This window comes from Arachis ipaensis, chromosome B3, assembly GCF_059453495.1.
Source record: "Arachis ipaensis isolate K30076 ecotype BB chromosome B3, ASM5945349v1, whole genome shotgun sequence".
Lineage (NCBI taxonomy): Eukaryota > Viridiplantae > Streptophyta > Magnoliopsida > Fabales > Fabaceae > Arachis > Arachis ipaensis.
In genome coordinates this window covers 38,116,338-38,187,683 of record NC_142438.1, presented here as the reverse complement: position 1 = coordinate 38,187,683, position 71,346 = coordinate 38,116,338, and the positions used below count along the sequence as shown (strand labels likewise).

The window sequence follows — 71,346 nt, the reverse complement described above, 5'->3', positions numbered from 1 at the left end:
AACAAAAACAACACCAAAAAAGTAAGCACTTCTTTGCATAATATTCTGTGATAAAATTAATTTTTTATTTCTGATTGGTACTCTTTTTTTTTCACCCAGAACACAACCAAAAAAGAAAAAAGTTGTTGTGGAGGATTCACCTCCTAAAGAAGATCAATACTTTGACGGGTACAGTACCTCGTAAGCTATATTACCGTCTATCATCGTAATTATTTTTGTTAACATCTTCTTTTATGAATGTAGTGAGACATATGAAATATCAAGTGACGAACTAGATGAATGGCTAAGGGAAAATGTTGATAAATCTGCTGCAGAGGGGTATGTCTTGCTGGGATGTCTATTTCATATTTTGGTGTGTTTTGTATGCTAATAATTGTTTCTTGTTTTGCAGGGAGAACCAAGCTGACCTGCGATCGACAGAAGGTCGCTATGTGTCGTCTGAAACGTAAGAAGCTTTATTATTTAATAAAATCTTGTTATCATGATTTGGGTGTATTTTGTGGAACCATTTCGGTGTATTGTGTTGATCAAGTTGGGTGTATGTTGTTTATTAAGTTGGGATATTTCGTTTGTTGTGTTGGGTGTATATTGTCCATTCGATTGGTTGTATCTTGTGCATTCATTTGAGTGTATTTTATACCTGTATCTTATTTTGTCTGAATAACATCAAATCTGTTTTAGAATACCGGCTGTGAACTTGGGAAGTGATGATCCTTCCTCTCAAGGACGCACAGAACAGAGTAGTGTAAACCAGCCGTCACAGAGCATGTAATTTCTCTTTCAAATAACCGTTACTTTTGTTCTTCTATTACCCTTCTACTTCTAATTATGTATATATTTTTTTTAGAAAAAAAAGCCCTTTATTATTTTATTCAAGAAAAAAAAGGCAGAAAAAAAAAGCAAAAACTGCAAGTATGTAAGTTCTCAAAAAACAAAGCCTGTCTTCTTTTTGAATTGTTCGGGTGTATTTTTTGACTTTCTTTGGGTGTATTTTAGGTTGAGTCCGTCTGATTCGAATATGATGGTTGTGAGGGAACAGACACCGTCGGAAGCGCTTGCAATGTGAGTTTTCCAATAATATTTCAACCTTATAACCTTATTATTTTCAAAGGCGTTGTTAACCTTTCATTTTTCTTCTTGTTTAGAGTCCCGATTCAGGTTTTTGTGCCGGCATCCCAAACAACCACTGAGACAGATTTTGAACCAACCCCTATACTACAGATTGAAGGGACTACAGAAACATAAGAAATAGTATTGAGTGTATATTTGTTTAGAGTTTGGGTGTATATTTGCTAACAGTTTGGGTGTATATTGTTCCTGATTAGTTTTTTTTACGCCGTGATTAATTTTTTGTAACTATGCAGCACTCCTGAAACCCCCAAACAACTTCAAGAGACCACACTCACGCTTCCCCCAGCTCCAACTAAAATGTAAGTTCATCATACTAAAATCAATCTTTGCTTATCATCCGTATATTCTTATTCTTATTCTTATTCTTATACATGATGACACAGTCATCCAGACGCAGAAGACGCTGCTGTCCTGTTGATGATGGCACGGACAGCATCCTATGTTCCTAAAACAGATCCAGGGGTGCCATCATTCAACCTTGGATTGACTGATTCAAGCCAGGAGGGGGCGTTAACGCAGGAGACAGAAAGGGCAAAATCTCCTGAATCTGCAAATTTGATAGAACAATTGGACGATTTGGTCCAAAAAATAGCAAGCAGTGCAGCGAAGGGAAAAAACAAAAGTCCACAAATTCAGAGGGAGACTGGGGGAGAAAGTTCTGCAAAGTTTCAAACTCCTGGGGGATTATATCAGATTACGGATGATATGAAACAAAAGTGCTACATCTGGGGGACGAGACTGAAGGAAGATGCAGATGGCAATACTAACGAGTATGAGGAGATGTGCACTCTGATTGGCCAAGGAGAATACATTTTGATGAGAATGCACCTTGTATCCCTCCAGGCAAAAAGTGATATAGAATCTCAGGTAATATTAGAATAACATTAATGTTTTTACACCAAAGTCAATTGCAATGCTTATTAATGTAAAATTGATTTCGGCATATATTTCTAGATTGTATCTGCCATCTGCCTCATCCTCAACCAGAAAAATGAAAAGAGGTTTCAAGAACAAATATACTGTCTCCCCCCCGATATTGTGATAAGTGTTACTTCTCTGAACTTTGGGTATATTTTCTGTATTGATTTGGGTGTATTTTTTACGTTCAATTGGGTGTAAGTTTAGTATTTCATTTCTTGTTTCGCAATTCTTGCAGAGCATGGCACTTTCAGATCACCCAAAGGGGGAATTCGTATCACCGAAAACGAAAAAGGAATTCAGGGTGGAAGCCTACCCGAGTTTCATTCCCTTCATAGATAGAAAAAAATTAACTTCACATCGATATGTAAGTTTTCGTTTGCTAAATTTGTTAGTACGCTTATTTACTTATATGACAAATAAAATAACGCACTGTTGAAATGTGGGAATCCTTCAGATTTTTGCTCCTGTTTGCCACTTGGGGCATTGGTGGTTATGACTGATAAATACAACAAAGCGAAAATGTCATATACTTGACCCGCTACACAAAAAAGCTCCAAGCGATGAGAGAAAGCAGATTAATAAATTCACTGTAAGTTGCCTCTGTCTTCTTTACTTTAATATTTAGGTCTATTTCGTTAGTTGTGTTGGGTGTATATTGTCCATTCAGTTGGGTGTATCTTGTGCATTTATTCGGGTGTATTACTGATTTGTTTTGCTATTTAAGGGATATGTATTTTCAAGATTGATAACATATGCCGGCGGGGAACCTCTGCAGAAAGGGGAGAACGAGAAGAAAATTAAATCATCATATGTTAAAATATCAGGCCAAAAAACAAGGTATAAATTTGTGAGTCTGAACATTAAACTTTCGTAAATGAGATTTGTAATTTATTTTCTTCGTTTTCAGCTATGACTGCGCTATCTACGTTATGAAGTGGATGGAGTTAATTGAGCCGGAAAACATCAAAAAGGGGAAGTATGAATGGGATAATTGGCCACAGGTAACTGTCTTTAGAACTATATAACTCTGTATTACTTTACTGAATTAATATTGCTGTTTAAACAGAATATACTTTTTAATTGTAGGAGGAGGTGGACCACTATAGAGTGGAGTATGCTTCCCGGATACTATTCAGTGAGATGAATAAAGAAAGAGATCGGGCAATTAGGGAGAGTAGTGCTATAAGACTGTCGAAGCCATTCTCTGTATTATTGAGTCCGTTTTGTCAGATTAATTCTGCTGATATAGAAACTGCGTAATCCAACTGGTGGGTAGTTTGTAAATTGAACAAATGATGTAAATATTTGCCATTTATCAACAACTTCTATTCCATGTATATTTTTTTCCATAGTTAAACTATCTGTGCTGGTAAACTGTCTGTGATGTATTCAAAAGCTGTATTACATATGGTAAAATATGAAGGAAAAAATCAAGGCATATATAAACACAAATTATAAACTGTTACACCCAACGCAACTCTAATAATACACCCAAGATTGCATAAAATATACACCCAAACTGTCTGTGCTGTATTCAAAATGTATGAATTACATATACTAAAATATGAAGAAAAACATCAAATCAAATATACACCCATAACCTGCAAATTTTTAGAGCTTTTGTTCTATATGAATCTATATATGTGTCTATATGTAAATTGTCAATGAACAAAAATACACCCAAAAGAACAGTGCTTTTACACTCATATTCTATAAAACTATACACCCAAAGAGTTATCCCCTGCTGCTGGTAGCCTGAACTGATAATTCATAACGTGTCCTTGATATTGGCTGGAATTTGAATGCGCCGTTGATGCAGCATCAAACAGGTTTATCTGAATATAACACTCACACATTAGCTAACCTATTAACGAGAAAAATAAACTCAATCGCCACAAATTTAAAGAACATTACTTTTACCTCGCTTAAAACTTTTGTCTTCTTCTTCTTTGTGGCATTTGCAATTTGTTTCTCCAGCTTTGAACCTAGCCTGTTTTTTGGACGTCCTCTTGTTCGAATCCTTGGCGGGCTTTGAAGCTCGTTAACGGATTCCAAGTTGGCGTCTTCGTGGGATAAAGAAGATGTCCCCTTCCTTTTGGCTTTTAATGCTTCCATCTCGGCCATGACGTTATCGTACGCACGGTGCAGAATTGCAGTCAGCTCCTCCAATTCGGAGGCAAATTCGCAAATATTTTGCGAACGAAAAACCAATTGGTCGAACCTCTTGCTTCTTGGCTCCATTAGTGGCTCGTCGTGGCTGTTCTTGATGTGTGTGTGTCGCCTCTTTACCTTCTTGCTCCATCGTTCCAGTATGTATCTAGGTGACACTTGGCTTACTTGTTCGAAGCTTAACACGCTTAGTGCGTGACGACACAGTATCCCTCTCGACTCGAATAATAAGCATTGGCATTTTACCTCGGCTGCAACTGAGTCGTAAGTAACCACGAACTTGTTGAATATTGAGCTGGAAACTTGTTCTCCGACTTCGTATACTGAATAGCCTAGAGCGGAATTCTTTAATCTGGTGATGCAATTCGCCTTTCCTCTGAATTGCGCTTGGACTTCCCTAAACTTTGCATGAGTGTACGCCTCTTGAAACTGAGCTTCAATGGAGGATTTGGTTGTACACGGTATGACCGTATGAAAATCTGCAGCATCTGATTCTCTCTCTGCTTGCTCCCTGCTTCCGAGGCAATTATCGTATTGTTTGACGAACTGAATAAGCGAGCTGTTCTGGGTGATATACTTGTTAAAAAATGAATGCATGCTCTCGCTCCTTTGTGTGCTTCTCATCCCTGCCCAGAAGTGGTGATCCAGATAGATAGGAACCCATATGTGACGGTCTTCGTACAGATCTGCATAATACACCCAAACACAGACTCTAAATACACCCGAGGGAACATGCAATTTACACCTCTGCTGCAGATTTTAAAAAGACATTACCTGAAAGCCACTTGTTGTCCGCAAGACCAAAATTCAGCAGAAAATCGTTCCAATTCCTATCGAATGAGTCTTTGCTATGAGAGTTCCAAACAACTTGGCTCATTTCTTGTTCGATATCGGCATGTCCCTTGTACTCGTTTAATTTGCTTGGAATCTTCTTCATGATGTGCCAAATACACCAACGGTGAATTGTCGTTGGCATACAGGCCTCTAAAGCCCTTTTCATTGATGCGCACTGATCGGTGAGAAACCCTTTCGGAGCGTTTCCTCCCATGCAACGAAGCCAGCATTGAAATAACCATTTGAATTATTCAATTTCTTCGTTCTTCATCAAAGAGCATCCGAGAAGTGTTGACTGACCGTGGTGATTCACCCCGACAAAAGAACCACAGACCAAATTATACCTGAAACAAATTACCATGGTCCAGAATGCAAAATCATTAGTTACACCTTAACAAATGCTTCGCATACACCCAATGAAACAGCCAATATACACCTCTGATGCGGATTCATAAAAATAAATTAATTTAGCATCATAAACAGGGGCAGTTTGTTACCTGTTTGTATTGTAGGCGGTGTCGAATGAAATGACGTCTCCGAAATACTCAAAGGCGGCTCTGCTTCTTGCATCGGCCCAAAAAGCCAGCTTAATCGATTGATCCTCTTCGAGTTGGAGCTCAAAAAAGAAATTCTGATTCTTCTCTTTCATTCTTAACAAATATTTCCCGAATTCCTTTGCATCTTCTTGTTCGGAAACATTCCGCACTTCCCTCGTAATGTAATTCTTCACATCCTTTTCGATAAAATTTAACTCGCGATGACCCCCGGCAGCCGCAACAAATGATTGGTACGTTTTGCTTGGTCTGATACCGGCCTCCTCGTTATTCTCTATTGTACGACGAATGGACATGCTTAGTTCCCTGTGCTGTTTGAGCATCTCTGCTTTGCTTGGACAGCAGGGGTGTGAATGATCGAGTACAACCTTTGAAATAATCCAAGCACCGACATCCTTCAATGTGTGTATATAAATTCTTGGAGGACAGTTTACACCGGCTGTAGGATTGGTCTTCTCGGTCGGAGATATTTTAGATTTCCATTTTCCCTCTCTGCTACATGTAATCAGTTGATTCTTAATCTCGTTTCCCTTCCTATTTGTGCACCGAACTCTTGTAGAGAAACCTGCAGCCTTGGCGTAGTTCCTGTAAAATTTTCCAGCATCTTCAAGGGTGGTAAAGGTCATTCCAACCTTCGGAACAAGCTCGTCATCAACAACCGAGAGAGGCTGCACAATACACCGTGTTAGAAACTATGAATACACCCATAGATATGATTCAAATACACCCAATCATGCCTAATATGATACAGCCGAACCGCAACAACTCAACTACACAATGACCTTTAAAGCCATAAACTGTAAATACACAGGCTGCAGAATACACCATGTTAAAAACTAAAAACACACCCAATCATGTCTGATATAATACACCTGAACAACAACAACTCAATTAAAATAACAAAACCAGTAGTGTAGATACACCCACACTTCTAGCAAAAATACACCCAAAAAAAGACCTGATCTACACCCGAGAGTCTGCTATAAATTCCAGGTAATTAATCACAACTAATACATTGAATCGACAGATTCATGTTAACGTGTTAGTTTCACAGTCAATGTTCAGCAATTTTTCAACTACACAATGCTATACAAATTACTGAAAGAAAATTCATTATGTAAATCAAACCTCAGGAACTTCGTTAGATTCAAATTCATAATCCACTTCGCCTGGATTCAGCTGAGAATCTGAGGTGGAATGATCCATTATCTTCAAAACGAGTTCAAACTTTGATTTCAGAAAACAACAAATCAAAATAGAAAACGAAGCTCGAGTTGCAGAGAGAGAAAAAAGTAACGTAAACGAAGAACATACCATTGAGAAAGGGAGAGGAAAAGAACGATCGAGAAGAATGAGGGAAGACGCGCGAGAAGAAGAACAACCAAATCTCAAAATAACGAAAACGAAGAAGGAAACAAATATTTTAAATTTGGTAGTTAGATATACGCGGGATCTTATATAGCGCGTGTAATCAACGTATGTGGAGCAGCGCGTATTTTCGTTTTATTGTTTAATGAGCTTGTAAAGCATACAAGCCCTAATGGCTTGTATGCAGAGCTTTTCCGTTGTGTGATATATAAAATAATTATCATATTATTATTATTACATTATATATATATGAGCAAAAAAATTCAACTATTTTAAAGTAAAATTTTCTTTTAATATTTGATTAAATGTTCTTTCATTTAGTACTTTTTTTTTGGCACTTCCTCTTAGTTAAAAATATAATCATTATAATTTTTTTAGTTATTATTGTTAGGGGTGTTCACAGATCAAATATAGCTGAAATTTCGATCCAATCCGCACTAAACTCATTAGATCAAATTCGATATTCGCACTTTTTATGTTTGGATCAGATATCAAATATATCCATAAAATAAAAAATATTAAAAAATTTTATTTTTATAAAAAAAGTCAATATTTTTTTTGTTTACTTTTTAAAACATATTTACTTCTATTTGATTAGAGTGTGGATCCGATTCGATCCAATCCGATCATCTTACAAATCATATCATATCCACAAATTACAGATCAGATACGGATAAATACTGTAGATTTATGGATATGATCTAATCTATGAATACTCCTAACTACTACTATAGGTTCATTGTTGCTAGGGATGGCAAAACTCCCTGAGATGCGGGGATCCCTGCGGGGATTGTCCCGAATGGGGATCCGATTGTGGAGAATTTTTTCCGTGGGATGGGAACGGGGACAAAATTCCACCGAGGCAGGCGCGGAGACCGAGCGAGGATCCCCGTCCCATCCCCGTTAATCCCCGAAATTCATAAATTTACTAAATTGTCCTTAATAGTTTATTTCTCATATATGTTTTTTAGTTATTTCACACACACATATATATAGAAACCCAAAACTCCTTATCCTCATTTGCATAATTCTTCTTCAATTCAGAAATCCCTAACGCTGTCCATACTCCATATAACCTCTCTGCAACCACCCTCTCGCCACTCTTCCTTCTCGTCGCATCGTCACACCTCACCATGTCATGATCCTCACCGCGTCGTGCTCTCTATTTGCGGCCTTCCTTTCCGTAATTCTGTCGTCGTGTCCATTCTCCTCTCTGTTACCGCGTCTCCCACCTTGTCCATTTCTCTGTCCTCTGGCTCGCCATTGCGTCCTCCCACTGCGTCATTTCGAAAGAAGTCACCATCTTATCGTTTAGACTTTTTGTATAAAATCTTGTTGTTTTTGTATAGAATGGATACTTACACCTCTATTCATATGAAAATTAATAAATAGTTAGAACTATCAGATAGATGGGGAATGGGGTCTCCGCAGAGAATGATGTCCTATGAAGAATGGGGATGGAGAGCAATATTCTCCCACGGTGGGAAACGGAGACGAGGACGGGGAGTAAATCTGGGGGCAGAGATGGGAACAGGGAGGCATCCCCGGCCCCGCCCTGCCCCATTGAGATCCCTAATTGTTGCAAAAGAATGCTTTTTTTACTATAAACCATTATCAGATCTTAATTACCATTAAAACAACTTAATTGTCAACAAAAGAGATAATACTTATTGGTCTCTGAAATTATGTTCGTATTTCAATCTAATTTCAAAAATTTTGATGTACTCAATTTAGTCTCCCAACTTAATAGTTATGACTCTTCCTGATCTTATTTTTGTCACAGTCTCACAAAATTGTTAACGACATGCTGAGATGAACTAACGACTGCTATGTTATACATTCTAGCGACTATTTGATGTGACAATTGAATTTTTTTACTTTAATTTTTTTTCAACTAAACACTTAAAACCTTAATATAAGTCATGGATACCTAAGTTAAAAAATCAAACTAAGTAAATTGAAACCTTAAAAATCATATTAAAGCTCGAATATAACTTCAAAACAGAACTTTAACTTATGTAGTGATTAATTTAAATGAGAATAAAATAAATCAAAATTTAACATAATTTTTATCAATGTTTTCAAATTCAAAATTTCTATACCAAAATTAACTAGGATTTCTCTTTAAATTAAAAATTTAATGAAATAGTGACTTTAATTATCCTAACCAATATTCAAATTAATTACTTTTATATCCTAAAAAAACTGTATATGAAAAGAAAATAATTAATTTGTCTACTTTAATAAATAGTTATTTTATTAAAATGAAAGAAACTATTTTTTTAAAATTTTTTAAGAATTAATTAATATTATATATATTTTGTTGCACTACATTTAGTTATAAAAAAATTATTTATTTCTAATGCTTATATTAAAAATGAAAAAAAATTTAAATTGATGAATTTTAATCTATAATATAATAATAATATAGTAATTGTTTTATATATTCTACGAATATTAATTAATTATTTTTTTATTTGTAAAAATTTTAAGAGGTTTGAGCTTGTTTTATATATATATATATATATATATATATATATTTTGATGAATGTGTTATATTTTTTTATATAAATAATTTTAAAAAAATCTAATAGTTAATTTATTATCTTTTTGGTTTTAGTCCAAATTAAATGTTTTTAATTGTTTTTGGAAAGAAAATCTTTCGAAAAATTTAATAATATGTGATGAGAAATACCAAATAAATTATACAGAAACCAATTAAAATACAACATGAAAACATCTTTAGCAAAAGATAAAATAGGCGTCTTTATCCGTTGACCTCCCTCTTTCTTCTCTTCTTCGGTAACTCATCTTCTTACCTTGCTTGTCACTATATTCTCCCCCTGTTGGTGCCTCTTCCTTTCACCTTTTTCTTTTTAAATCCCTTACCAACTGGAAAACCTCTCCGGCTTGTGGTATCTTTTATTATGTGACAATAATTTTGAAGGAACATACCTTTTGAGCTTGGAAAACTTTCAAGCTTAAAGCAACTTTTTCTAGGACATGACTCTCTTGGTGTTCTCGAAGTTGACAATGGTGGAGGTCTATGATGGCCGTCTAATTTCACCTCCTTAATCATTCTTGATTTAAGTGAGGTGATTAATCTCAACAACGGTTATATTTGGATACAAATTATAGATTGTTACAACTTATAATTTACCGGACTATGTTACACATCCAAGTATTTTTTTCATCCAAATTTTATCAAGTAGGTGCAAGACCAACAAAAATCACTCTCATTAAATGAACTTCATTACATGCGCTTTATTTTCTTCTCATCCCTCGCACTTCTTCTTCTTCTCCCTGCGCTTTTTCTTCTTCTTCTTTCAAATACACATTTACGTTATCTTCTTCTTTCCTCCTCCACCTCTTCCTTCTCCTCTTTTTCTTCTCCTTTTTCGTTATCGTCATCACCAACAACACTAACATTTTAGTATTTTACTAATGGATTATGTTTTGTTCACTCAATACTATACAATTGTTTCACCATAAGCACGTATTCGGTTCATTATGCAGAAAATTGTTTGAATTTGATTTTATATAATGGATTATGTTTCGTTCATTCTTGTTTCATCATGAGTACGTGTTCGGTTTATTATGCAGAAAGTTATTCGAATTTGAATTTATATAATGGATAATGTTACATTCATTTAGTACTATACAATTGTTTCACCATAATAACATGTTCGATTCATTTTTGTTTTACACAATTCAAAACTCTTTCTCCTTACTTTCTACTGGTTCTTCACCAGGGAAAGAAAGGAGAAAAGACAAAAAAATACAGCAGCAACAACAACAAAAGAATGACGATAAAGAGAAAATACGAAGAAGGCAAAAAAGAAGACGCTCAGTGTGTAAACGAGCGTAAAAAAAAAAAACAAAAAAAACGCGTGACCTAAAATTACTTGAATGAACTTAAATGTCAAAATCGCTTGGATGTGAAAAATATCTCTAATCTACCTCATCTTCAAGAACTCTACTAAGAAAATTATTTCCTTTCTCATCATTATTTAATCAAGTATATGGGAAATTTCAAATCCAGTTCTTCTTCCCTTCAAATGTTGATCTCAAAAGAGCATAAAGAAAATAGGATAAAATGGAAGAAATGAAAAAAAAATAAAAAATAAAAAAATACATTTTATATTATTATTTATATATTTTTATAAAGAGCACTAAAATCTTGCGTTTGGATTTTCCCACCTAAGTCAATGTATATATGTTATCTCACAATGTTATTCTTTACATAATTTTGTTATTGCATATTTGTAGGAAAAGAAAAGGTTATTGTTAAAATAGGAATAATAGTAGGAAAAATCTAGGGGTCAGCAACTTTGTTAAATTTTAGCCAGCATGTAAACCATTAAAATCATTGAAAAGTAAATTTATTGGATAAAATTTCACACCAGTCTCACACAATTAAAATCATCATTGATAGCTATTTGATCGCTACAAATCACAAAAATTGGTACCCCTTAGCATTCCTCGTAATAGTATTCATTCTTAATAAAAAATGTAACTATAATTTTTTCTATAATCCTGACCGTCCATCGCAGCAGGAGTCAGTTCCAAGGGGCCAGTTGAGGACATACACCTGCCCAAAATATAACAGGCGTTACCATGGATCTGACAGCATCCAATGAGGTCCGTCCACGTGGAATCAGATGCAGTGCCCACCGCCGACTTAGCCTCCCTCGAAAGTAAGAGAATTTTCCCTCGTAAGCCAAGAGTGAAATGAAATGAATTGAATCGAATCGAATCCTCCTCCCTTGTCGCCACCCTTCGTTGCATTACCCGTCAGGGCAAGGCCAGCATAAAAACAAAAAAACAAAAAAAATAAGAGAAAAAAGAGGAAAAGAAAAGGAAGATAGGTTGATCAAACTCCAAGGTCTGGGTGCTTATTTGAATTTTGCCTTTGGAATTACATTCCCCAACCTCAACAAGTGCGTCGCCCAAAGAATAATAGAAATTCCATTGAGGATGCAACGTGTTGTTGACAATGCTCTTGCTGTTACTAAAGAGTAAGCAATCGCTTCTTTTTTTTTTTTTTTTTTGCTGCTAGGTTCTCTTTCTAACACCTTTCTTATGTTGTTTGTTTGCTAAAAAGTAAAAACATTGAAGTGTACATAAAATCTGAAATGAAATGCAGCTCAATTGAATTATATGTTATTTTAGGGGAGGGTTCTTGCATGTCACATTGCTATAAATAAACACGTTTTAAGCTTGTGACCTTGAAAGGTTTGTTTTGCACCCCCTGGCCTTCCCTTATTGTTGATCTTATTGGGTTGGAACGATGGAGTCATTATTATACTTATTTGTTATATACAGTAATATTGTTACACTGCTTTCTTTTATTTTTGTCTGGACTTGTGAATTGTGTGCATACACGGCAGAGTATGAAGAATGGCATTTGAATCTTTTGCTGCAGGTCAGTGAAGACATTCACCTATGAGTGGGTGAACAATATTGTGAGGGTAATCAATGAAGTATCAGCTCTATTGTTGGCATTACTACCGGGAAAGGCTAATATGCTTGAAGGTGTTCAAGGTTGGGAGCTAAGACCAACCTTTCGTGGACCACGATTTCCACGATGGATGGAAAAGTAGGTTTTATTTTTCACTGTAGTATTATATAGTAGTGACTAGTGAATTTCTATGTGATTTTCCGTAATCTCTTTATTAAATGACATGTATATTGCCTTCTTCAGTTTTCGTATATTTATATGCACTTTTTCAATCTATGGCATTCAGGATGCATGGCTTTCTTTGCAATTATAACTCAATAAACACAGTAGTCTGGCATCTTTAATGCTATTTGTTGTTCTTGACATTGATTTTCTTATCCTGTCCTTTGTTTTGTTTATTTTAGTGGTGTGTCCTCATTCAACCAGTTCATTCATGAACTTGCTGTGGATTCTGATGTTTCAAGCGTGGAATATTCATCTGGAGAAGAAGATAGTGATGGATATGAGTCTCCTGAATCTCCCTTATCTCAAAGTTCCAGAGCTTCTAGAGTTAGTGCTACCAATCATGGTAGGCATCCGACGCATTGGATGCAGCATATCTGGCTTTGGATTGTGGTGTCTGTAAAATTTTTGCTGGGAGCTCCATTTCATCTATTCAAGTTAGCTTATTCTGGGGTGTCAAAAGCACTTTCTACCTCCACAAAACAAGACCCTTCACAAGTACCTTCACATAAAAGAGTGCAAAGCCATAAGGACCAAATTATCCACCGAACTACTGATAGGAGACGTGGACTCATCGAGGTTTGCAACAGTTTCTATCCATATCCATTTGGGTTCTATTTGTTGATTATGTATTTGCATTTTTCATATGAATTAATGTGCAAGAAAGTTTTGAGTTTCTGATTATTATTATTCTGTCAATCAGGATCTTCATGTAGGCATTGAGATATCCATAGAAGCTGTGTTTGACTTCGTTCACAAGGCAGTACATCTCCTTCTTTCTCCATCAGAAATGTATGAGAAATTAACCAAGTTGTTTTCATCTTGTAAAAATGATCATGATAGTGGTGAAGATACCTCCATCTCTACAACTACACTTGGAGATATTGACCCAACACCTACAGAGGGAAATGCCAGTTCTCGTCAGCCACTAAACACTGATGGCAGGACATGTCAGGATGTCATAACAGAGTTTGGGTAAAGGCTATTGTGTTTCCATTGCTGCCCTTCTTAAATATGAAATCCTTCTCATCCCATTCATAATCCTTCTGTGTTACAGGTATCCTTATGAAGCTATTCATCTTGTCACTGCAGATGGATATGTACTTCTTTTAGAAAGAATACCTAGGTAACTAGACCTTTAAAAACTTAATCATCTACCCTATTTAATGTTTCTTACCTTGATCTTCTATAGTTAAACTTAAATGCAACATAACATATAGTCTGTTCATCGTGAAGTACTACAGGAATGCATAAATCAGACATGATATCAATTGACATAATGTTGATCTCTCAACAATTCTAATGTTGTCGGGATTCAATTACATCTGTTGTTAATAATGAAATTATTGTGTTTGGCATGTGCCCTTTTCTGGTGTACATCTTTCTTTTCAAACACATTTGTGGCTCATTTCTAACATAAGCATATAGCATTTATGGTATCAAAATTTGGAAACATAAAGCATTGAGGTGAAGGATCTTAGGAGTCTGTAATTTAGTGTTATTGTTCCAAAATCTAGATATAATGACAAATTGATAACAAAAATGGACAATATGGAAGTTGTGTTGTTTTTATAACTTGTTTCATTGTGTAGTATTTGATGCCTAGAATTTGACTTAACAGGCGAGATGCAAGAAAAGCTGTTTATCTTCAGCATGGGATTTTGGATTCGTCAATGGGGTGGGTGATATTTTTGTCTCTATATTGCTTTTTTCTAATTTAATTCTATGATTAAATTTACTTTTTGTGAAATGAGTAAATGCTCGAATTGGTCCCTCAAAAATTGGTCTCCCAAATTTCCATTCAATCAAATGGCATGAAGAAAAAAAAGTGGTCTAAGGACTAACATGATGCATGTTAGTTAATTTGGGGGTCCAATTTGACTTATGTCTGAAATTTGAGAGACTGATTTGAGCATTTACTCTTTGTGAAATATAAAAAATTGTATGGCATGTTGTTGCTTGAAAATTTTGCATGTGTGGTTGCTTGTGTGTTTAATATTCAACTTAATTGTTTTTCTGAAGTTGGTTTTCTGTTGTATCTTGAGCGCCATTGAGGGCAGCAGGTTTCATACTCTTCTTAGGTAGTTGGATAGAATACATATAAGTGGAATTGGGATCTACTGTATTTATATAAGTTTAGAAAGCTTTGTGCTAGAAGTCAGCACTTGTTGGGTCAGATGAAAGGTCCTGATTCTTTTCTCCTAGCTACTGAAGTCATCAATACAAGCCTTAACATCATCTAAGCTAATACTCAATGCGGCCGTGTCTGTGTGTTTTGACTGTGTCAAGTTGTGTAAGGATTGACAAGCTTCACTGTTTTATGTTCCTCCTTACACCTTCATTTATATCTCACTTTTTTTTTAAAAAAAAAAAAGCCTTTTATTATTTAGCTGCTTGATGGCAGAATAGTCCTGTTTTGGCCATGATGTTAGGACCCAAATTTCTGTTATTTATAAGATTGTTGTTCAAGTGCTTGGATGCCAGAATAGTCCTGTTCTGGCCATGATTTTAGGACCTTAGTTACAATATCTTTTCAATAATTTATCTTTTGGCCCCAAAAATTTGGTATTCTAATAAGTTAAACTTTTTGTTTCAGCTGGGTATCTAATGGTGTTGTTGGCTCTCCAGCTTTTGCAGCTTATGATAAAGGTTTGTTATGTTTGTCCTGATAATTTGGGCTCTTAAAGAACATATCTGGTTTTAGAATTACTAGAGATATAATTCTTTTAAAATAAATAACATTTCAGGTTATGATGTATTTCTGGGAAATTTCCGCGGTTTGGTTTCTAGGGAGCATCGCAACAAGAACATCTCCTCACGTCAGTAAGTTCTCAAGCAAATCCTTAACTTAAATTGTTATTAATGCCTGATACAATCTAGCTTTATAATATATTGATTATGCCATTACTCAATTGACAATATTGTACTCAAATTGATATAATGCACAGGTATTGGCAATACTCCATCAACGAGCATGGGACTCAGGATATTCCTGCTATGATTGAAAAAATCCATGAAGTAAAAACTGCGGAATTGAAGCTTAGTAAACCTGATATCGAGGAGGAAGCTAATGATGATCAAGCTTACAAGCTTTGTGCAGTTTGCCATAGTTTGGGAGGAGCTGCCATTTTGATGTATGTTGTTACATGTAGGTTAGCACAGAAGCCCCATAGACTTTCAAGATTGGTTTTGTTATCACCTGCCGGTTTTCATCATGAGTCTAACCTGATATTTAAAGTGGTAGAGAATGTGGTTTTGATGGTTCCTAGTTTGTCTCGTATCTTCCCAGCCTTCTATATACCGACCAGATTTTTTCGCATGCTCTTCAACAAGTTAGCTCGGGACCTGCAAAACTTACCTGCCGTTGGAGGACTGGTTCAAACTTTAATGGGTTATGTTGTTGATGGGGACAGCTCAAATTGGGTTGGAGTTCTAGGACTACCACACTACAACATGAATGACATGCCAGGAATATCTTTCAATGTTGCTATACATCTTGCACAGATAAAGCGTACAAAAAGGTTTAGAATGTTTGATTATGGGAGTGCAGATGCTAATATGGCGGTGTATGGTTCACCTGAGCCATTGGACTTGGGTGAACACTACGGCCTCATCGACATTCCTGTTGATCTGGTTGCTGGGCAAAAAGACCACATTATACGACCTTCAATGGTTAAGAGACACTATAAATTGATGAAGGATGCCGGGGTGAATGTGTCATATATTGAGTTTGAATATGCTCATTTGGACTTCACCTTCTCCCACGATGAGGAACTTTTGTCATACGTTATGTCACGTTTGCTGCTGTCGGAGCCAAATCCGAAACATCAAGTAAATAAAAAAGCGTTAAGGTTAAGGAGGAAACAACAGCTTTCACCTAGTGGGTAGAATACGTTAAATTCTACTCGCACTCATCTCTTCCTGAAGTACCTGATGCGGCTATGCACGTTTGATACAGAGTTGCTCTATGATCTCCTCCTTCAAAGTTATCCTTTTGTGGCTTAGATTTTTTTTAATAGACCTTGTAAAAACGTGCGAGTCTACATTGTAAAATAGTGTTTTACCATCTGATTGCTGCAAAGGCCTCAGAGAAAGTATACGTGTATTTCCGCCGATAAAATGTATATTGTTCTTGTATGTTGGTATCATGATAAGCTTGTGAAAAGGTGTCACTTGTATATATGTGTATTTTCCCCTCAAAATTTTCTGTTTTAGGTACACATCGTATAATGAGATTTGAGTATACGATTTTTATACATAATTCCAAATTCTTTATTATTCGACTATTAAAATATAAAATTGGTTTAATTATTTTGTTAATTTATTTCATCAAATTTTTATTTAAATTTTTACCGTTTAAAAGCTTGTAATTTCATTTGTTATTTCTAATATTATCTTTTAAAAAATGGCAATAATTCAAAAAACAGTTGGTGGATTTTAAACCCCTACTAGAAAAACACTAGTGGTTCTCAGTTTTTAATGTTTTTAATTGAAAACGACGTGTGGGTTAGGGGTAAAAAGGTAAAAACAGAAGAGAGTAAATTGCAAACCACTAAACTAAGCAGTGAGAAACCCTAGCCTCTAATTCTCCGATCTCCGTCTCTTCTTCTCTGTTCTTTGCTGTCGCCGCCGGTTCTGCTCTCCCAGTCGCCGCCTGTCTTGTTCTGCTGCTTTCGTCTTCGTGGTTTTCTGTGGTTTTGCTGCGCTGCTCTAGTTCTTGCCTCAGCTGTCTGTGTCCGCTTTTGGTTCGCCATAGATCTCCGGAGGTGCGACCCTGTGAGTTCTGCATTTCTGCTTCTTCCCCCTCCTTTTGGTTCGCCGCCTGTCTTGTTCTGCTTTTTCTCCCTTCTTTTGTTTCTTTTTTGCTGTTTTGTTTTTATTTTTTCTGCAGTTATGCGATTTTTAATTCTGCGGTTCTGACCATATTCCGGTAAATTTTATTGTCCAATTACTTTAGCTTTTTAATTTATATTGATGTTCAAAGCAACGTTGTTGATGTGAATATTAGTGTTATTGTTGCTAACACGTTGCTGCCACTACAACCTTAGGGAATGATGTTATTGTTGTTCTTGTTGGTACGATCATTAGTGTTCAATCCTGTTAAATCCATTGAAACACGGTTGACCGATTTACTGTACAGTTCGGTTTTAAGAACATTGGCTGGTACCGCCCAATCAATTTCCCGAGAAAATCCAAGGAAAATCGACTGGAAGAAAATAATGAGGGCTGCTGCTTCTCAGAGATGGGGCTACGTTCGAATCATTGCTGGTACAATCATAGGAGGCATCATCGGATTCTATTTTATGCACCGCATGGAAAATAATTATAAGGTTGCCACTCTGTTCTTTCCTTCATTAACTTCTTGGTTTTGGAAGCTGTACTCATTGTTAACTTTGGTTCAGTAGCATAATTTGAAGTTCTTTAGTTTCCTTTTTCCTCTTAGAAATTTGTAAATTTGTAATCTGTGATTGCAGGAGAAGATGAACGAAAGACTGAGAAATTATGAAGCTGAATTAAAGAGGAAGAAACAGGAGAGATTGGATGAGTTTGACGAATCATCATAGTCTTCAACTCATTGGGCTATCTGCAACGTTCCCCTATGATTTACTCATCGTGGAAGTTTAGTTTGAATCTTCCGTGAGCTTGATCAAAGTGCATAAACAATGGGCAATGGCTTTACATCATTGTATTATGTGCTTCAATAAACTTAAGCTTGTAGGGTTTTATAGACACCTTCAAGGTTGAGTTATGAAAACGTTTTGCTTCTTTGAAACACGATCCACTAGACCAGTCAAGCGGGGCTTTATTCTGAAATGAGTGTGATCTTCCAGTACCCTTCGAGCTGAATGGTGATCACTACCTTATTGATACATTTATTAATATAAAAATGATATCTAATTTGTTGCATAAATAAACCTAACTTTTGGGTGAAATTAGAAAGCCCCTTTGATAGCTATAATTCCTAAACATTCAACGTTGCACGACTCACCTAATTTTAATCATCTATAGTTTAGGGTATAGAGTATACGTGAAAGAAAAAGTAAAAATATATTTCCTTTGGTAAAAAGACAAATTGATTCTTGATTTTTTGGTTTGCGGATATTTAAGTTATTGAAAATTTAAAAATATATTTAAGTTTTAATTTGTCTCATTTTGAAAACTATTTCATATGCATCGGTATCAACCAGGTCAGTATAACGGAGAACTCAAATATCTGCAGATCAAAAGGTGAAGGTTCTATCTATCCTTTTTTTTATTTTCTTTTTTATAAGCATGGCTTTGGATTTTATTTTAAATAAATAAATTAAATATTTTATTTATTAATATACGTAATTTGGGACATTTTTACGAATTTACATTCTATTACTTATCTTGTTTACACTGTAAATAAAATAAGACACGTCACAAAGTCCACGCATCATGTTTGTACATGTGTTATGATACGTAACATATCTCGTTTATAGTGTAAACGAGATAAGGCTAAAACAAGCCTATATAAGTAACTCGTTCGCAGCGTCTCAATTGCCACTTTCGTTCCCCTTAACCTTCGTTTCTCCCTTTGTCGAACGTTTTCTTGATATTTTTGAGATATTCGGACGTTATGGTGAGCGTAGATGCACGAAACGATGACATCAACCGTCTAAATACGACTTAGCACATTGCGAGAGTGATCGACTTCCAAGTTAGTATTGTTCTTTTTATCTTTTAAATAAATAAGCTTATGATTATAGTTAGGGTACTTTTATAAATTTAGTGTTGTTATACATGAGTAGAATAGATTATATTTTGTTAACATAAAATAGATTAATTAGCATGTTATTAATATTTGTTAGGTGTAGAATGTACTGTTAATAAAAGTTAATTAATTATTTAATTTATTAACTATTTATTACGTTTTCTTATTTTTTGAAATTGAATTTTATGTTTTTAATTTTAACGTTGAATATGCCATAGAACTTGTTTTACTGGATATTTATTGCAATGATATTTGATAAATTTTTTAAATGTTTTATTTTTAAATTTAATTATTCTGAAATGTGAAATAATTGTTTATCATTATTTTTATCTTTTTATTTCGAAATAAAAATTTTTATAATTGAAATAATTTTGTTATTGAAATGTTTTTATCTTTTAACAGAGGTCACGCCTACTACTTCCTAGGCGAGTGTCACGTCTACTACTTCCTAGGCAAGTGATCCGTCTCTTGCACCACCAGACACCATTCTCCCTTACTTAAGGGAGGCTGGCTTTGGCGACATGGTGCAACTCAGGAACTTTATCTTTGACAACTCCTTGATTATTGCATTCGTGGAGCGTTGGCGTCTGGAGACCCATACTTTCCACCTGCCTTGGGATGAGTACACCATCATCCTGCAGGACGTTGCGTACCATCTTGGGTTACGCACTCACGGAAAGTCAGTGGGTGGATACTTGCGTGATTTTCACACATGGTACCAGCATCCGACCTGGAAATGGATAGAGGAGTTCCTTGGTGTTAGGGATAGTAACTACAACTGATGGACTAGACTGTATAAGGGATAGGTTGACACTACAAATGAAGTTGTTGTCCAACTGTTGATGATCCTAGGACATGATAGGAATAAACAGGTGTGCGCACCTCTAAATTTATGTACCTCTCTAACAAAATAAAATATATATGGTAGACATTTATAACCAAAATAATCATGATAAATAAGAATATACACCACAATTAAACTTGACCTCACCAATATCCGAGATCCTATCGGAGGGTGACACGGAGACTCCAAGGACATCCTGTTGTCTTTTTGCCTGCAATGCGCAAGGTACTTTAATCAATCCGACTCCATGAATCGGTACTCAACACTTCTACGGATGTTGTAATTCTTCACACATTGCAATACTACCTCTCTACTTTTGAATTTGTGGCTAGCCTTAAACTCCACACCACTGTTTATGTTGTAATCGCTCCCACCCATATCGAAAAATAGAGTTTTTTTATGCATCGCATCCAGATACAATGTATGATAGTGAATACACCTGATAAGGCCGGAATTGATTGTGGGGCAGGAAGAAGATACCGAACTAGTGCGTCTACTGAAGTCTATGGTACAAACTCCTCCTTCTCATCATCTTCAAAAGAACTACTATCGTTGATATCGGCAATATATTCCTCATCGGACTCCTCACCCTCCACGTCCATGTCTATTGCTGAACTAGTACAGTACAATGGTGGTGGTGCAAGAGGTCGATCATCCTAGACAAATTTTGAATGGCCAGATCCCCCGCCACCAATATTACCAACTCCCACAGATAAGTTTCATAACTTGTTTCGCCATGATTCTCCTATAGATGTTAAACATGAGGGGCACATGCTCATCTCCATAGAGTCAAAATAGACGAAACCGAAAAACTCCATTTTTCATCGGTGCTAGCAACCTATACCTAATTCTTCCAACCTCTTTTGTTTCGCTAACACCGATGTTCCTCAATATTAGACTCTATAACTCTGACAAAGAATTTACTCTCCGAATACGTAACAGAGTAGGATTATCACGCTCAAATATCACATATGTCACTGTTTCTCATATGACAATTGAGATACACACTTACAACCACATATCCACTACCACTAGATACTTTTTTTAAGTCTTGGAAGAGAAATGGAGGAGAAGAAGAAGTGAAATATTTGTGGAGAACACAAATGGTTGCAGATCCTTTTATAACTACTCGAAATTTGTCGTACTGTATTTCATTTAGAGTGAAAATATCATAACTTTTCGTTTATCTCATTTACAATGTAAACAAAATAAGTAAGTGTATATTTCATTTACACTATAAACGAAATACGTGTTGATTGTTATCTCTCACGTATCACGTTTGTAAATGTGATACGTAAACTTTATAACGTGTCTTATCTCGTTTACAGTAAGGCAATACAAATCAGTAAAAACACTCAAAATTATCTATATTGATACATAAAATATTTATTTTGTTTATTTTAAAAAAATTCACATGGCCTCATAATTTACATCATTCGTAACTTAAACATGAATTTTCTTATCCAAACCTCAAAAATGACTTGCTGTACGATTAAAACTGAAAAGTTATAACCGTGTTTAATAGTATATAATTTATTAATTTATACTTGCTATATTCTGAAACTATTTTTAGTTTTTTTTATGGTATCTCTAAATTTGATAGGCCAACGATTAATTTGTTATGGATCGAAACTCCATTTAAGTGTTTACCTCTAGCCAATAGATTGTTGCATACATAAGGTTGGATTCGAACACACAGTTAGCTTACTTACGAGCTTAATCACAGGGCAAACTACATGGTTGAAGAGATCGCCTACTCTTTGGACGAACTACATGTAATGTAAAAAAAAATCACATATTTGTAAATAATGTTCTTTTATTTTCTTTTTGGAAATAATAAATTTTTTTAACTTATAAAAGACATGGATAAAGAAAGAAGGTCGTGTTAGGCCTTCGACAGCTAACATAAAAATTTAGTCGAATCTTCATGACATTGATCAAAGACGTTATTGCGCTAAAGTTAGGTCGTTGTGCGGAAGCAACGTGTTGTATGGCTCTTGTACAGTGTCAAATGAGCAAGAATTGCTGCATTGGTGCCAGGGTGTAGTGTTAAACGAGCAAGGATCCCCACATTTTCGTGAACGGACGAGGGTAAATAAAATAGTTTACAAAGAAAAAGATAAAGATAAAGGTCGGAGCGACAGAAGGTTGAGATTTTGGGCCATGGAACATAGGCACTCTAACAGGAAAATTCATGGAGGTGGTTGATACCATGACAAAGAGGAAGGTTAACATCATGTGCCTACAAGAAACAAAATGGGTCGACGCAAAGGCTAGAGAGTTGGATACTTCTGGGTTCAAACTTTGGTATACAAGAAAAGTAAAGAATAGGAATGAGGGTAGGTATTATCGTGGATAAGTAGTGGAAGGACATAGTGGATGTCAAGAGGATGGGTAATCGGATTATCTCGATCAAACTTGTGGTGGAAGGAGGTACTTTTCATGTGATTAGCGCCTACACACCGCAAGAGGGTTCAGATGAGCAACATAAGATAAGGTTTTGAGAGTATTTAGAGAGTTTGGTCCAAGACATACCTTCAGGAGATAAGATTTTCTTAGGAAGAGATTTAAATTGCCATGTTGGAAGAGAAGTGATTGGGTCAAGGAGGACATGGTTTTGGGGTGGTAAATACCGAGGATAAAACTATTTTGGACTTTTCTGCAACATTTGACCTTTTTATCGCAAATACATGTTTTAAAAAGAGAGACGAATATCTTATAACTTATAGGAATGACATGACAAATTCTCAAATTGACTTCTTTTTGTTGCGGAGAGTCAATCAGAAATTTTACATTAATTGTAAAATTATTCTAGGCAAGAGTTTAATAATACAATATAGGATGCTCGTTATGGATTTTTGCGTGGAGTAAAGTTGAGAAAAAAAATATCATATGAAGAGTCCAAAGACGAGGAGATGGCGGATGAAAGGTGTAGAACTAAAAAGCTTCCTAAGACGAGTAGGAGAAGAGGCAAAGTGGGAAGATGATGGAAGCGCAGAGGAGATGTGGAAGGAGATGGCAGAAGTTATTAGAAGAATAGAAAAAGAAAGTTTTGGTGAATTTAGAGGGATATGACCAAGAGACAAGGAGTCCTGGTGGTGGAATGCAACTGTACAAGAAAATATAAAGGCAAAAAAGGAGTGCTTTAAAGAGTAGTCTTTGTACCACAATGCATATAATTGGAAAAAATATAAGGCGACTAAGAAAGAGACAAAAGTGACAGTAAGTGAAGCAAGAACAAGAGCATATGAGAGTCTTTACCAATCTTTAGGCACGAAAGAAGGAGAAAAATGTATATATAGAATCACAAAGAGCTGCGGGAGAAGAACGAGAGACTTGGATCAGGTTAAGTGCATAAAGGATAAAGACGGTGAGATTTTGGGTCAAGATGAAAAGATCAATGAAAGGTGGAAGAACTACTTCTACGAGTTATTTAACGAATGATAGAAGACTCTTCCGAGCCTTGGTCGATTATACACAAGGAAAGAAGATAAAAACTTTGACTCCTATCGAAATATTCGAGACCTCGAGGTAAAAAATGCTCTAAAGCGAATAAAAAATGGCAGGACAGTAGGACCCGATAATATTTCGATTGAAGTTTGGAAGGACCTTGGAGAGATAGACATTAGTTGGTTAACCAAACTTTTTAATTAAATTTTAAAGTCAAAGAAGATGACAGATGAATGGAAATAGAGCGCCTTGGTGCCTATCTACAATAATAAGGGGGATATATAGAGTTGCGAAAAATATAGAGGGATCAAGCTCATGAGCCATACCATGAAGTTATGAAAAATGGTGATAGAACGGAGGTTGAGACAAGAGACACAAGTAACAGAGAACCAATTTAAATTTATGCCAGGTAGATCCACCATTGAAGTTACATACCTGTTAAGAAGATGATGGAAAGAAATTGTAGTAATAAAAGGGATCTACATTTGGTGTTTATTGATTTGAAAAAAGTATACGATCGGATGCCAAGAGAGGTCTTATGAAAGGTTTTGGAAAGGAAGAGAGTAAAGATCGCATATGCTCGTGCAATTAAAGACATGTATGAATGAGGCTACAATTAGTATGAAGACTCAAGGTAGTGTGACAGAGGAATTTCCTATTGGTATAGAATTACACCAGAGATCATCTGTAAGTCCATATATTTTTACATTAGTCTTGGAAGTACTCACAGAGTATATCCAAGAGCATGTGCCATGGTGCATGCTTTTTATCGATGATATCGTCTTTATGGGAGAGCCAATAAAGACCTAAATAAGAAGTTGAATTTATGGAGAGAAACTCTAGAAGTGTATGATCTGCACATAAGCCGTAGCAAGACGGAATATATGAAATATAAGTTCGGCCACCAAAGGGAAAACCCTAATACAGAGGTGAAGATTAGAAAAAATATTCTACGAAAAGTTAAAAGTTTTAAGTATATTGGATGCATCATACAATATAATTGAGAGATTGAACAGGATGTAAATCATAGGATCCAAGCAGGTTGGTCAAAATAGCGGAGTGCGCCTAGTTTTATATGTGACAAAAAAGTGCCTTTAAAACTTAAAAGTAAATGCTATCACACTATTATCAAACCGGTTATGCTTTGTGGTACAAAGTGTTAGGTGGTCAAAGGGCAGCACGAACATAAGTCAAGTATGGTAGAGATAAAGATGTTGAGATGGATGAATGGTCATACGCGATTGAATAGAATAAGAAACAAAGATATAAGAGAGAGAGTTGGAATAGCACTTATTGTGAAAAAGATGGTAAAATCGCGTCTCAGGTTGTTTAGATATGTGAGAATAAAGACCGACAGAACATCCAATCAAAAAGGTGGATGAAATGGAAGATGGACAAATGGTGAAAAACAAAAGAAAACCTAAGAAGACCATCCATGAAGTTATCAAACGAGATCTACATATAAACAGTCTCTCTATAGACATAATACATAATAGAACTCAATGACGCCATTTGATCTATATAGCCAACCCCACCTCGTGAAATAATGCTTTGTTATTGTTGTATAAAAGACAAAAATCTATCGACATTTGCTTATGCAGCTTATGCAAATTAGTAATTCTAACTACTAGACCAACTCTGGTTCTATATTCTTAAACCATTGTCACCGGTTTACATACATGATCAAGATGATCCTATCGCACAAGCGCACAACGGGCAGAAGAGGAAGGAGTGTATTAATCATTTCGAAAAGTAAATGACTATATTACATGTCTGTGAAGCTAAAGCTCTTTATTCAAAAGACTGGCCAATACAAAGACGTGTTCACGCAACTATTCCACGTAGAATCTGGGGACAATTCTTCGATGTGGAAGAAACTACGAGATAAAGAAAAAAAAAAGGCTCGATTTCTTCCATGCGGTTCCATGATAACTAGAAGCAACATCGTCCATCGGTTTCCAACATCATGTGCTATATTAATAATATCATCACAGTGAAAACAGTACATGCAACACATAGGACCCGCACCTCGACCCAGAGCCAATGAACTCCACCCGTTTATTTGATGCAGTGTCTACAAGTCTGTAATGCATAATTATGAGAAGACGAACTACACTCACTTTCTAAAATTACACACTCAATTCCTCAACCTCAGGCCCTAATGGTTTAAAGACGGCTTCCACTTCACTGGCATCAACTTCCTCTAACCTTGATGGTTTCCACCTGGGATTCTGCAAAAGAATAGTATATATAGTTATATACTAATTATTGACTGAATAGCAACAATTTATGCTAAATAAATCAACAGTTTGTCAACAAGACTAAAAATGTAAAGATATGAGAAAAAGAAAACCTGATCCTTGTCCACCAATACTGCTCTGACACCTTCTGCGAAATCATGTTGCAATGAAGATCTTAAGGCAATTCGGTACTCAGTTTTCATTACACCACTAAGCTGAATTTCAGAAAAGCAGATCGAAAAATTAAGGGCTTGGAAACATCAAAACCACCTAAAAACCAAAAAAGAAATGAATTAAATGCATACCGTGGATAACTCACTGTCGTTTTTCCCTAGTGCAGAAGCTACTGCAGAGAAGTGCTTTTGGGTCAAGACAAGGGAGAAAGGAGCACATTTCCCAAGGCCTTGGAGAGCTTCATTAGCCCACTCGACAACTGGCAAGATAAAAAAAAAAAAAAAAAGAATATTTCAAATATATATGGATGGCAAAGTATTTAATTTCAAACATTTTTCAGTGAACACATGATAAATTGTATCTTGACATTTTAAGAATAGTGTTTCATTAGCAAACAATAGGAGAATAAGCATACCATTTGAGTCAGTGCTTGACTGGTGTTTACTTAGCTCTTCAATTGTCTCAGTAACTGATTTATCTCCTCCAAATGCAGATGTTATCTGAGGTAAAAGCAATTTCAGTGGTGCCTCACTCTCAGGGTTGGACTCATATCTTGCTAAAAGTACTTTGATGTCCTGATGTGCATCCTGGGAACTATATCACCAACGAGTTTTGCGTAAGATCATTATTGTATATATGTAATCGTTACAATTATATAACCAAAAGGCAATAGACATGATAGACCATTTAGCATACAAGGAGACTAAAATGTGTGGTGCATGCAGTACATGCCTTATATCTAAGCAAACATGTCTATGAACTATGTTGAATCCAATCTTACACCAAAGGAATTAAAAGGGTTATGATTTTAAAGAAAAGTCTCAAGTGATGGTTCACGTTAACATACAAGTTGTTTGCCAAAAGGGCCTCCTTGAATGAACCTAACTTTCCAGATGGCACATAATGTGTTCCAAGGCCAACATATATTGCATCAGAAGGAGCAGAGATCCTCTTTCCAGTCAATCCAAGATAAGCACCTGCAATTAGTAATATTTATAAATCAAGTAAATAATGTGACACAGAGATTCACATAAATCTAGTAAACGAACATTTTTAATAATATTTTAAAAGACACTTTCTAAGTGAAACTTGAGGTTGCATCTAGATGTTAAACAGTGCAGTACAAAACATGTATTTTGTACAAATTATGTCAATATAGATCACAAAAGAACTATGAAATTTTTAATTTGAAATAGTAACATACCAACAGATCCTTCCCCTGGGCTTTGAGCAGCTATGTAAGCAAAACCCACATCAGGAAACAAGCCAATTCCATTTTCTGGCATTGCAAGTACAGTTCTCTGAATAGGTGTCGTTAACAAGTCAAAAACATCTCAAATTGCAATCCATGAGTTTATGCTATATCTCCAAATGAGGCCATTATAATAAGCATATACCTCTGTAATGATACGGTAGCGTCCATGACCAGACAAACCAATTCCAAAGCCCATTGTTATTCCATCCATAAGGCTAATATATGGCTTCTTGTACTCAGCAATTTTGCATATCAAAGAATACTCAGCCAAGAAGACCTAAAATGTAGAACACAATATCACACTACTTTCTCGTAGCTATCAACAAGTCGTGCAAAAATGCAAGATGTAGCATATCATATAATCCAACATAATGTTGATAGCAAATCAAAAGTTACAAAATATAATCCACATTAAAAAAATTAAAAAATAAAAGTTGACCAAAGTCAACCCAACTGCATCAATGGTTGCTTCCAGAAGGCAAACACAGCCACACATTATAAAAGCCTAAAGAAAAGTCAAAGTCAAGGTAAAAAAAAAAAAAAAAAACTTGTGTGAAAATCCGGAATAATCCAGACCAGTAATATCTGGTGCATTCCAAACAGACTGGGCATTAGTAGGACAACAACTAGAAGCCCCTTATGACCAAGGCCAAGCCAACCCTAATTTAGGATACGTCTCACATATTTGGGTATGGTGATTCCTCATGGTCATATTCATCAGAAACAAAGAAAGTGAGGGTGAAAAAAGATTGAAAAGTGGCTAATTCAGCAGCTTCTTCAACCGCCTAGCCAGAGTTCCATATAGTGTATGTATTCTTTTGTATTTAGTTGGGCATAAAACTTTGTCCATAACTGTATGTCACTAATTAAACTGTAATATTGAGCATTCTAAAGGCATCAGTGCTAGGACTACAGCCAAGTTTGTCATGAATAGCATAGTCTACCAAATAAGTAGCCTTGGCATACTTTATAGCATAGTATAAGCAAAGATATTACCGGTCTATGAGTACCTAAAAGTTAAAATATTATATAGGAAAGGTATTCAGTTCGTATTATTGGCATGGCTTTATACATTGTAAGAATCTGATGGTATACATTATAATATAACTAGACCTCAATAATATCTGACAGATGCTTTTTAAATGTTATCTGCTTCACATCACCACCTGCAGATAAACTATCTCAGTTGCCAAGAAAGCAGTCATTGAGAATCGATAAACAAATTGTTATTTGACAAAAACAGGAAATGGAAACAATAGTATAGCATCAGAAGACGGCATGATGTTGATGTAACATGGAAGTAAACAATATATCCAATGAAGCACATCACAACAGCAGCCATATAAATATGCATTAATATACTAGACTTGAAGGTGAAGCAAATAACGTAATAAGACCTTCTGCACTAAAGGAGTGTTTTTGTCCTTTTGTATTTCAGCAACAACCCCTTTAATATCCATACCTGCATTGACCACCAATGGTGACTCTCAAAACCTTACCTACCACTCAAAACCAAGTAACCTCAAATCTTAAATACAATTGTATCTGCAAAAGAAGCTAATTTTTAACATATTGCAGAATGCCAGAAACATGCTTCAGCAAAATCATTTGCACGACAATGAAGGAATCATGAGTTAGAATCATACCAGCACAAAAGGCACGAGGCGAGCTGCTATCGACCAAGACACATTTAACCCTCGGGTCCGATTCCCATTCATCCAGATAACTCTTATACTTCACATCCATTTCTGCATCATCCCAACTCAATATCAAGAGCAGAAAAACAATTACCCTACTTAATTCAAAACTGTGATAAATTAGGGGGTAAAAGAAAAAAGGGATCAAGAGCCCAATTTTTCCCCTTGCCTACAAATTTCAGCACAACATCCCGAATTTTTCATTCTCCGGGTTTCCAGAGCCTAGTGAGATAATCAGTAAGTTGAAGCTCCAAAATGATCGAGTAACAGTTCAGAAGCGAATCCATATACGAAAAGAATAAAGAGTACGAAGAAGAAGAAGAAAGAAACCTAGGTTCATGGCGTTGAGAGCTTTGGGACGATCGAGGGTGATGACAGCGACGCCGTTAGGGTGAACGGTGCCGTTGACGAATTGGTCAGCCATGGCAGAGAATCGACGGAGAGAGAAGAACGATGGTTTCTGTTTTGTTGAGAGAAAGATTGGGAGCGAAGAAGCAGCAGCAGAAGCAAAGAAACGAAGAGATTGAGCTGCTCCAACACCAGCAAGAGGATGCAACCTTATTAGCATGCTTTTACTGTGTCTCTCTTTTTCTACCAAAATTGCTTCTGTGCCTTCCCCCCTTCCTGCTTTCTTCCTACGCTCTCTCCATCACATTTTTTTTTTCCATTTCCCCTTATGACTTTTTAGCCCTCCATTTTTACCTTTCCTTTACAACGAATCTTCCTTGTTTTAATGTTTTCACTTTTCAGAATTTCAGTATTCTCCTTCACAGGGTTATACTGGTCACTCCACTGCTCAATTCCGTTAGACTTTCCAGTCCCTTTCGTGTTAACTTATCTATAGGAAAATTTCCTCAACTAAATTAAATAAAATAATTTATTTTTAAAACAAAATTATTGAATTTTTTTTTTTCTGGGAACGAATTGAACATGATTTATCAAATAACAATTTTTTGCGGGGCTAAATTGGATGGGTTCATTTCGATTTAGGGGTAACATTGGGCCACCCCCGATTTTTCGGTGAATAACGACTAATTTGATGCAAACTGGAGCTCGCAACCCCGAGTTTGGGCCTCAATTAGGGCCCACTAACCTTATTTTTGACACAGTTTGACCCTACAAATATCCCCCTATTTACTCCGATGATTTCTATAGTTTTATTAAATTTTCAATTAGGTTTTTATACATTTTTTTTTATTGAATCCCTATGTTATATTAGATTTTGTAGTTAAGTCCCTATTGTAATAAAAATAATAAAATTAAAAATTAAAACAAACCAATTATGCCTAACACTTTACTGAATATTTTATATAGTTTAACAGTTAATTTCAAATAAATAAATATTTTTATATTATTGTATTTAAATATAATTATTAAATAAAAAATATTTTTACATAAAATATCTAAATATAAAATTATTTCTATTTTTTAAAATTTTTTTAAAAAATTACTTAAAAAGGATTTTTTTTTTTTTACAGAAATTCACCTATATAAATTCTAAATTAATTAAAAAACAGGGAAAAAGATATAATTTGTCATCTTGTATTTTTATTTATTTATTTATTGAGAAAATCCTCTTGTATTGATAGCACCGTGATTTGTGAGACTATTTAGGATAGGTAGACGCTGCGATTAATTCTTCTTCGGCCCCACCCCCAACCATACAAACAGTAACTAACAAGGAGTCAACGAATACAAACATGAAATATCACATGCATGCTATTGAAATACATCACCATTCAATAATGCTACTTACCTTGTGGTACTAGTACAACAACCAAGAAATTAAACGATGACAAGAAGAAACAGATAGAGACTTAGAGAACATGGAAATAATAATCTCAATTGATTAATTAAGGAAGGGCATCAGAGTCGAGAGTAGCCTTTAAAACCTCAATAAACTTAAGGTGAGAAGTAAGCTGAGGAAAATGGCCATCAGTGTGTATGATCTCCAAAGTGGCTTCCCCTTTGATCTTGTTCTGCATGTAGAGTGCTACGCTGCGAGGAACAGCCTTGTCGTTAGTGGTCTGTATGATTGTGCATGGAGTTTCAACTTTGTCAAGTAATTCTCTGTAATCACTGTAGAATACAGTCTTGGCTAATGGCAGCGCCACTTCAGCTCCCATTTTGAGAAGCAAACTCTTCATAGTTGTTCTCCATCGTCGAGATTAATTGCTCCACATCTGAGTTCTTAAACCCTCCCTCGAAGTCATCTGAATTTAGAAACCTATATGAAACTAGTTAGGTTAATTAGGTGTAATAACATTTTATTTTTGATAATTAATATATGGTAGAGTGTACGATGTCTATGATAGTATAGTAGTTATGATAGTTGATAGTTACTGACTAAATAATTTTAACAACGCTCTAAAATTAAAACATATTATTGAAATTAAAGTTATATATATATATATATATATATTTTTTTTACTCTCATAATATTTTTTATTTTTATTTTTCAGTTTAAAAAGTGTCCCTGGATAGTAAAAAAATGTTAGTTTAATTTTAGATATACCGTAATCATGGCAACTATAGGCACTATAGCAGATACCAATATATTGTAGGGAGAAGTAGAGAACAAAAGTATATATAATAGATTGAGTACCTTGGGGAAGCACAAACAAGAACAAGGCGCTTAAAGAGGTCAGGCCTTTTGAGAGAGGCAATGCAACCGATCATGCCGGACATGGAATGGCCAACGAAAGTGGCAGATTTGATGCCAATCTCAGTCAGTAGAGTGATCAAATCATCAGCAAAAGCTTCCAAGGAAGAGTACTTTAGAGGGTCGTAAAGCTTCTGATCTTTTACTGTTCCGGCAAATGGCCAATCAAAGACAACAACACGGTAATTTTGAGCTAATATGGGAACCACTTTGTCCCAAATGGATTGGTCCGTTCCATAGCCATGACAAAACACTATGGTCTCGCTCCCACTACCTTCAATTCTGGTCTTCAATAACGCCGAAAGTGCCGTTTTTGGTGTCGCCATGCTCTCTTGTCTCTATGTCCTTCAGTAATAACAAGAAAGCACAAAGTTTTTGTAGGAGAATTAAATCCCTGTGCTTATTTTCTTTGTTTGACTTGTACTACTTGCTATGCCAATTTATAGATAAGGTTATGCCATGTTATATGAAACAAATTTTAGTGGAATTATGTGGAGTTTATTTAATAGCACAAAGATTACATATAAAATCATATCCGTCCGTATATATGGCGAGAAAAAGTAGAGGTAGACAATGAAAATATTAAATAAATGAATAATAAATATACTGGATGTTTAATTCACTAGGTGTGTGAATAATTATTCTAATATTAAAATTTAGATGAATAAATTAGAAGTGTAGTGTATTTTTATTTTATTAAGCCAATTTTAAAATCTATTATTCATATTCTTCACAAAACTCACTGCTAATAAAAGTAAAATCAAAGGACAAACATATTGAATTTATTGGGCACGCATGCTGCGCGTACCCAATGAGGTTTAACCTGTTCACACCATCCTATCTATCGCCTTTGATCATTGTTATTATCATCCTACCTATATCAAGAAATCTACACATAAATTACTAGCTCCTACTATCTATAAACACTATTAGCTAGATAAACAGAACAAATTACCCTTTTTAATCAAAATTTTAGATTACACACTATAATTTTTAATAAAATTTGATTATTTTAAAAGTTTCTGAAAATTATTTCTATTGGACAAACTATTCTCTTTAATGAAAGTTTTAATATACAGAACAAATAAGTTTAAGAAAAAAATTTTCTGTAAGATAAATAAATCTTAAAAAATATTAGTATAAGATAAATTAGGATGTATTTAATTTATATTTATATTTTTAATTAGTATAAGACAGATTGTTTTTAATATTTTGTGAAAAAAAATTAAAAAAAAAATAATGAAAATAGTATTTTTTTTATTTTTACCTTCTGTTTTTTTTTTACAAAATTTTTAATAAAAATAAAAACACAAACTAAAATGCATCTTTTTTTTTTGGTGACTTACTAAAATGCATCTTTAATCTCCATATATAGGGATTAATTTGTTTCAAAAACTTATAAAATAATATCAATTTGTTAAGAATTAAAGTGTCTAATTTAAAATTCGATCGAAAATATAAAAATTTAGTTTTAGAATTTATCTTAATAAGATTGATATGATCTCGTGTCGTTCGGTGTGCAAAAAATATCATATATGTAATATGTCTAAGGAATTCTCCATGAACGTATCCAATGGTCGAACGATATGGGAGGATCAAATTACATTATTTGGTGTACACATTGACCGTATGTTTTAGCTCAAAAGGCAGAAGAAAGTGACAACACCGAGCTTGATCTATAAATAACAAATCTTATCTTAATACTTTTGAAAAATAAAAAATACTTCATTCTTTCTTTATTTAGAAATGATTAATTATTTCTCATTTATTTAGGTGCATTTTCATAAAAATCCGCAAAATTAGAGCAGAACATACTTTAACCAAACAATGAGTGGCAACTATTTCAACCAAAATGTGCAATTTTTCTTCTCAGAAAGTAACTTTTTGTTTGTATCTCAAATTCATTCAATGTCTCAATTCCTGATTTGCCGCTAGAACTATTTCAACCACCCTAAGATATATCCAATGACTCTTCAAACATTGAGAAAAGTGTCACATCGAAACACTCTGTACAAAGTATTTTCTATTGAAAATATAACAAGTTGCGTTTGTAAGATTTGCTATCCTATATTATTTGTTCGTTTACAGAAGCGAGAAGCCAACGTTGCATATGCAACGGAGACAGGAACTTGAACATTTATTTATTAAAAAAATTAAACTATAAATAATCTATAGTTACTGATCTTGGGCTTTTGCAGTAGAAATATAGGTTTAGAATTTGTTTCACTTTATATTGGAAAAATATGTTTAGTTAGTGCTCAAATTAGAACTCTTTTTTATAGAGTAAACTACCATTTCTAACCATAAAAGTTCAAAACGCCGACATATTTATTTATAAAAGACGGAAATTACTATTTGTACCCATAAAAATGACTTTTGCAAGTAAAATTATCTAAATTTTAAAAAATTAAATAAAATTTCTAAACCGCCTTTCTCTCCACCACAACTACCATCGTCTCCTCCCTCTCTCTCAATGTTCTCAGCAACCCAATTCCAACATCGACCACATCGCCGCTTAGTACCACTGCCTCGCTCTTCTCCTCAACCGTCACCCTAACCTCTTCCGCTTCCCGGGATTTGCCGCCGAAATTTTTGGAAGATAAACACCCTGAGAAAAATCACTAAAGACAAACAAATTCAGCTCAAGGAATCAAAACAAAACAAAAGAGAAGAGAGGCGAAGTTAGTATACCCGAAGTGGCCGGTCTTCCAGGCCTAGCCATGCTTGCTGCTGCCTCCAATCTTGGAGATGCTGACGAAATCCTCCTCGGTGAAAACGGCATCGTTATAAGCGAGGAGGGCGAGGCCCTGCCACGAGGCGAGGGTGTCGGAGAGAAGTGAGTCGCGGCGGTGGGAGCAATAGTCAAGGCAAAGGGAGACGGTAGTGGCGCCAGCATCGTCAGCGTTCTGGATTAGCTCCTTGAGGACGGTGGTTCCCTCGGGGTAGTTCACAAACACCTCCCTAATTCGGCGCATGAGGTCTACCGTCTAGCCGAAGTCTTCTAGAAAATTGGAATCAGAAGACGTCATTGCGAGAATCAAATCGATAGAGTTTGAAAGGAAGGGAGCTAGATTGGTTGGTTGGTTGGTTCTATGCGTTTCGAATTCGATTGTGCATTGAATTACGTATGTGACTGTAATTAGAATTTGTTTTGATCTTTTTTTTTTCAAGTTATCGCTTCTGTATTTGGCGTGGTGAGACAGAAGAAGAGGTTGAAGCGAGAAGCAGAGTTTGCGGTTGAGATCGGAGTCCAAAAGGTGGAGGAGGAGGAAGGATGGTGATGCCAGTGGTGGTGATGGTAATGGTAATGGCAGCAGTGATGGTAGTAGTTGGGGAGGAGGATGGTGGTAAAATTTGGAATTGGAGTAGCTGATAACATTAAGAGAGGGGGGGAGAGACGACGATAGTAGTGGTGAAGAAAATGGTAGTTTAAGAATTTTATTTAATTTTTTAGAATTTGGATAATTTTACTTGCAAAAATCTTTTTTTTTATAGATACAAATAATAATTTCGGTCTTCTATAAATAAATATGTCAGCATTTTTAACTTTTATGGTTAGAAAAGATAATTTACTCCTTTATATATACGATGGTTTTGATTAGAACTCTTCTTTATGATACATATAATAATTATATGTCCTTATCCAAAAAATATACATGTTACATATCTTAATGTATTTATTTTTTAATAAATCAAAAAATAAAAATAATAATTATTTTGAAACCAACAAGTAAATGAGTAATTCTCATCTCATTATTTAAGACTATTATGTTTTTTTAATAGTTATTGGTGAATTAACTATTAAAATTAAACCAATAATGATCAATGGTATTATATTAAGCTGCGAACGAAAAATGCAGGGTTATTCTTTTCCATTTATCATACACATGTATAAAAGTTTATAAAAATTATATAAATTATTTTTTATGTTTACTTTTTTTCTCATTTTAATTTATAAATGTTAGCTTCTTTTTTCTTTTTATTTCTCTCTATTTTTATATTTTTTTAATCTCATATTTTTATTTTTATTTTTTTAAGTAAAAGAGCTCAACACACTAAAATAGAGCAAATAGAATTAGACAACAAACCAATAGACAGCAAAAAAATAACACAGCAACATAAGAAATTTTTAAGTCATTTTTGGTATAGTTATCAACAATAAAAAGAATTCACACCTCTCCACTCGTTGCAGCTAAGCAAGGACATGTTGATAATTTCGTCTACACCTTTGTTTTTACTCTGAAATAATCTTCTATTCCTTTCCAGCCAGATGTTCCAAATGATCACATAGAAGTACATCAACCACAGCTTTCGATCCTCTTTTCTACACGGCTCTTCTATCCAGCTAAGAAAATGTTCCTTCATCGAACCCGGAAAAGATCACTGTCGGCCAAACACAGAAATCCACGCACTCCACACCTGCCAAGCAAACTCAGCCAAGAAACAAGTGTTGGACCCATTCAACATCTTTGTTACATAAGACGTAACCATTATCTTCCTGACTAATAATCCCGAACCGGCTCAGCATTTCCTTTGTATTCACCCTGCCTACCAAGACAAACTAAGCAAACAGCTCCACTCTTGGCGGGACTAAACCTTTTCAGATGGTCTTAGTGAAATTGTAACTAGATATATCCTCTGGAAGCATTTCCTCCTGCAATACCTGTACAAATGAGTTAGTCGAAAAATACCTTGCCTATCATATTTCCATCCAACTCTATCCTCTCTGTTATTTACTAGCTTCACAGGTCTCAAAGCCTCATGTAACTGACCTAGAAGATCCAACTCCCACTGAAAAAGCTCTCGCCTCCATTGGAAGTTTCAAATCCACTCTAACCCATCCCAAAACTCACAATCCCCTATAATCGATCCACATTGGTTTGAAACAGAGAACAACCTAGGGAGCCGATCTTTCAAAGATCCACAAAGTAACCAGACATCCTCCCAAAACCGTGTCCGTCTCCCATCACCAACCTCCATGGACAAGCCTGTAATCATCTTTTCCCGAATATGTTGCTCCTTGATTTGTACCTGGCATATGTCTTTCCATGGACCTCCTCTAGTTGGTAGGACTTGAGTGGACAGTAGCTTATTCAGATTCAGATTATTACAAGAGCAGACCACCTTCTTCGACAACGGGCACTCTTCCTTTGCAAACCGTCACCACCACTTGAATAAAAGAACAGCGTTACGAACCATAACATCTCCAACTCCCAACCCACCTAACTTCTTAGGAGCCTGCACCACTTCCCATTTCACTAATGCTATACCATTCCTACCATCCTCCTTGCTCCATAGGAATCTTCTCTGCAATAAAATCAACTTCTCAGTAACAGCCTTCGGCATCTTATATAAACTCAAATAATACACTGGCAAGCTATTTAAAACTGATTTAATAAGCACCAACTTCTCAGCTTTATTTAACAATTTAGCTTTCCAAAGGTTGAGTTTCTCCTCCACTTTGTCTATAATAGGCTTCCAGGTCTTGACTAACCTCGGATTTGCTCCTAATGAAATTCCAAGGTATTTAACTGGAAGGGTACCTTCCTTACAACCCAGCAAACTACACATGCGTTGGACCCATTATGCTTCACAATTGATTGGTATCAAGCTGGACTTATCAAAATTAATACTTAACCCTGACATCAACTCAAAGCAACGCAGGAGCCGCTTGTAATTCTTCATAGTCTCCTCTTCTGGCGAGTAAAACAGAATAGTGTCATCAACAAACTGAAGATGTGATAACTCGATACTATCTCTCCCAACCACCAATGGTGAAATACGCCCGTTTCTGATTGCCTCTCCAACCATTCTATGCAGAACATTTACAACCAGCACAAACAAGAAAGGAGAAAGCGGGTCACCTTATCTCAAACCCCTTTCCATTTTGAACGGCCTAGATGGCGACCCATTTATCAATACCGACATAGATGTTGTGGTCACACACTCCATAATCCATGCCCTCCACCTACGTCCAAACCCCATCTTTTGCAACACAATGTCAACAAAACTCCACTTGACTCTATCATATGCTTTCTGAAAATCCAGCTTGACTATTGCTGCCTCCTTTTTCCTCAGTTTAAGCCAGTGAACAGTTTCACATGCAATGAGAGCTCCATCATGTATTTTTCTTCCCTTTACAAATGTACTCTGAGTCTCCCCCACTAGCCCTGGCATCACTGATCTCATCCTCCTAACTAGCACCTTCGAAAAACCTTATACACACACCCAACCATACTAATTGGCCTCAGGTCTTTAATCTCCTTCGCACCAATGAACTTAGGTGCCAAAGCCACCCAAGTGATATTGGAGTTTGTCGGTAACCTGGACGTCTGAAAGAACCCCATCACCACTGCCGTGAACTCAGACCCAATCTCATCCCAGCACCTCTTAATGAAATTCATGTTGTACTCATCACAACCTGGCGTCTTAGATGACTCACAATCCCATACTGCCTCTCTGATCTCCTCAGCCGAGGGCAACGCCTCCAAATTCACAGATTCATCCTTATCTAATCTCCCCACCAAACCATCTTTAAACCCCACCAAAGGAGAATCTTCCTGATGATACAGCTCTTTATAGAACTCTATAATAGCTATTTTAATTCTAGCTTGATTCCTTACCAGTTTGCCATTAAATACCAGTGTATCAATCCTGTTATTTCTTATTCTTACTGAAGCTATATTGTGAAAGTATCTGGTGTTTTTGTCCATATCCCCTACTTGTCGAGACCGCGACATCTGTTTTCAGTGAACTTCTTTTCTCACATACCATCTCTTACAGCAAGTGACTAACGCCTTTTTTCTTGCCTCTATGGTTCCATCATACACTCCACTACCTACCATATCATCAATCCCCTTAATCTATTCCTCAAACTTCAAAATCTTCTTGTTCATCTCACTAAAGTTGGCCTTATGCCATCTCCCTAAAGGAACCATCAAAGCCTTCAACTTATCTGTGAACTGTATCTCCCCTAAACCTCTCCATTCCTCCTTAACCATTCTAAGAAACCCTTCATGTGTAAACCATGAATCTAAGCTCCGGAACAACTTCGGACCTCTTCTTAACATTTTATCTTCCACTATTACAGTGCAGTGATCTAACAAACCCCTTGGTCCACCTCTTAACCGAGTTTCTGGAAACTCTTCTTACCACTCCACACTAACCAAAGCTCTATCAATACGACTGTATGAACGGCCCCGAAACCAAATAAACTTCCGATCGGTGAGCGGTAAATCCACTAAGTGCATATCTTGTATCCAAGTCTTGAATTCCTCAGCAGACAGAGGTAAACGATCAGTACCTTTTCGTTCCTCCACATGTACTATCTCATTAAAGTCCCCCATGAAACAACAAGGAACCTGACATAACCCAGCTATGTAACTCGACTCCTCCCAAACATGACTCTTCTCTTCTCTACCATGCGCACCATAGACCAAGAAAAAAGCACAGTTGAAACTATTCTTTAATAATACCCCTTCAATACACAACCATCTTTCGCCCTTATAGCAATTATTCAATTTAAACATCATTTCATCTCATATGATCAACAGACCCCCGGATGCACCATCAGAGCCTACAAATTCCCACCCCACACCATCATTCTCCCATATTCTTGCAACGTCAAACCTCGTCACTACTCGCCTTTTAGTCTCAATCAATCCTAACAAGTTTAAACTATGTTTATTCTTTAGGTCCTTCACCATTCTTATCTTCCCATCACCCCGCAACCCCTAACATTTCATGCACTAAAAATTATTTAAAACTATTTTGACACACTTGTTTTTTATTTTTGGGTCTGCACCGCCTCATCTTTGCCTTCTGTTTTGCCACCTTTCTTTTCTGAGCTATCTTCTCATTCTATGCTTGAAGAATTGCCATGATGTCATCCTCCTTGTTATAAAACACAGCACCTGACTCCACCGCCAACTCCCAGGTCATTTTGTTTTCTAGCATTTGTTCCTCCAACTTTGAGCCCTGGGTGTCACTATCTCCCTCATCTTTTTCAATTTCTACCTGTCCAACAGCAGCCTCTCCAAAGCCTTTCCCATCATGTTCGAGATCAACCATCCCTTCATCTTGATCAAGAAAGTGACCTCCACCAAGTCTCTGTTCAACATGGTTATCCTCTGATTCACCAGCCCTTGTGCTCGCATCAATCTCCCGAGAGTGGCCACCAACCGCGTTCACATCACCCTCCTTCAAAGCATCAAGAGCACCTCCCCTTTCGTTGGCTGCCACCACCCTCGGTCCCGCCCCAACTTGCTCTCCTGGCATGATCGCAGCTGACAGAGTGGCTGTCTTGCTGGCGAACCCAGGCCCACCATCATTGACATCATTTCCGCCGCGTCGGTAACGGTCATCCCCATCGCAAACCACTCGGCCCCCCCGCTCTGCTGGCCGTCAGCTACCTCTGTGGCCACCATTGACGCGGATGTCACTAATCCCATCAAGGAAATCTGCGCAATCAACATAGGGAGCTTCCCTTCCACGGGCCGTAGTGAGAGGCCTGCTGCCACTTTTCGTGCCAACCCTTCCATCCAAAAATCCAAGATCGGGTCCCTCATTAGCTATTGATGTTAGGCCTAAACAATTAGAGTCTCCTTCCATGTTCTTATTTTTGTTCTTGGCCCAACCATTATTGAGACAACCTTTTTTTTGTTTCTCCTTTTTTGACCCCATTTGCAGCCCATTACCCAATGTATTATAGTCACATGTAACAGTTTTATCAGAGTCCTCATCATAACTCAAACCGTTGCCACCCCCATAATCAGCCATTCCTTGATCAACGCCACTAAATGCTTGATATGTTACGATCCTTCCGCTCTGATGATCGGTACTACCTCTATTCCATTCATTCAAAATAATATTTAGAATTACTAATCTACCCTTATCATCTTCCTCTCCCCTTGTCACCACCATTAACAATCCTTCATCATGATCTTTCTCCTTTGACGGTTCCGTTCGCCTCCTCTGCTGTTTATCCCTACCTGGACTCATATTTGTTGTCTCGTTATTCAAGAGCTCACGGGTGATAAGTCCATTATCAGCAGATTTTCCTCTACATTGAACTTCACACGCCTCCTGTCCAACCTCCTTCACTAAAACATCAAACCCACCAGAGCCAACCGTGACCTGGATCCACTCCTGAATCACGTCCATTATACTCGTATCAATCAACACATAACCTGCAGTGAACGAATTGCATAATTCTGTGTCTTTTGTACACCCAACTACTTCTCCCCATTGACCTCCTAACATATTGAATGTATCCACTGACCATGCATGCAACGGAACCCCAACACATTGGAGTCACACTCTCGAGTTTCACACCGCTGCGACTCCTCCTACCTCCATACCTTGTGAAACACTTGTAATAGATAATTCAACTGAAAAGTATAAGTGTCGTCAGCATGCAGAACACTATCAAAGGTCAAGAGAGATTTATACTTTCCCATCTCCCGAATCTAGACAATGGAAGGATAGTTCTTTGCAATCGTTTCCTTCAAGGAGATGAAATCAATAGGCTTCTGATAAACCACTATTTTATGGTTTATCTTGTGCTCAATTGAGTGAATTTTATCAATCTTTACCCACTTATTCATACTATTTGCATGGTTTTACATTTGCCTTCCTAATTATGTGCTTTGATTGAAAACATGCTTCTTTGGCCTTAAGTTTCCTATGTTTAATCCTCTCTTATTTCCATTAGATGCCTTGATATGTGTGTTAAGTGATTTCAGAGATTACATGGCAGGAATGGTTCAGAGGATGGAAAGAAAGCATGCAAAAGTGGAAGGAATACAAGAAGTTGGAGAAATTGCTATGCTGTCCAGCCTGACCTCTTCGCACTCAAACGGCTATAACTTTAGCTACAAAAGTCCAAATGACGCGTTTCTAGTTGCGTTGGAAAGCTAACGTCCGGGGCTTCGATTTGATATATAATATGCTATAGTTGTCCTGACTCTAGGTGACGCGAACGCGTGCTCCACGCAGATACGTCGTAGTGGCAAAAAACCAGCGTGGCATATTTCTTCTCCAGCTATTTCTGGGCTGTTTTCGACCCAGTTTGCGGCCCAGAAAACACAGATTGGAGGCTATAAAGTGGGGGAATGCATCCATACATGATCAAGCTTTCATATTCACAATTTTAGGATTAGATGTAGTTTTAGAGAGAGAGGTTATCTCCTCTCTCTTAGGATTTAGAATTAGGATTCTTTTCACTTTATGATTATTTCATCTTTTGCGATCACAGGTTCAATGTTCCTTTTATTTATTTTTCTAATTTAATTTATGAACTTCCATGTTAGATTTGGTTTCTTTGAATTAATGTTATTTGAGGTATTTCAGTTTATTATTGCTTTCTTTTATTCATGTTACTGTTGCTTCCAATCTGAAGACATTTTTATTCTAGTAGATTTACTTTTCCCTTTTGGTCTTGGTTAAGAAATCAGTAACTCAGGAGTTATCAAACTCAACATGATTGATAATTGTTATCTTTGCTAATTGAATTGAACTTCAATAATCTCAATCTTTTCTTAGGGATTAACTAGGATTTGAAGATCAAACTAATTAGTCACTTGACTTTTCTTTACTTTAAGTAAAGGTTAACTGAGTGGAATTAAGATTCAATCTTCATCATCATTGATAAGGATAACTATGATAGGACTTCTAATTTCTCATACCTTGCTAAAAATTTATTTTACAGTTATTTATTTACTTTACAGTCTTTTACTTATTTCAATTGCAATTTAAATTACTTGTTCCTCATCTTAAAAACCCCAATTTACAATCTTCATAGCCAATAATAAGAACATACTTCCCTGTAGTTCCTTGAGAATACGACCCGAGGTTTAAATACTCGGTTATCAAATTTAAAGGGGTTTGTTACTTGTGACAACCAAAACTTTTGTAAGAAATGTTGATTGCTTGGTTTAGTAACTATACTTTCAACGAGAGTTTACTATAACTTCTAAACCATCAATCTTCAAGCTCTTTCAGCTTCGTCGTAGCCCCTACGACACTTCTCTGCAACCATTCCAGATTTTCTTTCGCCATTGCTACTTCCACCTCCTTTCTCCCTTCATCTCTATGCAGTTTTTTACTATTTCCTTCGTCCGTAATTCTCGTCCAATTGACAAAGAATCATCGTTGCCAACTTATCGATATGGTTGACAAAAATTTGGGTCCTGCATGTCATCTCCTCTCCGTTTCTTATTCATGTCCGTTGTTTTCGACACTCTTCGATACCTAGCCTTTCCCACAAAGATGACCTTACCTCTCAGCCTCATTCTATTCATCTCTGCTATGGCTTTCAAGGCTCCTTCTTTCGTCGTATACCATATGAAAGCAAAAATATCTAAATCACCATTTTTTTGCTTTCGGGAAAGATATATATTGTCGATGCGCCCAGTCCAGTTGAACAACTGGAATAACTCTCTCTTCAAAATGTCTTCAGGAAGATTATTCACAAAAATGGAGAAAGACTCATGTTCTAACCACCGATACTCTTCTCTATCCCAAACCCTAGGATCTTTGCCATGTTCCTTAGACCTACCCTTTCCTATGTTTCCCACCCACACTCTCTCTCGCTCTCATTGTTCATGTTTTCATTTTAATATCAATCTCGCTACACATTCAAGTTTTTTTGGCAACCAAGTCCAACCAAATTGGCTCAAGTCCAACAAAACCACTTTCATTACACAGCGTGTACACACGCGCTTCACTAACGCAAACAAAACACCCGCTTCACAGACGTTTTGCGTGCCACGCTCAAAAAATATGAAAAACGGTTCTCATCTTCGTGCACCTCCTCCTCTTTTTTCTATTGGTGCTGCTGTTACGTTGCTGCGTTTTACTTTTATTTCTTCTTCTCCTCCTCTTTTTTGTATTATTACAGTCACTTATTCTTTTTTTATTTTTTCTTCTCTTCTTCTTGGTTTTATTTCTCTCAAGAGAGTAAAATAAGAAAAATTATGAGAAAATGAAATAAGAAGGAATAATACCAAATTATCCAGAATCTATCACAACAAATAACACTGAAATTTTTTAACAATAACATATATTTCTTAGTTTTTACATCGAAATTTTGCCACAAAAACACAAAAATATCTTTTTTAATACTACATTTTTTCTTCTTTTTTCTTTCTTTCTCTTTTTCTATTGCTCTTATTTCTTCTTTTAGGAGCATCGCTTCTCATATTACATTTGAATGAACATGTGTATTACAATTTTATTTAGTTGAATGAATGTAAGTTCCTCTTCTTCTAACTGATTTTGTAGCATTATGTGTTTCTTCTTCTTCTTTGTTTAATTTTTTTCTCGTTTTTATTCTTGTTAAAAGAATAAAATAGAAGAATAATGAGAATATAAAATAAGAAGAAGAAGATGAACAAGAAAAGAAGAAGAAGATGATGATGATAATAAAGAAAAAAAAAAAGGAGGAGAATGAGTTTTGAGTTATCATTAAGTAATTTCGTGCATTCTATATTTAAATAAGCTTTAGAATAATCTTTGTAGAATTTTCCAACTTTTTCAAACATGTTTAAAAGTCATCCCAACTTTTGGTACAAGTTGCTCATCAATATCCCACAGAAATTGAAAATACATCGAAAGTATTTTCAAAATAAGCCAATTTATAATTCAAAATACACTGAAAACTGAAAAATTCATCAAAATAATAATTTAGATTCAAAACTCGTACATTACATTCAAATTCTAACCATCAACCATGAACATTAATTTTCACAAACAAAAACAAAATTATTCAACTACAGAATCATAAACTATTAATGAACTACATTAACTAGATTCAAACCACGCACACCTCAGCCACTTGATTCGATTCAAAATAATAATACAATTCGCTCTAATTCAATTGACAATCTGAACTTAAAAAATATACTGAAAGCATTTTCAAAATACATCAATTTATAATTTCAAATACACCAAAACTAAGAACGAAACAGATTCATCAAAATAATAATTCAGATTCATAACTCGTACATTACATTCAAATTCAAACCATCAACTATGAACAGTAATTTTACAAACGAAAACAAAATTATTTAACTACAGAATCATAAACTAGTAATGAACTACAACTTGATTCGATTCAAAACAATAATCCAATTTCTCCTAGTTCAATTAACAGTCTGGACTTAAATCATTCATTGTCTTCAAAAACGAAATACCCATTCAAAGTTGATTTAACAGCTTGATTTCAAAAACTTTGATCCAAATTTTCAAATCAGATAAAAGAACATTGATCTTGAACGAAGAGAACATAAAGAAGGAAGAAAAACGCAGAGATAGAAGAAAACGTAGAGAAATTTTGAAAAATAAAACGAAATCCGCATAAAAAAGGCAGTTATATATATTCGTGTGTTAAGTAAAAAATTTGTTAGAGGTAGTGGCGCGTGGAGGTGAATTAGGTTAAAGCTACTTGATTGGACTTAGTTGGTTAAATGACTTAAATGTAGAGATTAATTGTTTTAATATATCAAATCAAACGCATAAAATGATGTATTTATGATATATTTTATAGTTATTGATAAATATGTATTTTACCATATAATAATTAATTTTAACAAAATACTTTTATTTTTATTTGAATATAAATTTTTACATATAAATTGTTAAAATAATTTAATTAATTTTAATATTAGACAAAAAAAAGTTGAGATAAAATTTATATTAATCCATCTATATCTACTAAATAATTTTACTTATGATCCGTGGTAATGCACAGTATTCAGGGCCTGTTTGGAAATTTTTAAAAATGACTTTTTTGAGCTTTTGATTTATGTTCGGTTTGGTTTGGTAAAACTTTTCAAAGAGGTATTTGTGCTTTTTAAAAGCGCAAGCTCCTCATTTTGTGTTTGGTAAATAAAAAAAAATACGTGCTTGTGCTTACAGCTTTTAAAAGATCGGGGTACTTTTGAAAGCACATAAGGTAGAGCTTTTCAAAGTTGGCTTGTACTTTTAAAAATTTAAAAGTCTAATATAACCTTAACTAATTTTCAAATTTAACGCTTACATTTATGTCTATTATAATATTTTTTTATTTTAAAAGCTATTTTACCAAACGCAATTGTTGTTCTTGTTGCTTATGTTTATTAAAAGCTATTTTTAATTTGATTTACCAAACATAAATGCTACAACTTTTAAAAAGCCATCTTTTAAAAATTAACTTTTATATGCTATTTTTGAAAAGTAAAAACTTTATCAAACTAAACCGAAAAATAGTAGTATTAATGTTTGGTGCAATTTTCAAAACCAAATTGTAACTTTCTAAAAAACTATTTAAATACTTATGAAAAAATTAAAAAAATGACTTTTCTCATGATAAAAAGTTTTTTTTTATCACATTTCTTTTAAAATAAATACTTTTAGAATTAAAAAATCAAATACAAAATAATTTATTTATAAGTCACTTTTAATATAAGTATTTATTGTTTAAATTTTTTTTTTTAAAAAAAAAAGCTTAATTAAAAACTAGGCCTTAATCTAATCAAATATTCTAAAATCTTGAAACAGCTCAACGCTTGACAGAGTATCAAACAGTTTCTCAATTTTCAACGGCTAAAATAAATCCAACTTTACTCCTCGAGACTTTTTTCAGAATACTATTACGATTGCTTAGGTATAAATTAAAGATTAAAAAGAAAAAGTTGACTGCTATTAATTAAATCAAATCGAATAACATATGTACTTAGTCACCAAAAAACAAAAACAAAAAAAAACATATGTCCTTCAAATGAAAAGTAATGAGAAGTTCAACACTAAATAAATAAACAATATCGTCAACGAACTATAACTCAAATGACATAGTTTCTCCGTCTTCACATAGAAAATTTGGATTCGAATTTCACCTCTAACTTTAAAAATAAATAAATAAATAATATCTTTCTTGATTAAATTCATAAAAAAGGCGGTAGTCCATGAAATCGCAAAATGGCTACATCTTGAAACTTCACGTCAAAAGATCCTCCGAACCAGCGGACAAAAGAATTACAGTTTCCACCATTTTCAATGCAAATCCTTTTAATGCAAGATAGAACTTGTCTACAATAAGAATGAATCACTTGGAATGTGATTGACTAAAAAAAATGCCTGTACAAGGAAGGCGAAAACAATCAGAGGGTAATTGTGACATAAAAATGGTTAAGGTAAGATCCATGGGAATAGCAGACTTGTACAACAGGATTCCACACCCTTAGTTTGATGCCAAAGCTTTATTACAGAATCCAGTTCTTGGCCTCTTGTTGGATATAATGTCATAAAAAGAGTCAACAAGTTGCCCTGCCAAACTGCTTGGATCATCAATGAGAGTTTGAACGAAGGTGTTAACCACCCTGCGTTCTTGGTCTGTTGACCTCAGACTAAACCATGTTAGCAATTTCAACCTAAATTCCTGTTTTATGTGACCCTCACATTCTAGCCAACGAATTACTTTCACGCAATACTCAAAATTCTCATCCAGGGAAGATGAACCATCAGATATGCGTACAGGAGAACCATTTATCAAAGTACTGTCACAATCATGTATCTCTTCATTCGTGCTTGCTATCCTTTTTCTAGTCATGTCTATGCGAGAGTCGACAGCTGGCACTTCCCCTGTTGGGCGATGGGTCCAGGTTTGGGAATCACCACTCCCATGGGATCTTGCTAAACCATTCTTCTCAAGATCATGAGAGGCAGCATCATCATCTGCCTCAACAGCCTGCATCAAAGTGCAACCATTATCTTCATCCCTGGAAGACTCAAAAGGAGGTGTTAGTTCTTCATTTAAATCTGGAACTGAAACAACATTTAAATCAAGGCCTCGTGGAACTGAAGGCAACTGCTCTTCTGGAGTTTTAGGCTTGACCATTTCACTTTGTCCACAGCACGTTTTCATATCAGCACAGCAAAAATCTTCAAGATAACCTTGTTCCTGAGCCCAAGCAAGATGCAAAATTTTTCCAAGGTCTCGAACCTTAAATCCAGAGTCTTTCATAGTGCGATTGGGCTCAATCTTCGAGCCAGAAGAACAAGCCCCAATTTGAAAATTCTCTCTCTTTCGTACCATAGCAACAGATGGAGGAACATTTTGAATTATCTCGATGCTCTTCGTGAAACATTTAGCCTCAGAATGACCCAGGTCTCCTGAATCCGTATATGATACAATGCGAAAAGTATATTCTGTACAAGGCTGAAGGTTGGATATCAAAACCCTCCTCTGTGATCTAGGAATCACAGAAACAGGATCTTTGGTGTGTGATTCTTCCCTACTCTTGTAATACCAAAGCTTGTATCCCTTACTGTTCTCAGCCGCCACATTTGATACTTCAAGTAAAATGATTTTGACAGAGGAAGCTGTTACCTCTTCAAAAACAAACTTGCAAGCAGCAGGAAGTGAACCCTCTGTGATGTTAAAAAAAAGATGTCATCATGAATCAAACAATAAAAGTGATGTGAAGAAACCAGCAAGAAATTTGCACAAGCTATTTTAAACAAATTAAGAGCACCAGATCAAACCTCTGGAATCAGGATTCACATTTGGAACACTAGCCAGCCATCTATCAGCTTTCTCAATAGCAAGAGTGCAGAATTTCTGCACATCACCAGCTATAGGGAGTCTGCTGACAATGCCTCGTGCCATCTTGGCAGAAACCCCATTAACTGGACCAACTTCTGTCTCCAGTTTAGCCTTCGCCTTTTGTACCAGTTCATGCAATTCTTTAAATTTCAAAGTCCCATCCAAGAGCCTGTAGCTCAAATATATCCTGTAACAGAGTGCATCTACACGTCTAGCATCCTTTGCAATAGTTAGCTGTTTCTTCCAGCATCTGCCATTTTTAACCATGAACCACCAATATTATCAAAATAAGGTTGGAAATTCAGTTATAAAAGTTGCAAATGGTATAGATAATACATAGCTTCAACTGTACTGTAGGAGCTGAAAAACACCCTATTAGAATTCATCTTCTAAAATCCAAATTAAAGAAAGTAAAAACCGCAAGAGTTTCCCATGCTTTCATGCGACAAACATGAAATGTTAGTGTGTGGTGGGCAGAGAAGAGGCGGGAAACATACACAAATCTTTTAAATTCTATATTCAAAATAGAAGTCAAGAAGCCTTTTTTTTTCCTGCTAGACACAGTATAAATCGATTCACCAAATTGGCAAGACCAAACTATATCAAGGGGGGACATAAATTCCCGATAGATCACCAGGTTAGGAAAATCCACTTACTCAAGTATCCCAGTAACTTTGCCACATGATGCACAACAATAGCCACCATCTAGTTGCATCAGTTGCCCATGATCAACGACTCCTACTTTTTCATGTTTGAGAGCACACTCGATATGGCAAGACAATCCACAATAGTCCCCTTGAGTAGATTCAGACAAGCATACCAACCAAAGACTAGGATCTTTGTTATCATCAAAAAGGTGACAAATACAACAAGAACACCGTCTACAAAATGTGTCATCTATAGATAGAACAGCCCTACAGGCAGCATTTTTGCAGATCCAAGAGTTAGTATGTCCAGATTCAGAAGTCTGGTCTGGATTAGGAAAGATCCGCATGGGGTTTTCAGCCTTCCGATTTTGCTTCCTGAAAGGCGGATTTCCAACATTGGAAGCTTTTTTTGAATCTTGTTTCTTAGTTGTCTTACCAGTTGACTTAGTTTCAGCCATCCTTCCTTTTGCAGTAACTTTCTTATGGTCCTTAGCAAAGCACGTTGGAAGAAGTTCCTTCTTCGGACCAGCCTTCACAAACTCTTGAAGGAGTTCTGAACTTCTTGAAGCATCATCAGAATGGCCATTTTTTTCGGGAGTACTTTGCACACTGGAAGAGAGGCTTTGCACACCAGAAACTGAATAGAAAGGCCAACCAACAGAGAAAACAAAGGGAAAATTGAAATGATATAGTCAATAAAAACTAGACTAAAAAAGACAGCAACAACTGAACAAAATTAACAAAGATAACAGACTACAAAAGTATTGAATGGAAAAATTTAGCCCCAATCCATCATTAGGGGCACCTAGTCACAATAGTGTATAATACAGAAAACAGAGGACAATAAAAATATGGAGTAGGATGGTCAAAACTATGTGCATTACACAGGAAATCAATGTAATTGATGTGTGGAACCAAAGAAATGAACAAGAAAAACATATAAACGTTGGCTCCTTAGAGGACACCGATTTTTTTTTGTAAAAATTCCTCTTTGCAGTGATAGCAATGGTGTTAAATCAAGCCCCTTCAAATTTAAAAGCTTTCAAAATTCCCAGACATCAACATTGAAATCATGCGCAGAAGCCAACACCAAACTACATCAGCCATTCAGACACAATCATTTTCAGAACCAGCCAGATCAAACAGAAATATAAATCAGGTATAGGTGTTCTATTCTACCTACAAATGAACATGCTAAGGACAACACCTGGAATCTGGAAGGGGAATATAAGAAAGAAGAAAAAAAAAAGAATACAAGATACAATAAGGAGGAATAAAGTATCAAGCCATCCTGAATCAGATTGATAAAACAATCTTCAAAATAAATTCCAAGAAAGATATCAAAATCATTCAAGCACACAAAGTACTAAACAGAAGAAAGGTTACAGGGAGTATCTTAGAGACACCAGATCATTCCTACCACAGGGAAAAAAAAGAAAAAGAAAAAATTATCTTGAAACATTTCATATAAGGAAGCATCTAAATAGCCGCATACAACATAGCAACCCAAGGCATCCAAGTCCAATGTGTGGCTGCTATGATTGAAACCTATTCATATAGATAGGCATTTATGCAAGTAAGAAAGCGTGTTCCAACACTTCACCTTCTTAAGTTGCTATATATATATATTCAACTACAAGATACATTGTATATTTTGCACCATCTAAACATGGAAAGTGATTATTCAATGTTATTGCTGGTTTAATAAGAAATCATCGTCTTGACATTCCATATCAGAAATTCAAAGAATTGCTCCTCAATATGTACATAATAAAAAGGGGTGATTTTTTTAAGAGTATAAATAAGCTAATCTTAAATGTGTGAATAAATTAGAAATCTGTCTTGTTGATTTTAGAATATGAAAATTTACTAATATATCTTCTACATCAGCAAGTAAATTATAAAATGAACCATGTATCTTTTCTAAAGCCTAATACCAAGTGCATTCTATACCATACTCCACCTTTTCAATAGATTAACATATGACACTGTGCAAAATAAATCACTATAGCTAAGGCTCAGCATTATATACAGCATAAAAAGGGAAAATAGATGTTTGTAATGCTAACATTCGAAAGAGAAGATAAAAAGAGAAAGCTCAGAACCACACCTTTACAAACGGATTTCTCTTCTAAGTCCATTAGCAAGTGCTGAACACTACAAGTATACAACTCAATTGCCCTTGTCTGAAAAATGGGATAAATAACATCATAAAGGTGCTGCTTCTGTTAGTGGGATGATCAAAGTAGCGTCATGTACACATTATCACTACACCTTATGTCTATATAATAGAAAAAGAAAACTTGCAAGTATAGCCTCAACTACAATATTACACCGAAAAAAGTTAAGAAATGGTAATTATCCAGAAAGGTAAATTAAGCATTGCCTTGATCAAGTTAAAATTACAGTTGTTTAAAGATCAAGGACAAGCAACTAAAAGCAACATCAATAAGGAAGTTTAACTTTTGATTGTAGTACACAACTAATATTACTTCCCAAAAAAAAAAAACGATGACATTTCGTGGGAACAATGTGTATTCATAAACTCAAATACAAGAATGTAGCTCATGCCTCGTGAATAAACCAGCAGCAAAGGAGACTCCAATACAGATTCTTAAAAGTGGGTGGGGAAATAAAAAAACAAGACTACAAATATATGTTTTCTTCTCCATTATTTCATCACAGACCACGATGCCTCATGCACAAATAAATAAATAAATAAAAGGAATGGCATATAAACCTCCCTACAACATTCCAAACACCCAATTACGACGACCAAAAAGAAAAAAGAAAAAACAATCTTTTTTCCCCTAGAACACCAAATTTAGAAAGTAAGTAGATAGATAAATAGATAGATATTGAAAAAACATAATTTATTAATAAATTAATTAATATATATTGTAAATGCCAAATATGAAGCTGAGGAGGAGAGTGGAAAACACGTTAAAATCGCACATCAAGATTCAACAGCTGTTGTCATATGCATTGTGCCGTGCGCAATAACAACGAGCTAAATTAAAGCCAGCTTTTCTATTTTTCTTCTCCTTTCCAAAAGTAGAAACGATTCCAACACGCAAACATAAACGAAGAAAAAACATGTATTTCTTACAAATCACGAACCGTAATCACAAATCAGACAAAAGCAAAGTGTGAATGAAACGTAGCAAAGCAAAACAAGAACGAATCTGCGTCGTAATAACAAAACAAGACAAAAAAAAAAAAGAAAGAAGGGAAGGAAAAAGATAACCGGAAAAAAAAAAAGAAGCAATAAATAAATAAAATTTACAAAAGGAAAGAGAAAATTTTGGAAAAGGTGAAGAAGAATCTTGGAGGAGTGGACGCGCACCTTGGGAAAAATGGGAATGTATCGAGGGTTTATGGAGGGAGCAATTTGCTCCCAAAGGAACAGGAAAACCAATCCAAAGCGCTACTTCTGCTTCTCCGTTGGTTAGTTGTGTTAGCTTCAATACAACAGAGAGAGAGAAAGAGAGAGGAACTTGTACGAGTTGCTCACGTTTTAGAACTGATGGGGAAGGTGGGGAACATCACGCGCAGAGGAGGGAGCGTGGCGAAGGGAGGCGGAGTAGCACGAAAGTAAGCAGGGGTTTGGGGTTTTCTGCAGGTTCTTGGGAGTTAGGATACTTGCCTCACTCTCGTTGTTATTGCGTGCCTCCTATGCCTACGCTACACGCCTTTAAACTATTTTCCATTCACTTTAATCAACTGCATGGACTTAAATGCCCTTAAATACTCTTGCACGAAATACAATAACTATGACAAATGAATAGCCTGGCTTAGTTTTCCGTTTTTTTCTGAAATAAAATTTCAAAACGCATTAGATATTAGATGCAGACAATTTTTTGTAAAATTCAATCGAAAGACGAATTCATATTTCTTATAAATTTAAATCAAAAGAAAAATTTTAGGTAATTAATTCTTTTAGCTAATATTTTAATAAATTAGTCAATTTTAAGCTAAATAAAAAGGTAAAAAACGTAAATAAAACAATTGAAACTCATTACGTAAATCCTAAATAAAAAAATGTTGTGGATATTTTTATATAGATCGATACAGCTAATATCGATTTACATGTTGATAGTAAATCGAATCACTCGAATTTGATTTACTGGAATTTCACACAAATTGAATGGATCTAATTCCATTTATGTATGTATGTTGTTAATTTTAGTAAATCGAATGTGTTCAATTCAATTTACTTAGTAATACACTGTAAATTGAATCTGAATGCTTCGATTTATTACCATTCTACCATAAATATAAATAGCTAAAGACTAATTTATATTACTAAATCGAATTGAGTACATTCGATTTACATGAAATTCTAGTAAATCGAATAAGAGTGATTCGATTTACTACAAATATATGTAAATCGATTTATATAAAAATGTTCATTAGAAACATTCACATAACGTTTTTTCACATAAGAGATCTATGTAATTTTAAACTTTAATTAGTTTATTTACGTTTTATCCTAAATAAAAAGAATATTTAAAATTATAAAAAATTCAAAATCTACAAAAAAAAAATTAAAATAATTAAAAAGAACATTCAAAACATAACAAAATAAAACTTCTAAAATTATAGAAAAAGAACATTTAAAACCTATAAAATTTAAACATCCAAAATTTAAAATATATTATTTATTTTTATTTACTTTTTAATGTATATTCTCAAAAAAACATTCAAAACATCTAAAAATTCAAACACTTCAAACTTAGGTATAAAAATTATCTAAAATAATATATTTATTTTTAATAATTATTTTTATTTACTTTTAATTATATATTCTCAAAAAAATATTTTAAAACATCTAAAATTTAAATATTTAAAATATAAGTATAAGAAACATCTTATGCCTTCTTTTTTAATAGTGTGTTTTTATTTATTTTTTATTATATGATTTTAAAAAAAATATTTAAAACTTTTAAAATTTAAATATTTAAAATTTAGATATAAGAAAAATTTTTAAGTGATGCATTTTTTTTATCATAATTAATTAAAAGAGCTTTGTGTTCAGATGTTAGAATTTTCTGCTAGGTTTTGTATATTATTTTACAATAATTTTTTATATTTTTTTATTTAGTTATAAATTTTTTTGTTAAATTTTGATTTTTTTATTTAATTTTAGATATTTTTTATTACTTGTTTATATCTCAACTAATAATAAGTTATTATTGACTGATACCTTAATTAGTTATCTATTATAATTAAATTAAAAATATTCATCCATATTTTTTATTGTGCTTTTGTCTTTTATATTTCTATCTTATAATAAAAATATATATAAAAATAGAATATTTATAACCTCTTTTTTTAGAAGAAAATTTTTATTTAAGAAAATAGCCAAAAGCTATTAAGAAAAGAAAGAAATCATTTTTATGTTGAACTATAATTTGAGAGAAGACACAAAATTCGATTACAAAAAATCTTATATGACATGCATAAACAGAGAATCATAATTTTTTTGTTTCTAATTCTACACAAAAGTGTTGTAACACGGAAAAAATTATCTTCTCTTCTTTTTTGAATAGTTCCGCAAACTTTGTGAATCCGGAAGTATAACTTCCATGAAGAAAAAATTTCTCTTGTTACATCTTCATCCCATATCTCCAATATCATGTCCAAAATATCCATAAAAAATTAATATACCACAAAGAAAAGAGACCAACCACAAAAAAATTATTATGGATCTAAATCTGAATCTCAAATCTAAATCTCCAAAAGAAAAAATAGAAAAGAAACAAGAACAGAAAACAAACAGCCAAGAGGAGAAAGATAGGTGAAAGAAAGAAAATAATGGACGGCAGGGAGATGTGGACGGCGAGAGAGTGGCGATAATGGGAGGTCTGACTTGCTAAGAGAAAAGAGAGTCTATGTCAGTAAACAAAGAGAAGGATGAAAGATGATAGAGAAGGAGAGACAGAAGAGAGATAGAAGGAAAAAAAAAAGTTAAAGGAAAGGAACAGAGAAGGGTCATCACGGCCTAGACTGAGGCAGCGACGACAGTCCTCAAGAGAGATTTACAGGTTTTTTTTAAGAAAGAGAGAGAGAGGGGGCATTGCACTGAATTTTAGAATGTTTATAATTTTGATAGATATTACATACTCCCAAAGTAATAAACTCGTAGTTTATTATCAATTTTCTTATTTTAGTTATTTATGCAGTATATTAATATCCATTAATTACTACAATATAGTCTTTTTTTTCTTGAAGAGAGATAATTTTATTAGATCTGAATAAAAAAGGGGTCTCCACACTCGAAGAAAATGAATAAAGTAGCAATAAAAATAAACTGAAGAAGAAGAGAAAATTGTATAATAAAGAGAGAGAAATAAAAACTACCATTCAAAATATAACAAAACAAATTCAAAGCTAATTTAAATTTTTTTTTTAAAAACAAAATTTAAAATTCAAACACTAGAATTTTTCTATTCCTATTCTTATGTTTTTCTTTTGTCCGTGTAATTCAAATATTTCATTATCTTCTTTTTAACAATAAATTAATAATACATTTGTCTCATTAATCTAATTTAACTATAAACCAATCAATGGATTAGAATGAAAAAGAAAAAAAAAGTAGAGCAAAACATAACTTCAGTGTTGGGAGGGCTGAGGGAAAAAAAAGAAGAGAAACGAAAGAGCAAAGATAATCAATGTTGATAAGAAAATAGAAGAGAGACTCGGGACAGAGGTGGTGGAAAAAGAGAGAAGAGAGCTTTAACTGAGAGACAAAGGTAATACAACAACTTCAAGAGCAGAGACTATAGAAACGGTAAAAATGAAACAAGACTAGGAGAAGCAAAACAAAACAAGCTTCTAGACTCAGGTTTCTCTTAAGACGTGACTCGCTTGCAGAAGCACGATTTCAACGATTTTGAGAGTTTTCCCGACAATTCTACACGAACGCCATTCCTCTTACTCGAAGAACATAAATGAGACGGAAGGAGGGAGTAAAATCGCAAACTTGTGCGACTTCACGAGTTAACTCACGATTTTAACTACCCTGCATACTCCTTTGTGAGGACCTAAATATTGATCTCTCGTTATTTTGTTGTTAATTATTAGTTTTTATATATCTTATTTTTTTCGAAAAAAGTATTTTTTTTCACTTTTTAACTTTATTAGTTTTTTTTAATATTAAGTATATATTAAATCAATTATCAATGTATAATACATATTAAAATATAAAATATATATTAAAAATAAATTATATTATATTATATATTTATATATAAATATATTATAACTTATTTTAGCGATTAATTTTTGTATATATATAATATTTTTTTAAATAGAATATATTTGTACAAATTTAATTGAAAGATTTAATTTCAACTCGCAAATGAGAGGCCTACAATTAAACTGGGCCAAATGAATTATATTTTTGGTAGGGTAAAGTATTAAATTAGTCTTTTATGTTTGGGTATAATTTTGTTTTGGTCCTTAAAATTTAAAGTGTCTTATTTAAATTTAAAAAAAAAAATTCATTTAGCTTTGATGTAGTTTCACCATGAGGTCAAAATTAAATAATTAATGGAATATCTTATATGACAGCAGTACAAGAACAAGGTCGATAATTTGGAGAACAAGTACACACTTCAGAGGCACAAAATCAATCGTGAATGCATCAATAGATTTATTTATCATTTTTCTTACGATTTAAATGAAATATTTTCTATAGAACTAAAGAGAATGATAAATAAATGTATTGATGTATCCACGGTTGATTTTGTGTATTTAGAGCTTATACTTATTCTTCAGATTGTCGACCTTATTTTTTTACTATTGTTATGTAGGATATTCTGTTAATTATTTAACTTTGATCTCACGATGGGACTACATTGAAGCTAAATGAAACATTTTTAGATTCAAATAGGACACTTTAAACCTTAAGAACCAAAACAGAATTACGCCTAAACGTAGGAGACCAATTTAATACTTTATCTTTTTGATAATTAAATATAAATACTTGTCTTTGATCTGGAATAAAAAAATAAAACACTTTTGTTTTTATGTTCAATTAACTTTAAGAAAAGTGACTTTTGTTTTCAAGTTTGAACTTTCTTTTTTCATGCTTTAAATTGAACGAGATAATTAAATAAAGGGGAGTGCTAGGTAAATAACAATGACTATCTTAAATAACATGAACAATCACCAATCAAATAAAAATATATTATATTTTAATTTTATGCTACTAATTAAATTTATTTGTTTAACCCTATTAATTCACATTGTTTATACATTATTCAAAAATATTATTAGTTACCTATATTTTTCTTTAAATAAATAAGTTATCGATAAAAGAAAATTGATATCCCGACTAATATTGTTGTTAGATTTGTTCTATAGAATATATAATATTACCTGTATGCCTTCATCATAAAATTTTTTCTCCCTTTCTACATAAGAAACAAGTCTTTTGGTTTATTCTTGTCAAAATACAGTATAATTTTATCATAAAATAAGTTAATATTTATTATTCAAAAAAACACGGGGCACATGCTAACATAAAACGTGATTAAAACTTTGACCATACTTTTTCTAAGTTGGAATGTGAACCTCAACAAAAGATCATTTTCCTGGTAAGTTCATTATCCATTGAGTATAAAACAAATTACAGGGTCACCATCCATAGTGGAGACTAAACCTCGTGACCGTGACTGGTCTCAGTATAATTCATTGTTATGAAAGAACTCCTAATTGACTTTAATTATTCGGTATTCAAAATGTTTAGTATCTTAAAACAGCGTAATAAAATATTATTACGTGTTAAGGGTAAGAATGTCCATTAAAATCTTTTGACATCCTAAAAAAAGGACCTTATGATTTGTGAATAGCGAATAACTTGGATTGTTTTTTAAATAAATAAAATAAACAAATATTTTATTTACTGATATAGATAATTTAGAGAGTTTTTATTGATTTATATTGCATTACATATTTTATTATGCACAGGCTAATAGGCAAGTAGAAGCAGCAAATAAGATTTTGATAAGTTTGATCAAAAAACATATTAGAAATAAGCCTGGGACATGGCATAAAACTTTAAGCCAAGTATTATGGGCTTATCAAAACTCACCGAGGGAATCGACAGGTACTTCGCAATATAAATTGGTGTATAGTCATGATGCAGTGCTACCACTGGAAATAAATCTAAATACTTTAAAAATATTAAAGCAGAATGATTTACCAGTCGATGATTACTGGAATACAATGTTCGATGAATTGAGCGAGTTAGATTCGGAGCGAATTTTGGCACTCGATAATATGATTCGACAGAAAGCAAGTATTGCTCGAAGTTATAATTGTCGAATCAAGGAAAAGTCTTTTAATGTAGGTGAATCGGTTTTGAAAGTTATCTTGCCAATGAAAAAGAAATCGAAATTTCTTGGTAAATGGTCCTATACTTGGGAAGGTCATTTTCAAGTGATAGGAACGTATTCTGGAAATGCTTACCAGATTAAAGATATCGAATCAGAAAAAGTAATTAATTCGATTAATGAAAAGTACTTGAAGCAATACTATTGTTGGCAAAAGTAGAAGTTCAACATGCATATATCGAGAAAAAGGTGGAAACCATTACAAAAAGTAAAACTTGAAATTAAAAGAAATTCAAGGTGCCACTAGTTTTGCTAAATCAGACCGTAGCTTTGCTCTTTTATTGTCCAGAATTGAAAGTACCTCAATTTGTTTGAATTTGTCAACTTGGACTTTCTCAAGTTGTTTTTGATATTCTTCCCGCCTGGTATCAATTGAAACAAGTTCTTGAATGAGGTGTTGTTGTTCTTGTTGGGCGGCTACTAGAGGTTTGGCTATAGTTGCTCGATTCTGGCATACTTTGGCAAGCTTTTCATTGATTTGAGCTAATTCCGCTTCAAATTTTGCTTCTTCTTGGTCATGAAAAGTTTGAACAGAAATAGCATGGGAGATTCTCAGATCAAATGCCTCACGGGAAGCTTGGATTGATTGAGCGGCTGCAAAACAATTTTCTATATTAGCTTTGATATTGGTTTCTTCAGCTCAAAAATGGCATTGAGCCATAACTGAAGAAGCCACAGAGGACCTCCTGCACTGATTATTTTATTGTCTCGGAGGTCACAAACAAATTGACCAAGTTTTTAAAAAATGTGCCCTAGAAGAAGCTTGGCCAAGTTGAGAACTTTCCCTTCATGAAGAAGAGTAGCTAGGAGAAGGAAGAACTTTGACATTTGTACGCTTCGAGAGCAGAACAGGATTGCGTTTAACCAATAAAATAAGAAGGCTACATGTTCATCATCTGTGATTTTTGTACCTTCTTCACCCATGTTATGGGCAATGAAGTCGCTGTAGGAGTTGGTTAAGCCGACATTATACTGGTGCTTGGATTTCATGTCAGGGGTACAATCTGGGAAATTTATTGGGAGTCCTGTAATAGCAGCTACATCAAGGAGAGACATTCCGATCATTCCGTAAGAGAGGTGGAAGTTGTTAGTTGTCCTATTCCAGAAACAAGTCACAGCCCCAATCTTCCAAGGGTATGTTGTGAGTGAGAAATGAGAAAGCCTTAGTAGTTCCTGTATTCCTAAGGCTCCCCAGCTAGCACTTTTTGTGGGTTCGAGACGTTGGTACCAAGTTATGAAGTCGAACCATCGAGGGTTGATTTTCGGGTTATTTCTGAAGGATTTTTTTTTATGAAATGAGAGATGTTAAAAGCTTGGTTTATCAGCAAATCTTCCCCTTCGATGCTTGGGAAAAAAGAAAGTTTTTTGTTTGCTCTCTCAAGAGATTCAATTGGTCCGAGAAAACAGTGCGTATCTGCACCGATTGTGAAGGGGATTAAGATTCTAGTGTCATTAATTTGCAAATGAGGATCGTCAATGACTTCATCATTGACTTGATTAAGAATGCAAAGTGCTGGTGGAGATGGCGGTGCTATTGTAGGACCTTTACCCTTGTCTTGGGTGGCAGCGTGAGAGTAGGAACCAGCCATTGTTGAATAAAAGAAAGAAGATTAAAAATTTAAGGAAGTTGTGAGGAAGTTCTTGATGTAAGGAGAATTCAAGGGATAATGAGTTTCGAAAGATTTGATCAAAGATGGGAATGATGAATTTGAAGTATTACTGTAAGCAGTTACTGTGAAAGGGATGCGAATAGAGGTAACTTAGTGAAGAAGACGAAGTGGTAGAGAGAGAAAGCGCAAGTTTTGGAAGACGTGTCGAGTGGGTCAATATTAATGGGGAGTTTAAATGACAATTATTACTGATTTGAGAACTGACGTTTTCAATTTTGGATTAAGTGTTTTATCTTTCAATAATGTTATCGAAGGCAAACACATTAATTCAAGGGGGCAATTTGTTGATCGAAAAAATATTTTCGATGAAAGTAAGTTGATTCGGAATAAGTCAAAGACAATTTCTCGAAAAGATGTACGCGTAAGCGTGGGGTTGAAAGTAGTTGGCACAAATTGGATTTCGAGTGACTTTAATTGCATAGGCATAATCGAGTAAGCTATTCGAAATGGATAATCGAGTAAGGCATTCGAAAGGCAGGTCGAATAGTTATGGTAGTGGAACAATTAAAGGCTTCTATCACACGAGGAAATCATGGGAAACGTCTATAATCAAGCGGCGGGAACAGTTACCAAGGATAAAGCACTTGAAAGTTCAAATTCGTAGTTAATTATAATTAATTGTCAGTTACTAAAGGTAGATTATAAATACTAGAAAGTCTTAGGAAATTAGGGTTGGAATTTTACTTCAGAAAACAGTCAAGCACACTCACATCCCCAGTGAATTTCTGAGTCTGCATTCGAGTTCAATTTCTGTAGGATTCCTTCCATATTTTTAATCTTTCATTTACATTTTCTATAAACTCTAATTTTCAAGTAAATTTATCTTTCAAGCAATGTTTAATTTCTTTGCTCAATTTATATTTCAGCACCTTTTAATTTTTATGTTAAAAATCCTTTGATTCAATTGAAGGCATTTTATTGCTTTGTTTAATTTCAATGCAATCTTTTTAATTTCAGTTGAATATTTCTTTTTGAAAACTTTATTTTTTCTTCTTTTATCTTGAATTACAGATTTTAATTTATTTATATTCCCAAATCCCATCTAATCAAAGACGGTTTGATGCACTTTTAGAAAATTGGTACCTGCAAAGAGGAGTAGGTTTCGCTCTCAGACCACTAGATATCGAACCACCATCGATTTGCTAAAAATCGACAAAACAAATTGGCACGCCCAATGGGATAGTTTTTATATCGAAGTGTGTCAAATAACTTTTCCAATATTACTTAGTGTATGCGATTACGGAGTGGAAAAATTATTCACATGGCTGATGAGATATCAATTGTGAATGGTGGTTCATCCACTACCGATAGCATACCAATATCTGTGCAACAGGCCGATGTGTCTTCACGTTCGGAGGCTGCAATTGGAACTGAAAGTATAGCAGTTACGACTGTTCAAACTACTGGAAATGGTGGGCGTAGTATTCGTCCACGTGGCTCTGTGCCACTATATCAACCTCCATTAACCGTTGGTTGGCCTCCCTATGGTCTTCCTCCTAGTTATACCCCTCCGGTGAGTGGTTTTATTCCATCTATCCGCTTTGGGAATGCAAATAGAGTAAATAATACTCAAATCCCACAACAATATTCTGAGTACTCTCGTGATTATAATGTGGGTTTCACTTCAAATGTTGCAAATTCAATGGTAGTATATCGATAAAAATGGATGAGAATCACCACGACTTAGTCAATTTATTGACCCAACAAATGACTACAATTCTGAATCCCATGATAGCTGATCATGAATCAAAATTCGAGCGTCTTGCTAGACAAGTCGAAAGGATTGCTCAAATTGTTGATTATGATGAGGGTGAAAGGCATAATTCCAGGGGAAATAATGAAGGAGTAGAAAATGTTTTTCAAAATGAAAATAATGTTTTAAATCAAGAAAACCCTTATGTAGTTCACCGAGGTCAAAATGCTGATGATGTTTTAGCCAGCTTACGTGCTAATCATGGTGGTGAACATTATCAAGTCACCAGAATTGTAGAAGAAGTATTAAATCGAGTTGGGCTGAATGTTGGTTTTATGAATCAACCACATTTTGTGTCCACTTTCCCCCAAATTGTTCAGATGGCTAAAGTGCCGAGAGGGGTGCAGAATCCAAAGATAGTCACAAAATTTGCTGGTGAAGTTGGAAAATCAACTACTGAACATGTTGCTCGTTATTTGGTCGAGATTGGGAATTTAGATAATGATGAAAATTTGAAAATGAAGTTTTTTCCTTCTTAATTGACGAAGAATGCATTTACTTGGTTTTCAAATCTTAGACCAAATTCGATCACGACATGGAATCAGTTAGAAACTGCTTTTCACGCTCAGTTTTATCAAGGGGAGATGAATGTAGCATTTACTGATCTGGTGGCTTTGAAACGTGAAGATGGTGAAACCATCGATGATTATTTAATACGTTTCAAAAACGTTAGGAGTAGATGCTATGTGTCATTACCCGAAAGTGAGATAGTGAAAATAGCAACCATGGGGTTAGGGTTTTATATGCGTAGAAAATTACTTAATGTGCATATTCCTGATCTGGCACATTTGGCAGAAAAAGTTCGTCAAACTGAGCTTATGAAAAAAGAAAAAGAGAAATATAGGAGTGAGCAACGATCGAAGAGTAAATCCTTTACTCGAAAAGAAAAAGTTGCTTATGTGACTATGGAGTCCTCTGAAGAGGAACTTGACTTTGAAACTGAAGTCGATTTGGCTGAACTTAAGAAAGGCCCTCCTTATGTTTGTTCTCTGCTTAAAAAGCTTCCTAGTACTGAGAAGTCGAATGATTCAAAACTGAAAAGTGGAAAGAAATATAGTTTTGATATTTCAAAATCTGATCAGATTTTTGATGTGTTGCTTAAAGATAAACAATTAATTCTGCCTGAAGGCAAAACTTTACTTTCGGTAAAAAATTTGAAGGGAAAGCCTTATTGTAAGTTTCACCAAGCAACAAGTCATTCGACTAACAGTTGTGCCCGTTTCATGGACTTAATTCAAGAGGCAATAATGGAAGGACGGTTGAAATTCAACGATGACAAGATGGAGATGAAGGTCGATACAGATCATTTCGAAGCGGATGCTAGTTTTGTGGAACCATGTTTTGGAGTTAACATGGTTGGCATGCCCTATGATTTTGATGTGACTCTTGACAATCTTGAGTCACAGGTTCAGACGGTGTATCCCTGAGCGGGAGACAGTTTGCTGGATTTCTTGGTTCAGCAGAAGATCAAAGACCGGGATGTATCTCTGTGTCCACGGTGTAATGCTATTTTTGACGCCGAAGCAGCGGTGATCTTTGAAAAGGAAAGAATGAAGAAGGAGTTGGCTCACAGAGAAGAGCAAGCATGCCAGAGACAGCCTATTCGGCGTTTTGAGGGTCAAAGTTCTGCAACTCCTCAACAAGGCTCTGTCGTGCCTTTAAGTCGATCTCAGGCTATAGGTGTTCAGTGGATTTGAAACTGTCATGAGTTTCAGAAAAGAGATCATTTGTATCGATGTAATCCACAATGGGGGCATCGAGCACCTTCTCGAAATCAATATTCTTATTATCGAGGTCGTACCAGGGGTTATTCGAGAGGAAGAGGTGGAAGGAGGAGTTTTAATGCAAATAAGAAACCTCAGATAGAGGCAGGCAAAGAGATAAGCAAGGGGAAACGCCTTCTGTACATTCTCGAATTGTCTTTCCTTCTTATGGAGAGACTTATCCCAAGGAAATTCCATCGCCTGCAAAAATGGGAAAAGGCAAAGCAGTAGCCCAGTCTTCAGGAGTCGATAAGGGTAAAAACGTCGATGTTGATGAAAAGTATTTTGATGAAGGAGATGATGACATGATAGGGACAATTTCGATCATTCCAACCGAATATTTGGGGGAGTATGAAGGTGACCCCAATGAAGATTACGATTTGGAAGATGAAGAAGCCTTTTCCTTTATCCGAATTGAGGATGAGCCAGGTTATTTCTTACAGCCTACTGAGAAACAAATGTCTCATCTCCGCCCACTTCATATAACAACTACTTTGAGTGGGATAAGGGTGAATAAAGTCTTGATTGATGATGGTGTTGCGATCAGTCTGTTGCCTGAGAGGATGTTAATCAAAGTGGAAAAGTATCTTGACGATTTAGTCCCTACAAATATTGTTGTGACAAACTTCAGTGGGACTTCGACCCCAACCAGAGGGTTGGTTACTCTGACTGTGAAAGTTGGCTCGTCTGAGCGTAATACTGTCTTTGTGGTGTTTCCATCAAGAGCAAGTTATAATGCTTTGCTGGGGCGAGATTGGATCCATAGTGTAGGTGCAGTTCCTTCCACAGTGCATCAGAGTGTTCTTCTATGGACAAAAGATGGTAAACCTGAAATCATTAAGGTAGATTCGAATCTTTATGTCGAACAACTGCATGTTGATTTCAGGATATATAATTCTAAATTGAAGCCTTTGAATGTTGATCGGACACTAAATTCTTATAATTGTGAAGGGTGCTACTTGTCTTCGGAAGGCCTCCCGGTGAAGTTACGTTGCCCTGAGTTGGGTTTTGAGTCGACTGGTTGGAACTGTCTTTCATGAAGGACTTGGAGAAATTGCTCGATGGACCAGGTTGAGGAAGTTTCTGATTACCTGGTAACCTTACATAATTATTCAAATAATTTTCAGTTACTAGAAAATAAAGTTGATTCTTCTGATGAGGTTGAGTCACATAGGATTAGTAATCTTATTATTTGTAATGTGTTCGATTCGGCATCTTCAGTCAAATTTAGTTATGATTTTCCTATTTCTTGTAATAAAAATAATGATGCAAGCCGGACTACTGATTTAATAGCAGAGGCTCATTATGTAGAAAATAGAAGTAATGATGTTTTAATCAATGATTAAGTCTCTTCTGTTTCTGATGATTCTATTGATTTCACTTTTGATTGCATTTATAATCTAGAACCATTGGGTTTTGAAAGATATTCAGTAAATGATGATGATTTTTATAAAGGGTTTGAATCTCAAGATCCCTTAGAGAAAATTAATCTAGGGACTCCTGATGATGTTCGAATTACATATATTTGTAAAGATCTTGTTGATCCTTTTCGGATTAAACTCTTTAATCTTTTACATGAGTTTAAAGATTGTTTTGCTTGGGATTATCATGAGATGCCTGGTCTCGATCATTCGCTAGTGGAACATCGATTAGCATTGAAACCTAATGCTCGACCTGTGAAACAGACTCCAAGACGTTTTGCTCCTGAAACATATATAAAAATTAAAGAAGAGATAGAACGCTTGATTAAAGCAAAATTTATTCGAATTGCATGATATGTTGAGTGGGTGTCAAATATTGTCCCTGTTATGAAAAAGAATGGAAAGTTGAGAGTATGCATTGATTTTCGAGATTTGAATAATGCTACTCCAAAAGATGAATATTTATGCCTATTGCAGATATGTTAATCGATTCTGCAGCGGGAAATGAAATACTTAGTTTCATGGATGGTTATTCTGGATATAACCAAATTTTCATTGCAGAAGACGATGTGGCTAAAACTGCCTTTCGTTGTCTTGGGGCACTAGGTACGTATGAATGGGTAGTTATGCCTTTTGGTTTGAAAAATGCTGGAGCAACATATCAGCGGGCAATGAATGCTATTTTTCGTGAGTTTATTGGGAAATTTATGGAAGTGTATATCGACGACGTTATGGTTAAATCGATTTTGGTAAGCTAGGACATTGATCATTTAAGAAGGGCATTCCTTACTATGAGGAAGAAAGGGTTAAAAATGAATCATTTGAAATGTGCTTTTGGTGTATCGGCTAGAAATTTTTTGGGTTTTGTTGTTCATAAAAAAGGGATTGCCATCGATAAAAATAAAGCAGATGCGATATTGGCATTGTCTGCACCCAAATCGAAGAAAGAGGTACAATCATTTTTGGGTAAGGTAAATTATCTTCGAAGATTCATTTCGAATCTTTCAGATCGAACTAGAGTGTTTGCACCTTTAGTGAAACTGAAAAATGATTCACAATTCGAATGGACAACGGAGCATTAGTTGGCATTCGATTCGATTAAGACTTATTTGTCTAAAGCCCCAATTATGGCGAATGTTAGACCATCAGAACCCTTAAAATTATATATTACAGCATCTGAAAATACTATAGGGTGTTAGCCCAGAATGATGAAAACGGGCAAGAGCGGGCAGTTTATTACCTTAGTCGAGTTTTAACTGAAATCGAAACGAGGTATTCCCCGATCAAAAATTTGTGTTTGTCTCTATATCATGCTTGTGTGAAATTAAAATGTTATATGGTGGCTAAATCGGTGAAAGTTATAGCACAAACTGATCTAATTAAGTATATGTTGAGTTTTCCTATGTTAAGGGGACATTTAGGGAAATTGATGCTGGCATTGACAGAATTTGATTTACAGTATGTCCTAGCCAAGGCTGTGAAAGGACAGGTCATTGTCGATTTTCTTGTGGATAATTCAAAAAATCTGAATGACCAGGGGGTAAATGTAATCGAAGTAAAAACCGATTATTGGAAGTTGTATTTTGATGGGCCAAAACATAAAGATGACGCAGGAGTTGGGATTTTAATTGTTTCACCAGAAGGAATTCCGTCGAAATTTTTATTCGAAATAAAATATTCTTATTCGAATAATGAGGCAGAGTACGAAGCTTTGATTTTGGGTCTTAAAATCTTAATTAATAAGAGAGTTTTGGAAGTTCAGATATTAGGGAATTCCCAGTTGGTTTTGAAGCAGTTATTGAAAAAATTTAAATGTAATAATGAGAGATTACAGAAGTATTTGACAATTGCTTGAAAGTTGTTAACTTCTTTTCAAAAAGTTTCTTTGGTTCATATTCCAAGGATTCAAAATGAAATGGCTAATGAATTAGCCAAAATTGCTTCGAAGTACAAAATCGGCCCAGGAACCCTTGAGACATTGGCAGGTATTCATCAAACTTTAGTACCTGCAGGTGAAAGGGAAGTTTTGTGTGTTGATGAATGGGAAGATTTTGATTGGAGAAAACCTATTGCTCAGTACTTGAAAGATTCCAGTATCCCAGTTGATAGAAAGATGAAATTGCGAGCAATGAATTTTGTTTTAATGGCTGATGAATTGTATAAAAAAGGTATCGATGTTAGTCTATCAAGATGTTTAGGTCAAATTGATCAAAATATTGTTTTGGGTGAAGTTCACAATGGGATATGCGGTGCTCATCAGGCTGGAAAGAAAATGAGATGGGTGTTATGTCGTAATCATGTATATTGGCCATCCATGATTAAAGATTGCATTGATTATGCAAAAGCATGCTTAGAATGCCAGAAGCATGGCTCGATTCAACAGATCCCAGCATCCGAATTACATTCGATAATAAAGCCATGGCCATTTAGAAGTTGGGCTTTGGATTTAATTGGATTAATTCATCCTCCTTCATCAAAACAACATAAGTTTATTTTGGTAGCGATTGATAATTTTGCAAAATGGGTCGAAGCGATTTCCTTGATAGAAGTAAGTCAAGGTGAGATAATAGATTTTATTGAGGAACATATTATCCATCGGTTTGAAATTCCTCAAACATTAAGTACTGATCAAAGAATAATGTTTACTGGTCAGCGAATTAAAATTTTTGCAGCTTTGAGGAGTATTAATATGGTTGCCTCGACTCCTTATTATGCACAGGCTAATCAGCAAGTAGAAGCAGCAAATAAGATTTTGATAAGTTTGATAAAAAAAAACATATTGGAAATAAGCCTGGGACATGGAATGAAACTTTAAGCCAAGTATTATGGGCTTATCGAAACTCACCGAGGGGATCGACAGGTACTTCGCCATATAAATTGGTGTATAGTCATGATGCAGTACTACCACTGGAGATAAATCTAGATACTTTAAGAATATCAACGCAGAGTGATTTACTAGTCGATGATTACTGAAATGCAATGTTCGATTAATTGAGCGAGTTAGATTCGGAGCGAATTTTGGCACTCGATAATATGATTCGACATAAATCAAGTATTGCTCGAAGTTATAATCGTCAAATCAAGGAAAAGTCTTTTAATGTAGGTGAATTGGTTTTGAAAGTTATCTTGCCAATGAAAAAGAAATCGAAATTTCTTGGTAAATGGTCCTATACTTGGGAAGGTCATTTTCAAGTGATAGGAACGTATTCTGGAAATGCTTACCAGATTAAAGATATCGAATCAGAAAAAGTAATTAATTCGATTAATGGAAAGTACTTGAAGCAATACTATTGTTGGCAAAAGTAGAAGTTCAACATGCATATATCGAGAAAAGGTGGAAACCATTACAAAAAGTAAAACTTGAAATTAAAAGAAATTCAAGGTGCCACTAATTTTGCTAAATCAGAGCGTAGCTTTGCCCTTTTGTTGTCCATAATTGAAAGTGCCTCAATTTGTTTGAATTTGTCAACTTGGACTTTCTCAAGCTGTTTTTGATATTCTTCCTGTCTGGTATCAATTGAAACAAGTTCTTGAATGAGGTGTTGTTGTTCTTGTAGGGCGGCTGCTAGAGGTTTGGTATAGTAGCTTGATTCTAGCGTACTTTGGCAAGCTTTTTATTGATTTGAGCTAATTCCGCTTCAAGTTTTGCTTCTTCTTGGTCATGAAAAGCTTGAACAGAAATAGCATGGGAGATTCTCAGATCAATTGCCTCACGGGAAGCTTGGATTGATTGAGCGGCTGCAAAACAATTTTTTATATTAGCTTTGATATTGGTTTCTTCAGCTCAAAAATGGCATTGAGCCATAACTGAAGAAGCCATAGAGGACCTCCTGCACTGATTATTTTATTGTCTCGGAGGTCACAAACAAATTGACCAAGTTCTTCAAAAATGTGCCCTATAAGAAGCTTGGCCAAGTTGAGAACTTTCCCTTCATGAAGAAGAGTATCTAAGGGAAGGAAGAGCTTTGACATTTGTACGCTTCGAGAGCAGAACAGGATTGCGTTTAACCAATAAAATAAGAAGGTTACATGTTCATCATCTGTGATTTTTGTACCTTCTTCACCCATGTTATGGGCAATGAAGTCGCTGTAGGAGTTGGTTAAGACGACATTATATTAGTGCTTGGATTGTATGTCACGGGTACAATCTGGGGAATTTATTTGGAGTCCTGTAATAGCAGCTACAACAAGGAGAGACATTCCGATCATTTCGCAAGGAAGGTGGAAGTTGTTGGTTGTCCTGTTCCAGAAACAAATCACAGCCCCAATCATCCAAGGGTATGTTGTGAGTGAGAAATGAGAAAGCCTTAGTAGTTCCTGTATTCCTAAGGCTCCCCAGCTAGCACTTTTTGTGGGTTTGAGGCATTGGTACTAAGTTGTAAAGTCGAACCCTCGAGGGTTGATTTTCGGGTTATTTCTGAAGGATTTTTGGTTGATAAAATGAGAGATGTTAAAAGTTTGGTTTATCAGCAAATCTTCCTCTTCGGTGCTTGGAAAAAAAGAAAGTTTTTTGTTTGCTCTCTCAAGAGATTCAATTGGTCCGAGGAAACAGTGCGTATCTGCACCGATTATGAAGGGGATTAAGATTCTAGTGTCATTGATTTGCAAATGAGGATCGTCAATGACTTTATCGTTGACTTGATTAAAAATGCAAAGGACCGATGGAGATGGCGGTGCTATTGCAGGACCTTTACCCTTGTCTTGGGTGGCAGCGTGAGAGGAGAAACCAGCCATTGTTGAATAAAAGAAAGAAGATTAAAAATTTAAGGAAGTTGTGAGGAAGTTCTTGATGTAAGGAGAATTCAAGGGATAATGAGTTTCGAAAGATTTGATCAAAGATGGGAATGATGAATTTAAAGTATTATTGTAAGCAATTACTATGAAAGGGATACGAATAGAGGTAACTTAGTGAAGAAGACGAAGTGGTAGAGAGAGAAAGTGCAAGTTTCAGAAGACGTGTCGAGTGTGTCAGTATTAATGGAGAGTTTAAATGACAATTATTACTGATTTGAGAACTGACGTTTCCAATTTTGGATTAAGTGTTTTATCTTTCAATAATGTTATCGAGGGCAAACACATTAATCCAAGGGGCAATTTGTTGATCGAAAAAATATTTTCGATGAAAGTAAGTTGATTCGGAATAGGTTAAAGACAATTTCTCAAAAAGATGTATGCGTAAGCGTGGGTTGAAAGTAGTTGGCGCAAATTGGATTTCGAGTGACTTTAATTGCATAGGCCTAATCGAGTAAGCTATTCGAAATGGATAATCGAGTAAGACATTCGAAAGGCATGTCAAATAGTTATGGTAGTGGAACAGTTAAAGGCTTCTATCACACGAGAAAATTATGGGAAACGTCTATAATCAAGCGGCGGAAACAGTTACCAAGGAAAAAGCACTTGAAAGTTCAAATTTGTAGTTAATTGTAATTAATTATAATTAATTGTCAGTAACTAAAGGTAGATTATAAATACTAGTAAGTCTTAGGAAATTAAGGTTGAAATTTTACTTCAGAAAATACTCAAGCACACTCACATCCCAGTGAATTTCTGAGTCTGCATTCGAGTTCAATTTCTGTAGGATTCCTTCCATATTTTTAATCTTTCATTTATATTTTCTGTAAACTCTATTTTTTAAGTAAATTTATCTTTCAAGCAATGTTTAATTTCTTTGCCCAATTTATATTTCAGCACCTTTTTAATTTTTATGTTAAAAGTCATTTGATTCAATTGAAGGTATTTTATTGCTTTGTTTAATTTCAATGCAATCTTTTCAATTTCAGTTGAATATTTCTTTTAGGAAACTTTATTTTTTTCTTCTTTTATCTTGAATTACAGATTTTAATTTATTTATATTTCCAAATCCCGTCTAATCGAAGACGGTTTGATGCACTTTTAGAAAACTGGTACCTGCAAAGAGGTGTAGGTTTCGCTCCCAGACTACTAGATATCGAACCACCATCGATATGCTAAAAATTGACAAAACAAGAGGCATCGCCTACTACTCCCTAGACGAGTGAGCCACACTTTTGCACCACTGGACGCCATTCTCCCTTACTTGAAGGAGGCTGGGTTTGGCGACACGGTACATCTCAGGGACATTGTCTTTGACAACTTCCTAAATATTGCATTCGTGGAGCGTTGACATCTGAAGACCCATACTTTTCACCTAGCTTAGGGTGAGTGCACCATCACCCTGTAGGATATTGCGTACCACCTTAGGGTACGCACTCACAGAGAGCCAGTGAGTGAGTGCTTGCGTGATTTTCACACATAGTACCAGCACCCGACCTGGGAGTGCGTAGAGGAGCTCCTCGGTGCAGGCCTCCTCATGCTCAGCAGCAGGAGGCGTAGAGGAAGGAGTCATTCTCCATCAAGCTGATGTGGCTAAGGG

The 71,346-nt window shown here is 35.1% G+C and overlaps 6 protein-coding genes and 1 pseudogene across 15 annotated transcripts; 3 read left to right on the top strand and 4 right to left on the bottom strand.

The window, feature by feature from the left end:
• Nucleotides 1–5,548: 5,548 nt before the first annotated feature.
• LOC148570334 (protein FAR1-RELATED SEQUENCE 5-like) lies at nt 5,549–6,815 on the bottom strand. The gene is made up of 2 exons (XM_088508451.1): nt 6,738–6,815; nt 5,549–6,253 (listed from the first exon to the last, which is right to left on the bottom strand). Exons 1-2 carry the CDS (start codon nt 6,813–6,815, stop codon nt 5,549–5,551), a joined length of 783 nt encoding a protein of 260 aa, XP_088364577.1.
• Nucleotides 6,816–11,509: 4,694 nt separating this feature from the next.
• Nucleotides 11,510–16,918, top strand: LOC107630316 (uncharacterized). Its single transcript, XM_016333411.3, has 9 exons — nt 11,510–11,995; nt 12,403–12,576; nt 12,843–13,239; nt 13,364–13,635; nt 13,718–13,786; nt 14,282–14,338; nt 15,257–15,309; nt 15,408–15,483; nt 15,609–16,918. The coding sequence occupies exons 1-9, from the start codon at nt 11,955–11,957 to the stop codon at nt 16,546–16,548; spliced, it is 2,079 nt and encodes a 692-aa protein (XP_016188897.1). The 5' UTR covers nt 11,510–11,954; the 3' UTR covers nt 16,549–16,918.
• Nucleotides 16,919–17,177: 259 nt separating this feature from the next.
• LOC107632955 (ATP-dependent helicase/nuclease subunit) lies at nt 17,178–18,433 on the top strand. Of its 7 annotated transcripts, none has more exons than XM_088507788.1 (3): nt 17,178–17,436; nt 17,813–17,990; nt 18,135–18,433. In XM_088507788.1, exons 2-3 carry the CDS (start codon nt 17,880–17,882, stop codon nt 18,222–18,224), a joined length of 201 nt encoding a protein of 66 aa, XP_088363914.1. In that variant the 5' UTR covers nt 17,178–17,436; nt 17,813–17,879; the 3' UTR covers nt 18,225–18,433. The 7 variants fall into 7 exon arrangements, with proteins under 7 accessions (XP_088363914.1, XP_088363915.1, XP_088363912.1 ...); XM_088507789.1 differs by having other exon boundaries at nt 17,178–17,473; XM_088507786.1 differs by having other exon boundaries at nt 17,179–17,426; nt 17,801–17,990.
• Nucleotides 18,434–25,462: 7,029 nt separating this feature from the next.
• On the bottom strand, nt 25,463–30,003 carry LOC107630315 (3-hydroxyisobutyryl-CoA hydrolase-like protein 3, mitochondrial). Of its 3 annotated transcripts, XM_088507289.1 has the most exons (11): nt 29,387–30,003; nt 29,006–29,107; nt 28,777–28,821; nt 28,473–28,525; nt 27,502–27,636; nt 27,309–27,405; nt 26,952–27,081; nt 26,520–26,698; nt 26,236–26,363; nt 26,044–26,145; nt 25,463–25,921 (listed from the first exon to the last, which is right to left on the bottom strand). In XM_088507289.1, exons 1-11 carry the CDS (start codon nt 29,622–29,624, stop codon nt 25,820–25,822), a joined length of 1,311 nt encoding a protein of 436 aa, XP_088363415.1. In that variant the 5' UTR covers nt 29,625–30,003; the 3' UTR covers nt 25,463–25,819. The 3 variants fall into 3 exon arrangements, with proteins under 3 accessions (XP_088363415.1, XP_088363413.1, XP_088363414.1); XM_088507287.1 differs by lacking the exon at nt 28,473–28,525 and having other exon boundaries at nt 28,757–28,821; XM_088507288.1 differs by lacking the exon at nt 28,777–28,821.
• A 746-nt stretch (nt 30,004–30,749) lies between these two features.
• On the bottom strand, nt 30,750–32,172 carry LOC107634382 (strigolactone esterase D14-like; annotated as a pseudogene). The gene is made up of 2 exons (XR_015907049.1): nt 31,662–32,172; nt 30,750–31,283 (listed from the first exon to the last, which is right to left on the bottom strand). The product of XR_015907049.1 is annotated as a strigolactone esterase D14-like (transcript).
• A 14,442-nt stretch (nt 32,173–46,614) lies between these two features.
• LOC107630314 (VIN3-like protein 1) lies at nt 46,615–52,664 on the bottom strand. Its single transcript, XM_016333408.3, has 5 exons — nt 52,294–52,664; nt 51,058–51,133; nt 48,957–49,584; nt 48,240–48,550; nt 46,615–48,125 (listed from the first exon to the last, which is right to left on the bottom strand). Exons 2-5 carry the CDS (start codon nt 51,086–51,088, stop codon nt 46,936–46,938), a joined length of 2,160 nt encoding a protein of 719 aa, XP_016188894.1. The 5' UTR covers nt 51,089–51,133; nt 52,294–52,664; the 3' UTR covers nt 46,615–46,935.
• A 9,016-nt stretch (nt 52,665–61,680) lies between these two features.
• LOC148570333 (uncharacterized) lies at nt 61,681–62,250 on the top strand. The gene has a single exon (XM_088506980.1). It carries the CDS (start codon nt 61,681–61,683, stop codon nt 62,248–62,250), a length of 570 nt encoding a protein of 189 aa, XP_088363106.1.
• The last annotated feature ends 9,096 nt before the right edge of the window (nt 62,251–71,346 follow it).

Coding starts and splice junctions, on each gene's coding strand:
- LOC148570334 (XM_088508451.1), bottom strand. CDS start 6,815: ATGGATCATTCCACCTCAGATTCTCAGCTGAATCCAGGCGAAGTGGAT. Junction 6,254..6,737: donor AATCTAACGAAGTTCCTGAG/GTTTGATTTACA, acceptor GTTGATGACGAG/CTTGTTCCGAAGGTTGGAAT.
- LOC107630316 (XM_016333411.3), top strand. CDS start 11,955: ATGCAACGTGTTGTTGACAATGCTCTTGCTGTTACTAAAGA. Junction 12,577..12,842: donor TTTCCACGATGGATGGAAAA/GTAGGTTTTATT, acceptor TGTTTATTTTAG/TGGTGTGTCCTCATTCAACC. Junction 15,310..15,407: donor TTTTGCAGCTTATGATAAAG/GTTTGTTATGTT, acceptor ATAACATTTCAG/GTTATGATGTATTTCTGGGA.
- LOC107632955 (XM_021118764.2), top strand. CDS start 17,712: ATGATGTTATTGTTGTTCTTGTTGGTACGATCATTAGTGTTCAATCCT. Junction 17,991..18,134: donor GCATGGAAAATAATTATAAG/GTTGCCACTCTG, acceptor CTGTGATTGCAG/GAGAAGATGAACGAAAGACT.
- LOC107630315 (XM_088507289.1), bottom strand. CDS start 29,624: ATGCTAATAAGGTTGCATCCTCTTGCTGGTGTTGGAGCAGCTCAATCT. Junction 29,108..29,386: donor TCTCAACGCCATGAACCTAG/GTTTCTTTCTTC, acceptor GGGATGATGCAG/AAATGGATGTGAAGTATAAG. Junction 27,637..28,472: donor ATCTGTCAGATATTATTGAG/GTCTAGTTATAT, acceptor TCTACATTTTAG/GTCTTCTTGGCTGAGTATTC.
- LOC107630314 (XM_016333408.3), bottom strand. CDS start 51,088: ATGGACTTAGAAGAGAAATCCGTTTGTAAAG. Junction 49,585..51,057: donor AGAGAAATCCGTTTGTAAAG/GTGTGGTTCTGA, acceptor CTTTCTATTCAG/TTTCTGGTGTGCAAAGCCTC. Junction 48,126..48,239: donor TGTGAATCCTGATTCCAGAG/GTTTGATCTGGT, acceptor TTAACATCACAG/AGGGTTCACTTCCTGCTGCT.
- LOC148570333 (XM_088506980.1), top strand. CDS start 61,681: ATGGATGAGAATCACCACGACTTAGTCAATTTATTGACCCAACAAATG.